Source organism: Taudactylus pleione, unplaced genomic scaffold (genome assembly GCF_031769625.1).
Source record: "Taudactylus pleione unplaced genomic scaffold, aTauple2 ptg000041l, whole genome shotgun sequence".
In the NCBI taxonomy this organism is placed as follows: Eukaryota; Metazoa; Chordata; class Amphibia; order Anura; family Myobatrachidae; genus Taudactylus; species Taudactylus pleione.
In genome coordinates, this window is record NW_028284443.1 from 51,888,642 (window position 1) to 51,960,730 (window position 72,089).

The 72,089-nt window shown below is 37.8% G+C and overlaps 1 protein-coding gene across 2 annotated transcripts; it reads right to left on the minus strand.

Annotated features, from left to right (window-relative positions):
* Positions 1–3,379: 3,379 nt before the first annotated feature.
* Positions 3,380–30,958, minus strand: LOC148538168 (short stature homeobox protein). 2 transcript variants are annotated; one of them, XM_088456879.1, is made up of 5 exons: positions 30,549–30,958; positions 27,476–27,684; positions 21,263–21,320; positions 19,594–19,682; positions 3,380–6,143 (listed from the first exon to the last, which is right to left on the minus strand). In XM_088456879.1, the coding sequence occupies exons 1-5, from the start codon at positions 30,814–30,816 to the stop codon at positions 5,898–5,900; spliced, it is 870 nt and encodes a 289-aa protein (XP_088313005.1). In that variant the 5' UTR covers positions 30,817–30,958; the 3' UTR covers positions 3,380–5,897. The 2 variants fall into 2 exon arrangements, with proteins under 2 accessions (XP_088313005.1, XP_088312997.1); XM_088456871.1 differs by having other exon boundaries at positions 21,254–21,320.
* Between the last annotated feature and the right edge of the window lie 41,131 nt (positions 30,959–72,089).

Below are 72,089 nucleotides of genomic sequence, written 5' to 3' on the forward strand. Positions count from 1 at the left end.
GCTGTAGTGGCAGGTGATATGTGTATGTGCTACAAAATATTGAGACCTATCCTGCACCTAGTGTGATTAGAAAGAGTAGAACTTACACAGATACAGCTGTGGAGAGCAGTATGGGTCCTGTTACATACTGTAGGGGGTGTTTTAAGTCATGGCTGGATCATCCACAAGATGGTACAGATGTTGCTTAGAGGCCAGTGGGTCCTCGGGGGCTATCTGCCAACTGGCATCAAGACGTATTTTGGACCCATTTTTTTTATATAATTTTTCAGTTATGGAGTGTGAGTAGATAGCATGGGCAGAAGTTTGAAGCAGTACAGCAAGCGACAAGAGGCCGAGAATGATGGTCTGGCAGGAGATATCAGACAAGTCTAAGTCCTGGAAGATATCAGTTTTCTGCATGCAGTTTACCAGTGGTAGCCCAGTCAGTGGCAAATCCCGGAAGAAGGAGTTTGTCTGTGGTCATTTCTCCCTCTTAGATTTTTATAAGAAATTTCTTTCACTTGCTTACTATCGACATTGTTCAGCATCCCCCTGGAGTCGGGTCACCCCAGTAGGGATGGCTCTTTGCAGTGTCCCTGGAGCCCTGGAGTCAGTTGAATTGATATGACATCTCCTTCTCAGGGATTCATCTGCATGATAAGTACTTTACATACCATTTAAGAAACATGGGTCAATCCTATTAGGTGCGAATTGCAAGTAACAAGTTTGTTTCTTGAAACTAGCACACTTCGCAGCGAAGTGCGCTCCCGAGAATTCTCCATTCTAATTAAAAATGCCTATTAGCACTACTCGCAGTGGAGGGGTGCGAATTGACTGCCAAATGAGATTTGTGAGAAATGCATGAAAAAGGGGGGGAAACCATCCTGGACCATCCTGGACCCCCCAAAATGGATAATATCGTTAGCAGGACCGTACAGAAGGCTGTTTGTGGGCATTAGGAAGGTAATGTCGGTTTTTTAATGGTTTCAAATGTCTCATTTGTGTTTTTGTTTTTAAATGCAAGAAAATTATAAAAAAAAACTTTTTTCATTTAATCTCAAACTAATCGAAAAATGAAAAATGCAAAAAAAGGTAGGAAAAAGGGTGATTTTGGGGTACTTTGAGGGCACCTTGAAAAATGTAAAAAAAATTATAAAAACAATTAAATTTCAACTAAAAAATGATTGTAATTAAATTTGGGGTGCCTAAACTAACAAAAAGTTGATTTTGGGTAATATGGGGACTAATTAAGCTAATTGAAAACTCCCAAATGCATAATTAGTCATTAGGGGAGTGTCCAAGGGGTTCAGCACAGTATCCTGACATTTTAACCTTAAAATAAAGATTTTCCTTTCTATCTCTCGAGTGGAAAGTTACAAATTCAGTCTGACTGATTCAGTGCGAGTTGCTAATTGGATTGCAAAATGAATTCGCTATGCAAATTCAAAGTGAAAATAGCAACTCGCACCTCGCAATTCACACCTAATAGAATTGACCCCACAGTTTATTATCTGTGCATTTCACTAACACAGGGATTCAGGTAATTAATTGCCTTGCTGTATTCTTCTGCTCTGACTCATTATAGGTGTAAATGTATAAAGCTGTGATGACCCCAGTATTTTTGCTGAAAAAAAACGGGTTAATAATGCTTCTCCAGAATGTGTTACAAGGTAGACCATGGGGTAATCAGAAAATTTTCCAGTGGCGCATTTGTCTGGTCTTAAAAATTCTGCCACCCTATCCAGCTATGTAGTGAAGCCTTATGGGGCACTTCCTAAATGACAAAAAGCTAAGATAATTAATATTCTATCTTGCCGTGAGTACCATAGCAATTAATCATAGCTCCGGTGCAGAGACAGCTGATTCAAAAATCAGCTGACTTCGCAAATCCTTTCACTGCCAAAAATTAGCATTGCCGAGTCTGACTCTGCATTGCTGAGCCTTTGTTAACTAGCTCTGATGGAAGCAGCAAGGCAGTGGCAGAGGGATCCTAATAGATCCCTCTTTGCTACCCAGGACTCCTTCTCATAGGGAAGGAGCAGTGTGCGGGAACAAATGGCATCTGAAGACGGCGAATGTTCCCACAGTCAAGCTCCAAAAATACATTTTCGGAGCTTGACACCCCATACTGGTGTCAGTATCAGTGATATCTCCAGCATTACCTTTATAATGAATAGCCCTGATACTTAATTTATACCAAACTAAGTGAAAATTAAATTTTTCACCTGCTTTTGTATACATTAAATGATGATGAATAGCCCTCTATTTCACTTAACAATTAACACCATTCATTAATGTGAGATAGGGGACTCTCTGTAGTATTCTGCTCACCTCTTGCACCTCAAAGTTGTAGAGCTGTGTGCTGACTCTCGTGTTTTGGTTGTGGATCTGGAATCATCTTAGTATTTTGGTTTTGGTTTTGCAAAACCACCCTCAGGTGTTTTGGTTTTGGATCTGTATTTAAAATAAATAAATAACAAAATCAGCTAAAATTTCATTATTTTTACCTGGTAGCATGCAATCCAAAACTCGAGTTTGTCTTTTAAATCCAGGTTCATAGCTGTTGGAAGATCCGAAACGGGACTCAGTTTGACTTGGAACCCCAAAGTGATTACGAACTTGGACTCAGGTTGACTTGGAAAACTAAATATAACTAACTGCAATTCATAAAATATTCCTGATTTAATTTAGTTAATTAATTTGCAGTCTGGACAGTTTTTCAACATGCACCTAGATGCAGAGTTTAACAGAAATGCTGTGATTGTTTGGAAAAAAAAGTCTTTACGTTTGTTACATGGTTGTGTGCCTGAAATCCATAAAATAAGATATAGTTATTCCCTCCATCACAGTTTTAAGATCTCAGGTTATCCAGATGATTAAAAGTATCAATTTATATATACCAAGCAATCTTCCTCACCTAGTACAGTTTACATTTGCCTGTAAATCTATTGTTTAGACTTATATATACACTTGCTGCATTCAGGAAATAAAGTAATGTATTTGCCTGACCCAAGAGCAGCACCATAGGGGATTGATAGGTTAATGAATGGCCTAGAAATTCTGCTTCTCAGGCTTGGAGCAGCTAAATGTGACACAGATGTTTTGCATTTTTAGAAGGCTTTGTGACAGGGGAGTTACTGTTGTTTTATTCTGCAGCTATTTTTATGTAATAGAGGCACAAGGTAGGTTAGTGTCACTGTTATCCTTTTTGTGTCATTAGTAGCAAAAAAAATGCAAAACAATCACAAGGCTAGAAACAAAGAGATAATAATATAATTTTGTATTCCACATTAAAACCTTCTTAATTATTAAAGTTTGGAAAGTTAGTTAATTTATGATGGTTATAGTGGTTTGGCATGTAAATTGCAGAAGAAAAGTCATTTTCATTAATGTATGGCAAAATATTTTATTAAGATTCTGTTAACTTGAGTGTTAAATACACATGTACCAGATCCATAGCTATTACATGTTTTGTTTCCTGTAGGTAACACATTAAATGTGTTATTATAACATTTTCCATCGTTTAAAGTGTATGGAAATGGTGCATATTAATAATGCCACATCCTGCATTTTATGCTTGAAGACCAGAAATGCTGCCATGAATTATCTGTAATTGGTTCCTGAAATTTTTGAAACATCAAGTCACATGACTCATAAGACATCTGAAAAGTATGTTTTAAGCACTGGCTAAGTCACAATTGCAAATATTTATACGTTTATTAATGTTCCACTTGTTGTACGAGATGAACATTCATACCATGTGATTTACCAAAATACACTCTCAAACTGAACGCAATATGTTTTAGTGAATTTGTATTGAAGCATGCTGGTATGGAAGTTTGGCTAAGAAAATGTAAAAGTATGCAATATGACAGATTTTAATAACAGTTGACTTTGGACAGGCTATTATTCTTCATATCTACGATCCCTGAAATGTCTGTTAACCCAGACATACAATGTGTATATATGCAGCCCCACTAATTGTACTAGTTGACATGATGCTAATATATATTTGGCATGAAAAGATCTAACAAAATCATACCAAAATGTATTATACATTATTCAAATTAATGTAATTAATTTATCCCATGCAGCAATGTCTCCAGCTACAATTAAAAGGGCTACATTTTAATGAGTATAGCCAATGACAGAAAAAAAGTCTAGATTTGCAGATTTGGCTAAAAGCCTGCAACATTTTGCAAAAGCAACAGGTTTCCAAAATATAAAAATAAATGCAAAGCATTGTAAAATTTACACTCAACATAATTAAAATATTACACATTTATAAAATTTCAAACAGAATAATAAATAAAACATCCACTTACATTTTTTACAAAGATACAGAATGGTTTTCCTGCCTTTATATACTAAACACAAATGCCAAACTAAAAATGGTGAAATGCTTTTGTCAGGTTTTTGTTTATAACAGATAAACAGAAAAGTGATTTCTTGTGTTGATCAAATTGTAAAATTATATCTAAAAGGTATGATTTTAAATTAAAATGAAAGAAAAAAAAATCAAACACTTTGGTATTTGTTTAAACATGAATTCCTCAGTTTTGCAATGTGTTCTACAACCAGCATTTTCCAAAAATGGTCTAATTCTGAACTTGACCACTTCAAACTTAAATATTGGCAGACAGAAAGAAAAACTACCTTGCCAGATTTTTAGCTGAGATTATTACAATATGGCACATTGACTTTCTAAAAACCATGGCAGCTTTCTTCATACAAGGAAGAAGACAATATAATTTTATCCATTCCCATGGAATACACTCATTTGGCAACTGAACTGCTACACCCAAGCAAAGCACAAAAGGCTGGGCCTAGGTGAATACAAATTTACTTATCAGCATCTCAAGATTTGATTCTTTAAATCTATAATATTTACAGTATTGCACTTTACTGCACTTAATTGCATCTCACTAGAATTAACTCTGTATCAGTATTATTTCCTGACATCTCATTTCCATCTTCTTCCTCTTTACAATAAATTAAAAAATTTTGGAATTTCCAAATCTATTTAATTCTGTATTATGGGCATGGTGACTGTTTACAGGTCAATGGCACAAAGCACATGATGTTAAGTAATATTAAATAATATGCTGTCTCTATGGTAAAATGTTAAATATTTCCTTTTCAAATACTGAAAGCACCAATAAATGGTGTAGTATAGCATTTATTTTTCATTTCCAATATATGATCATTGGAAAAAATACATTATTGCTGCCTGCTTTTGTGAGAATTGTTCTACACATTTGCAGGGTGAGTTTTGTTTTGTCTCAAATCCAAAACTCCATTTTATGTTTGGGAGACTATAACTACAAAGAAAGGTATTCTTGGCAGTGAAATAATACCATTGGCAACAAAGAGATGCCATTTTAATGGAGACCAGCCCCAATGATCTGTTATCTACAATATAGTGATCTATGTATACGGGTTTTCCATTATTTCTTTACCCAGAAACATGCAGAAGAAAAATTGAAAGCAGCCAATAGTGTAATTTTCAAGTCCATTTTTGTTGTCAAGGGTATAAAAAAAATCTCAGTTTTTCTCTATTGTTCATTCCACTTCAAAAGTTATTATGTTTCTCCAAATCCTGTAAGGCTATGTTCTTCACTTCTTAACTATCTCCTTCTGTCATTGAGGTTCAGAATCATTGTGTTCGCAAAACATCATAGAAAAATCACAATATGTAATTCAAGCTTATTTTGAGATTAATGAACTAAACCAAATTATGTCTTTCATTAAGAATCCTTCATTTTCTTTGTTGATCTTCTAGAGAAGCAGGTACAGGCCCTTTTTTTCTTTTACATTTGCAAAGCATTTTTACCAACACATTTGGTGTCTGTAGAGTCAAATAATGGCAGAAAGGGGAATCGGGAAGTCAGTTCACTTTTTACCAATGGCTAAAATTGTCAGAGCCCCAAAGCCTCTGCATGTTTCCTGGCTTTGAGTCGCAAGTCAGCAATACTAGAGTTTTTGCTGTTGCTTTTAGCAGCAGCTGCGACCACAGCTGCTGCAGATGCTGTTTCTGCCAGTGATGCAATTGGAAGTCCAAAGGGAGGAGGAGGAAACATTAAATAAGGAGCATGGGCAGCCAGGTGCGGGTGAAGATGGGGGTGTGCATGGGCTACTCCTTCTAACTGTAACTGAGCTTGGACCTAGAAGTAGGAAGAAACACAATTCACATTTAGTTATTTTAAACATAATATAAATTAGTCCACTAATATACAAAAAAAATCATAAAAGTGCATTTCGTCAAAAGCAATATCATTGCAAGATATTTTATTATGCACATTAGAGCAATAAATAAGCACATAAAACCTCATGATGTGTCAACTTAATGTAATAATTAATACAAATATCTGAACATGACGTCAATAGTTATATTGGATAACACTAATGGCAGGTGTTAATATCAACTTGTACAGACTCGTCAGACAAAGAGCGCTCTTTGTCTGACGAGTCTGTACAAGTTGATATTAACACCTGCCATTAGTGTTATCCAATATAACTATTGACGTTATGTTCAGATATTTGTATTAGTTGTATTAGGTGGGATTTACGGATATATTCCATATTAGGAGCAGCTATATTAGCACTACTATTATATTTTGTATTTGATATCGTATTGTCAGCTACTATCACCCATTGTGAGCACCTGAATGCTATATTTTGTATATTTACAAAATATATTTATCTAATGTAATAATTGTTTATGTTTATATGGCATATGATGCATCCATCTTGCATGGGTTGTTGTTACACAATGTTATATGGAAATTTTTAAGAAAGTTTTTTTAATTTTGTCCATATTTCTTTTCCTTATTCAAAATGTTTGCACCTATCCTTTTGCTTTACCACAAAATGAATACAGTTCCCACTACAATTGTGGCTAGATGCACACAAAGTGAATGTCCATTTAACTATTGTGAGTTGTATTATACAGCTAAGTAAAACTAAAACACAAATTGTGGAATTTATTGTAAAGACAGCTGTTTTGTCCTTTGGGACTATTCAGCTTTGGCATGGTCCCAGATTCTGCATTTTAATACAACTTTTGTTATGAGTCAATCAAAGACAGAGACATATTGGTATAATCTGCATATAGATTAACTCACTACTTGTTTTTTAAAATGACATAATTTAGTGCACGTAATCCCAATTTTATTACACATATAAAAAACATAAATATTATCAGACCATTATCTCCTTTTATAGAAAACTAATTTAATAGTTGTGGCATCCTATATTATCTTTATGGCTTAATCTGTATTTTTATAATGAAAGCTACTTATCTATTGGTTTACATTGCCTTAAACAGCATGAACAGTACATTTTTATCATGTCAAGTATATTGAAAAATGCCACCAGGCTGGACAATCCATATTTTAATGTAATGGTAATTCAATTAAAAAAGGTAAAACATAATTCTTATTAATAATCATTTAAAGTCATAAAGTCTTACCATATAAGAACAATTAATAAACAACCCTAGATATATGTTTATATATTGTATAGTACAATAACACTTGGATTATATACTACTTTATATACACTGTCGCAGCTTTAAATGAGCAAAAGTGATTTCTCCCTTTCTTATGTGTCAGGAATAGAACCATACATTTCATCAAATTTATATACTGTTTGCAAATTTGTTTGCTCCTTTTATTGCCTTCTAAAATTTCTAACTTCATAACTTTTCATTACACACAACTGGTTTATATTTATGTTGGAACATTTAGAGCATTTTGAAAAGTATATTAGAATGTATCAGGATAACAATGAAGTAAAGTGCCAAAGATTAAACAAGTGAGCTTATTTATTGGTAAATGTCTGCTGACTCCACTAAAATATGTTCCACAAACTGTGAAACAATCTTTTAATATTTAAAAAAAAATTAAAAGATGTGAATCTAGAGCCACGGTGGTAAAACAAAATATTGCAGCAACCTAATAAACTTTGAAAATCCCAATAGCTTCTAATAGTAATATTTTCACTTTATGAATGTAGTGTAGAAATTTTTCACATTTGACATCCCAGAAATTGGATATATGAGACCTGTAGCTTTTACAGTAGCATTTTAGTCACACCTAAGCAAAGCATGTTCTCTCTTTCAGAAAATAAATAGTTATGCATATTAACATATAAAACATAAAATGATCAACTTTGCCATTTTTAGCTAATGTAATTATTTTATTTTTGCAAGTTGAAACATTGAAATGTGAAAATGCAGTGAGAAACTATATTTAAATTGGTTTAGACCAAAGAATGTCATACTATAGTGACAAGATGTAAAATTTAAGTTTCAAATATTAATTCTTATAAATATATATATATTACCTTGTTTGACATTCCCTGTTTATAATCATTAATATTTACCTTTCATTCTAGTAAATAATATTTTTAAATGATGCAACAAAAGCATTTATATAGCAACACAGTAAAATGTATTATCTCAGATTATATAAAAAGTTATTTTATTGAAGTGGATATAATTACTTATAAAAAACAATCATATCTATTACTATGAAAGCTTTATTTCACCCTCATCAGTAAAGCTATTTTGAAAATGTTCTAAAAAGAACTGGTAGTGATTAAACAATTAGCTATTTTTAAATCAGATTGTGTAAATGTGTCTGTTCTTAAATGTATGTTTTTTCAATATTAAAATATTTTCCCATTGAAGAAAATAATCTTATAATTTAAATATAAAACATATTACTAACTTTAGAAACAATTCTATACAAAGAGTATGTTCATTTTTATTAATGTTAATAAAAATAATGTTAATAACTAGACATTACCTAGGCCATTTTTCATTATTATTTTTTTAAATTATTATTATTATTTTCCATCAGAAATTGCATATATAAATACATATTTAATTAACACAACATATTTTAGATTTTCTTGTGTTAATTTATTTATTAAAAATAAGAATACAACTGTTTCTTTCTGTTATGGTTAGAATTATTCCAATTTTAATACTCATTTGGCTTTCATTTTTTTTCTAAATCAAACAATGTTACAATGTCTAATACCTAAATAAATTTACATGTCATCAATTGATAATGATTACAGTTTTATAAAAGTATTATTATGCCTCTTCTGTCAAATACTCCTAGCTTTTAAATTAATCTTACTTTGTTATGTAAGTGTATAAGTATAACATGATGATTTCAAAAGATAAGAGATCAGACAAGATGGTAGCCATTAGCAAAATAGTTAGCAAATGTAAATCTATGGTAGAGTAACATGATTACAACCACAAACAAAGTTGATAAGCAACATTAGTTTAGATTAAACCATTTCATGTTAGCTTTCATACATAAATGTAATAACAGGCCCATGTGCTAAAAAGTCACACAAGTAGAATTCAAATGAATATGTTCTCAATTAAATATTTACTTATTTCTTATACAAGTTGTTTATGTAGATATATATATATAGATATATATATATATATATATATATATGGCTTTACAAGACTTGAAGAAAAGCAATCAAGCTTGATCCTAATCTATATTGAAAGTTAGTTACTAAATATTATATTATCCAGCAGACTATGTGAAATAATCTAAATTCAAAATTGTAGATGACAATCTGATTTTCATATGCATTGTTAAAACTGTAATCTAGGCCTGGACTAAAAAGGGTTAATACAAATGTGTGATTCATAGATGATGGGCAGATTATTTTATATAAAAGGAAAAGGCAAATGTAAAGTTTTAGTCTAGGATTAAACTTTTTCCAACAACATATTTCCATGCCTTTTGCTTCCAAATGAATTAGTGAACTACTGGAAACATCTTAATTATAATGTACATAGAAGGAACATTAATCAATATATTATATATTTATATTAACTAAACAGATTACGTACTTGTGCTAATGAAATTGTTGTTTTTATAATTTATGCAATCTAAAAATTCTAGACTCAACTACACTTATACAGGGACACATATACTGGTAAATGTCTTAATATAATAAAAAAAACAATTTTTAATAATATTTTTTAGCTTTAAGATAATTTTCATAGACTCATATTTTAGGATAAAATCATTATTTACTTATATTATGTAAATCCATAAACTTTTAGCTATATTACATATTTTTTATATTTTTATTGTTTTATTTCAATCTTACACTTTATTGCTGTTTAAATATTACAGAAAATGACAAATGTTTATTTAATAATTTAAAATATTTAGCAAATTATCACACCTATTTGAGTCGTTTTTGACTTTTTTCACATTATTGTTATGTTCTGCATTTGTGAGTAGACCTACTGACATTAAATATGCATTGATACTACTTTTGCATTGACTATAACTATAGGCTTTACATATTTCAATCAACATTCTGTTATATATGATCTCCATGTTTATCTTTTTTCATTATGTGGCTATGTACTATTTTGCTACTGTTCACTACTTATTTGATAGATTATATAGATGTCTCTGTCAAAATAATTTTGACATATCTGAACAAAGTTTAAGAATATAAATAGTTTCAAAAGCATTTTGTAATTATAACAAATATCAAAAATATTTATGGATTTTGATTAGTGACAGCCTATTTGAAGTGATTCACAAAAATCTAAAACCTTGAATGGGGCTTGAAATTGAATATATTGGAATGTGTTAAGCAATCAGAAAATATACACCTTTAGTAAAGTCTAATATAATCCTGAAACTTTATTCAGCACCTTGATATGTGCATGTTATGGATAATATCAGAAGTGTGGATAAGAGCAGTGTTTCCCATATAGTCTTATACTATGTGTACACATTTTTATAATGTCAGGAGACAATGAAGCAGGTCTTACTATGAAACTATTAGTTGTGGAAAGTGTAGATTTATAATTATAACTCTATCTTTATATTTTATAAAAAACCTAATATAATTAAAATAAAGTAGCCCAGCCATGCCCCAAAAACTCATACCTGCAGTAGTATATGTGAAATCGTAATTGCCAATAAAATGCATGTCCACCCAGAATCATGTGCTATGATTGGCCCAGCAGAAATCTAAATATGGTGACCACTGCCAAGTGAAAATTAGCTGAAAATAAAAAACACATTTTGTACTCTGAATATATACTTTTTTGGGAGATGATTTAAAAACATAATTGGAAGCTTAGATAAGAGATAAGAGAGCTATTTGTACATATGTCGATTTTATAATAATATTCATGTTTTCATGGTTTAGTACAAGTTTTACAGAGTATGAACATAAGAAAATGCTGAGATACCACATTGACTCTACTTTTAATGTGGAACAGGATATCATGAGTTGGAAAAGAAAATATAACATTTAACATAAAATGTTTAAGTTTATCAGTTTGATTATTTTTTTATGGAATTAAACTAACAATGAAGTAGGATGAAACTATTCACAGATTAAATTGCAGAACTTTTTTTAATTTATTTCTATTTTAAGTTATTTTACTAATTAGTAAGGTGAATCTTCTGGATAAGTAACTGGTTGACCTTAGACTTGATATACTTGAATAATTCTTTACATATATGAATAAATATATTTGTCTACATTACCTATGTTTAAGTTAATTGTATGTCTGAAAACTATACATAGAAATTTCAGAGAATATATTTGTAATTGTCTCAATATTTTCACTTTGAAAACAAAGCTTTCTTTGGGAGAGTGTTTTTTGGGATCTGTGTAAAACATTTATCATTAATGGATACTAAAAATAACCCTGTAAATAATAATAGTCACCTACTACTCCTATGTCTGTGCAATTGACATCTTAACTCAATTATATAAACATAAATACCAACCTTATTATACACTACATATAAAGATTAAGTTAGTATTGAATTAAGTGAGGACAAGCATAATGTGAACTGAACCAAGTTGTGCCAGTAGTAAATAGAAATTGTATGGTTCTGTCACAATCCAGCCACCTATAGACTTGCACCTATAGACACCTATAGCTACCTATAGCTTGCAACTCAAACTACTCATCAAGCAATGACTATGGGATCATTTTCCATATGTCTATTAATTTACATATTACATTTATTATATGCTATGACTACTAATGAAGAATACAAGTTGCAAGAGTAGAATAAGGACTGATGCAGAGATAGCCTCAATAAATTAAACCTAGAAAGATTTGTGTGTATTCATGATGATCCACTGATGCTGTATTATGCTATTGATGCTGTAAACATACCAAATTGAGCATGCTCTATTTTCGGTAAAGTCTATTAAATCACTTCTTAAACTGCTAACAGCTAGCTAAGGATCCAAGAGTAATCTTGATATTTTATTCAGTTTAATCTCAATGAATAACATATGGATTGTTAAATGATGAAGTCAAAATTAAAAAAGTAAAGAACAGATATTTTGACTAATTATACATCTCTGAAGCAGGTACAAGGGGCATGATAATGTACCCATCCAATACATTGGAATGCAAGTAGGGTTGCCAACTATTTTTCAGCAAGCTGTGAGAGATTATGAGAAGCAATTTTATGCTGGTAAAGCTATTATGTGAAGAATCTACTAAATTTTAACTAGATCACACACCTTTAACGATCAAACATGTCTAGATTTTGGAGACTGCAGGGCAAATCTAAAAATCTGACAATTATTATCTGAGTTGTGTTTTCAAAAAGTTAAGTCACTCCTCTGCCCCCCTAAACTGTTGTGAGTGCAACTAGATGGGGGAGGTCACTGGGTAGTAAAGGCTCAACCAACCTGAAGTATTGTTTGTCAATGACATGCAGAATTGAATGATGCCCTGAATTGAATCCAGTCCAAATCACTATGGAAATAAAAATTGGGCATACTGGACTTTTTACAATTAAGTGGTAGATGCCCTAAATAATTGTATTTAGTCTTCAGGACTTGTATGGCTTTTCATTTTAGATGAACCTTAGAACTAGACCGATCTCCCTGTGACCAGAGTAACTGACAGCTAGCAGACTTGAGTTGCAGGAAAATACTACGAGGATTGGTAGATTGATACACAAGGCAGGACAATAATGTCACAGCAACTCAAATGACGAACAGCATCAAATCCCAACATATGTGGGGTAATCTTCAGCTGCCTCGAATAGGATGAGGATAATACTTTATTTAACTGAGCCATATTGGATTGCATTTGCGCTCATGGTTCAGATTTAATAGATTAAATTTCTAGTATTAGGGGGACTTTAATCAGTTAGAAATACTTGAAACCTATACAACTATCATGTGCATTGAATTAAATTATACTATCCATTCAGCAATAATTGTAGAATAAACTTGTACAGTGTTATGTATTTTATATATATAAAATTTATTAATAATATCTTTATAACAGGTTATATGCATATAATGTATCTTGGTGTCTTGAATGCCACTGAAAGCTGTATTTACCATACTTTTAATGTATAAAATTTTAGTGGAAATATGAATAATTTTTCAGTGATTTGGATAAATTGGCACAACATATAAATTCAGCTAATAGCAGCAGCATTAACAGTAATTTTCTATTTGTAGGACTTAATGTTATCTTTTCCTAGCCCACCTATAAAAATAATATATGCAGGACATTATGAGGCTGTATTTCATTACTAGCAGAGAAAATGAAATGTGTTTGCAGCCTCTTCTAAGGCTGTGTGTGGCACAGTGTAAATTTGTTATAAGGTACTTGTGTTTGTCTACATTTTCTACCATAAAATGTAGCTGAAATGGCCAAAGAAAAATGAATTTGATTGAAAACATTTGTTTTGGACATCTGTCCAGCAACCACATGTATGCTCGTAGTTTGCCACTTTCTTCATACAAACATCATTTTAGTCAATATGACTTTTGGTGGCCAGCAGACTCTTATAAATTCCTGATTATATTGCGAAAATGAGTGGCAGTATTTACCTATTTAACAGCAGACAAAGAAGAGCTTTGATAAGTCAAAGAAATGCACACAATATTTAGAATTTTTGCAAAACGGGTTTTCTAATAAAAGTGCTTTCATAAATATGAGCAATTTCTGTTAAAGACGATCTTGCTTATAAAATAATAGCACTTAGTCTAACATTGACAAAATAATAGTAAATATATATATATATTTTTCAATTAATTTCAATTCATGCTTAGATATAAAATGAAAGCAGCCTGTAATTATAGTTCCAATTTGCAGACAACTTGTAGTATATTGAATATATGCACAATTTCTGTAACCTTTTAATTAAAGAGACATTGGGGAGCATTAAAGGTGACATTTTATGTCAGATTAAGAGTGTTAAGTTATCGCACACTTCTCAACTTTTTGTGCAATAATTTAGCATCTTTTGCCTATGTGCATTCTCTTTTTTTGCACAATCCAATTCCAAAAGCCACAATGCGGCTTTCTCCCGAAAACTGTTCGTGGTGTTACCAGTGAAAAGTACAGCAGAAAATGTGGAAATCAGTCTGTACCCCAAATAAAGGCAAATTGAGAAGTGCAGGGCCGCCATCAGGGGGGAATTGTTGGGACTACTGTCCCGAGCCCGGACACTTAAACAAAGGAAGGGGGCCCGGCTCGCTCCTACCACCCACCCACCACCGCTACAGCCAGTGTAAGTGAAAGGGGCCACCATCCTATGCCTGCCCATAGCCACTACTGCCAGCGCAAATATATGGGCTCCCCAACCTGCTGCTACTGAAAGGAGCCCGCCGCCCGCCGTGAGAATGATCCCAGTTCTGCTGTCCGCCCCACGCTGTCGATGGATGCACAATAAAGTTTATATAGCACGTGTGACGTCATGACGTCACCGCGCGCCACTGAAGGAGAGTAGAGCCATGGCGCTGGAGGAGCAGCAGCCTGGAACAGAAGAAACAGGGTAAGATTCACATGCTGGCTGGCTGAGACAGTGCATATAATTGATCGACCAATATATAGGGTGCCCATCGGTCAGTGTGTACCAGCGATATGTCTGTGAATGACATCATTCACAGACATATCACATCGGCTCTGCTGCACAGCCAGAGCCTAGTATATCTGCAGATATATTGGGGCATCGTGCTGTGTGGATGGGTGGTCAGTAGACCGCCCATACATTTGTTGCAGTGGCTGTGGGGCGCAGCACGCCCCCCCCCGGCCAGTGGTACCCAGGGCCAGATGACAGGTGATGGTTGTTCAGTGTATATGAACAAACATCATCTGCAGATATATCTGTTAGTGTGTACCCAGCTTAACTCTGCATATCGATATACAGGGTTATAAGGAGGGGTGAGACTAGCCGTACCTGATGTCGACTGCAGCCCACGCCCTCCTCTGGCTCACGGTTTCTGCACTGTGTGTGTGTGGGGGGCCCTGCCAATTTTGCCTGTCCTGGGTCCCACAATTTCTGATGGCAGCCCTGTAGAAGTGTATTAGTGGCCCTAATTAAAGTATTTGGGGTTATTAAATCGTGTCAAATGACTGTTATATGCATTTTGCTATAACAGTGGACAAATTATAGCATTTTTTTGGGCAAAATAAATGCTGCATTAAAATGGGTACATTACAATGAGGGCAAGTATATTTTTGTGTCATTTTAGGGCACTTTTAAAAATACACCTGGTGCGGCCACATATAATGTTTAAAACACATGTCCCATCCATACAGCCCCCCAAAATACCTGAGCCACTACTTTAAACTGATTTTCAGTCATTTTGTTACCCCAAAAATGACATGTCAGTATTGGCCAAATAACGCTAATTAAAAACTTTTTTTCCCTAATTGATCATTAAGAGAGATGTCCAAGGGGTCCCTACATTTTTACCTTAAAACAGGGGTTTTGCACAACTTATCACCTGTTCTGGTGGTGGAGAAAACTTTTCGCCACTTTTGGCTATGGACAATTTGCAGATGCAAAAACCGCGGCTAATAGAATTTCCTGATAATTATAAATTTGCAAGATAAGCCGCTCTTTCGCCGAAAAGTGGCCTATCGCAGTTAATTGAATTTAGGCCTTATTCTGTATACAGCTCCACTCTGTCCAATCACATGTGGGAAATAAATGATAAAAATATATATATACATATATATATATGTATTTATTTTATTATTTTTATTAATATTTTTTTGAAGAGGGGAGTAGGTGATCACATCTGACTGGACAGGGTAATGGTAAATTTACATCTTTAAGATGCTGAATGAAAGCTACAAATGTTTAGTTCTTAAAAATTGCTTATTCCAAACACAATACAGTATGTTTTATATGTTTTTCCTTTGTGTAAAGAACTATAATGTTTCATAATAAACTGTACATTAGAACTATATAAAGGATTATAGGTTAATTTATGAAGCAGAGATTCAGGGCCTCATTCAGAGGCGGTCGGAGGATGCAAGCGGTCGCTCAGAAACTGGGTGGCCGCTTGCATCCTGACCGCCGCCTCTGTTTCGGTCGTTAGGCTGTGGGTTAACACCCACTGCTCTAACGACCGCTAGGGTGATGGTCACGATGGTCACTGACCATCGCAACCATCGGGGCTTACGATGAGACCCTAGGGTAGGGTCTCACTTGTCGTAAGCCCCGGAGAGCTTCTGGCTCTGTCAGAGCCGGAAGCCCTCCAATGACATCACTAGTGATGTCAGTGGGGCCTCCCCCAAACGGCAGGCGTTCCCATGGGAATGCCTCCGTTTGGGCTGCCACCCCCTGGCCCGCCTTCCAAACGGGGCGAGCTGTCAATCAACATCGACAGCTCGCCCCCTTTGGAAAGAGACCCGCTACGACCGACGTTGTCGGTCGTAGCGGGTCTCGCGCCTGCGTACGAAGGAGCCTGCTCCCTCGTGCGCATGCGCACTAGACAAACATCGAGGCGGCCGTGCGGTCGTAGACCGTACGGCCGCCTCTGAATGAAGGCCTCAGAGTGGTGCAGTTTAATGCACCAGTTTTTACTAGAGATGTGCACGGACCCCCGTATTTTAGTTTTGGTTCTAATTCATCATTGTGTTTTGTTTTTTGGTTTTGGCAAAACCAACCCCATGTGTTTTGGTTCAGATTCAGTTTGGTTTTGGATTCCTTAACTAATTGATAAAAATCGATAAAACAGCTAAATTCATGTAATTTGGACCTGTATAAATACAATCCAAAACCTGGGTTCAATTTTTAAATCCGAGTTCTGAACTGACCGTGGAACCGTATCGGGACTCGGTTGGACTTTAAACCCCAAAGTGATTCTGAACTGGGACTCGATTCAACTCAGAATCCCTGAGTTCTGGTGTGTTCATATTTCAGGAAAACCAAACCGCACATCTCTAGTTTTTAATTTAAGTGAATACATGCATGGATTTTGCACCCTTATTACATTTTGATGCCCCTTTTAAGCAGACTATTTATATGCTGATGGTGGTTGACAACAGAAGAATTTTCACAATATTCAATTTACATTTATCTGTTACACTAGTTGATCTACTCTTATTTTTGCACTTCTCTTATATATTGGTTAGGTAAATAGGGAGTCTAAATGCTTGTGTTGACTGAGTAACAATTACTATTGTTGCCTCATTGTGATCCTTTAGATGCTCTAAAGGCACCCAAAAAACTTTAGAAACACATAGTGGGTGGTATATGGTCAATCCCTTGCACTTTTTTTACATTTTAGTGCATTTCATACAGAACAAATAATTAGTGCTTTAATAGCAAACAATAAACTTCTGGGTATCAAAAATGCAAGTGACTGTTTTTATGTCGACATGTGCATGTTGTCAGTCAGCACGTCGACATAACCCCTAACCCTAAACCTAGCCCTAACAGCAGCATAACCCTAAACCTAACCCTAACTTTAAACCTAAACTTGTGCTGTTGACATTGTGACTGTTGACATTCACGATGTCAACATAATGACCATGTCGACATTTCAACCACGTTCAGACATTCAAAACATGTTGACATTCTGGTGTCAACATTCTGAATGCTGATATAATGACCACAAACCAAATATACTTATAATCTTATATAGAGTATCTGTTCAATCTATTGATTACTGAACTGCTGACACCTCTAAGAATTGTTTATGTTCATATAATTTCCAAGTATATATGCCTAATATATGTTAATAACACATCATATACGACACATAATACACAATTGATATTGCTGTAAACTCTTATTAAACAGGGAGTTATGATTTAATCGTTTTAGTATTCATTCTGAAAGCTGTATTATAATGAACAATATTCTTGTACCATACATTATATTAATAAGAGACGTGACCTTGGGTTTTTATGGCTCTTATAAATGCATTTGGATTTCTGCCCTGTGGCTTTATATGGTCATTGAGTTTCTCTGTAATATTTAACATCCTAATAATTTATACATGGGGATACATTAACCCTAATAAAAGACTTAATGTCCATATAAATAGGTTATTGATTACTATTTGGATAATAATAATCACACAACATTCATTACAAATCTCAGTGTACAATAGGAAATAACACATAACTTGGTTCAAATTATAATGATGATAGAAGCCACCTCAGACTTTGAGCACTGTATAAGTGAGCTGTGTCTGATGCCAACTTTCTGTAATTCATTATATAGATTCATTTTATATGAATTCAGCTCAAGTGCTGAATACATTCTAGAGGCATTCTGGAAAATATGTCAAGTGTACATTATTATCTAAAAGTTGTAAATATATCACAACAAGACCTCAGATGCACATGAAAATTCTAATTATAAATTCTGACGGTGGTTGTAAAATACATAACTGAGGAGACAGCAAGAACACAAGCAATGGGCAAAGACAAGAGTCAATAACCCTTGTCCATTGAATATTGAGAGGATCACAATACAGATTTGGGTGTACTGTAAACATATGGGCCCTGAGCAACTACTTCCTAGTAATGGCGATATGCACATTAGGTCCTAGCTATTCACTGATGTAAGAGGCCAGCTTATGCAAATGCTGCAAGTATGGAAATGTTAGAGTGGAGGGGTATCCCTGGGCTCACCTGAGCCCTAATAGGCTTTGTTTGTTTGTTCCCTCCATTTGCCAACATCAGAATCAGAAAGAATGACTTTTAAGGTTCCAAAATATATGTAAAAATATATATATTTTTAAATGGCAATAAGGTCTGTGCAATGCACCTGACAATGGGATTTATGTAACATTGTCATCAATGTGGTCTGCACCATGTGGCTGATAATGAGGTTGGCAAAATGATTGCACAAAGCCAGTATAATGCTCAGCATTTGTTTTCTTTCTTTATGCATTAAGGTGCCTCTTAAATAGTGCTTTGAAATATATATTTAAACTGGTGGAGCAAAATTGTCAAACCATGTGCCCTAGCTACAATGTTGTTTTTCCCAAGGATACCCCAATATAAAACACAGCAGTGATGTAATTCGTGATATTTGGAAAGTAGTGATGTCATTTGTATCACATGACTCTTTCTTGATAGATAGATAGATAGATAGATAGATAGATAGATAGATAGATAGATAGATAGATAGATAGATAGATAGATAGATAGATAGATAGATAAGATAGACAGACTTAAATACATATATATTTAAATAAAGAAAAAGAATATATAGTTTTGACTACATCCATCATAGACATTGATATATTTAGAAGTCTAAAAACGATATGATTGTTAATTATCCTTTTCTACATTTGTACCTGTTGGAAAGGCATCCTCAGTGCTCCCATGTTCACATAAGGTGCGACTCTACATGTTTCTAAATGACTGGCTGTTCCAAGAATGACACCTACAAGATAAAGAGAAATAAATAAATACAAACTGTCAGTCTTTTAATTCTGATGGCAATTATCTAGAATACTATACAGGAACACTATATTCTTCCAGTAACAATAGCATAACTGATACCACTGTTAAGGACAGAAGGACAGTATAACTAAATGTTTTTTTACCAATGCATGTCATTTATGCATTTGTAAAACTAATGTACTTATTTATATTTATAGTTCAACTAAGATATGTCCCAAGGACTACATTTCCTTTCTTTGCCAAATCAATTAAATTAATTCATTGCACTTACATAGTGAGACATCAATCTATGGAACAAATTCCACACATTTGGAAGAGTCCATGCTAAGTGAATTTTTATGTATAACCACTTAATTTTTAACAGAGACTTCTATAACTTTGTGGAATAATTTAATTTTCAGAGGAAGGCGTGTTTATGAAAATGTTCATGGTAATGTTTTCAGTTATTGTATAAAGGGGATGTTATCAACTGTGTAAATAATTAAATAATAATGGAGCATACACACGGTCAGATTTGTCAGACTTGTCAGATTTGTCAGATGAACGACTGAACGATTAAACGATTTGAACGATTTGACCAAAGTTTTGAACGATTTGAACGATTTGAACGATTGAACGATTTTTGACTGCATTAAAATGAATGGAATCGTCCAAGTCTGACTGCAAACACATCAGATGTCAGAAATCGTTATCTGACCATCGGGAACGCGCATCGTTGATCGTCCATCGTTCAGGCATGTCAGATATGAACGATTTTCCTTCAGATATGAACGACTGAACGATTTTTAAATCGTTATCGTCCATATCTGAAGAAAAAATCTGATCGTGTGTATGCACCATAACTCTGCAAAAAAACAAAATGTCAGAATGTTTCATCATTCAGCGGGTCTCCTGCACCTGGCATTGATTTGTTGGCTTCCATATACTCCACAGATATTGTGTTGTCTGTGAATATCATGCTGGGGTGTAATTCAGAGGTGCAGAAAGACACGGCCGATTGTTAATGATAATGCCGCCGCCTATTCTGATCATACTGAGAAGCCCATTTCCAGCAGCACTAATCCGTCATGGTGTGTCTGTAGAAGCACCATTGGTGCACCATCGGACGCACCATCGAAACTTGCACCAGTGCTATGACAGGTGCAATTTCTCCCTCTTAACATGGCGCTCTGTGTCAGCTGCTGCTGTCAGAGTCACTCTTGCGACATGGCCGCTCCTAGCTAGCTACCCCCATGTTACCTCCCAGGAATACCCCCTGAAATCCCCAGCTCATGCATCCAAAATCATTCTCCGTCTCCCTGCGATAACCATCGGGACCTATACGCAGTACGACGCAGTTACATGTGAAGACTTGCCACAATGGAATTGAGCACCTCTGAATTAGGCCCCATGTGTGCGGAAGAAAGAACAGTATAGCAAAGATTGTGGATTAATCTTTCTTCCAAGTGTTAGTAGTCATATCATTGTTACTCTGTAATTTCTAAAATGAGAGAACCCTCTACCACCTTTTTTGAAGAGAAAAGAAAGTGTAACGGATTTGGAGGTACTCACCATACCCACCTTTATGCATTTGATTTTCTTGTTTTCTACATTTTGCTCTTCGATTCTGAAACCATACCTATAAAACATATTTTAGTAGGTTAGGGTCCTTCATCCTACATGAATTGTTCATAAATGGGATAGCTGAAGGTAATAAATACATCTGTAGGTTACAGGCCAACTGACCTTATAATTGCTGAACATAGAGAGAATCAGAGTTGCATTTAATTACACCAACACTGTGTGCATGGACCTAAATGCGTTTATTCGCCTGTATGCCAAGTTGTCTGCATCTATGCGACAGCACTTTCCTCCTATCCATACACTTGTTTAAATGGCCAACATCATTTCAGCTTGCACTTACAACTCCCGTATCCAGATTTATCTCTGCATACTGACTACTTATCATAGCGCACAAGTGCGCTTACACATCCTCAATAAATTTAGACTATATGTTAACAGCCTGTTGATGCCCAGTTGCGTCATTCAGCAGTAAATACAGTTGTGACTGAGAGGTGTATGACTTTAGATATAGACGCTCAGCTACGGAGCAAGCTCAGTGCTTACATTGTGCATACAAGTGTGAATGGGCCCATATATTCATCACTTCTGGGCCATTATAGGGAAAAAATGTACTGACAATAATATCTACTAAATTAATTACATATATAGTATTACACAAAATCTCCATCATAAAATAAAAATGAACAATGCATGTCTGTAAGAGAAAAAAAATTATATGGTAATTTGATACACTTTTGTAGTAACTAGGAGATTTGTTTTGTTTTTGGTTTTGAAATATTTCTCATTGTATATAAACAGTTTAGCCAAATGCAGCCATTACAGATGTCTGGAAAACCACTTCCAAACAAGTTAGACTAAATGAGTAGTAAAATATGACAATAATGCTGCATTCTACAGAAGGTAAATGTGGCACCAACAACAGGACTAAAATGTCAGTTCTCACAGTACTGATGCAAAATGTCAAACATGCCTTAGGCGGTGTTAAGAGTCTGATCAGCATTTACGTTAGTACCATAGGTACTGACAATTTGGTCATAGTGATCATTATAATTATTTTTATAAGGTTAAACAATTGTAAAGATCATAACGGCCATTCATGCTGCACTCACCTTTCAGTATATCAATAGCAGGGCAGCTCTAAAGGTGCGTACACATGATATTTTGCATGATTCGCCCGATATCGATGCATCGGAATGACAAATCGTGTAAAATATGTCCAAATTGTGAGTGTCCACTCATGATGCCGATGCGCGTACCCGCGGGGCATCCGTCGCACCTTCAGATCTTGTCTACAGCAGACAAGATCTACCAATCTCATACACAATGCACTGGAAATCGTTAAGGACGCACAATAGATTGTAGGTCAGATTGAACACTTTTTAGCAACATATTGTGTCCTGGAGTGCCAGGAGAGTTCAAGGGAAATCGGTCATGATATTGCATCGTGAGCACATAGACTAGTGTGTACGCACCTTAACAACTGTCTATTTTACTGTAAAGCAGAGGTCCTAATACTTGTGAAAATATCTGTATATATATTTGGATACTTTGTCTAATATATAAATGTTGAAATTGTACAGAGATATATAGAGAAAGCTTTAATGTCAAGATAGTCACCCCATCTCATGAAAATCCTATATGTATTATAATAAACTTTGTACAACCCAGACATTCATCTGGTGATTATACTCACACCTAAGATGAAATTTGTGCATGATCAAATATAAACTAATGTGTGTGTGTGTGTGTGTGTGTGTGTGTGTGTGTGTGTGTGTGTGTGTGTGTGTGTGTGTGTGTGTGTGTGTGTGTGTGTGTGTGTGTGTGTGTGTGTGTGTAAAATGTTGTGGCTGCCTTAACAATATTTATATAGCATGAGTATTGTACTATAAATCAATAAATCATTGAAAAGTACGGTTTGATATTTGTAAATGTATACAGTAAAATTTTGTTAATCAAATTCAACCATGCCCTCTGTTACACAAGTAATACATAATGGTGTTGTCTACACAATAGGAGGGAACAATTCAGTTATGTAACTCAGTTATGTCTATTTGTTTTCAATATATTGGGCAAATATAAACTACCTGCTATTGTATGTGCTTAATTATTTTGCACACTCACAACAGTCTAATTTTACAGAGGAACTTTATTAGGCATTTTACAATTGCTTAAATGATTTCACCTTGAAGGCTGCTCCTAATTTGTAATGCTGATAGTGTACAGCTAACTTAGATCCAATCATTAATACGTGCATAGAATGTACGATTATTGTTCCTGTTATGTCCAGTAATGAGATAGATAGATAGATAGATAGATAGATAGATAGATAGATAGATAGATAGATAGATAGATAGATAGATAGATAGATGTTACCAAAGATAATGCCATATAGCAGACACATAGGATGTTCTAATAATTCATTAAAAAATACTAAATAATATTTTGCTACAAAACGAAATTGCTATGCAGCTCTGGTCAGTTCCATACATTTGCTTTCATATGGGTCTTTTTATGATAACTTGAAAATAAAATAAGTGTCCATCCATAATATAGCATCGTTTCACTTTTCTAGACTTCTTTAAAAACTCAAAATTGGTCTTTTTCCTTTTGGTAACATACACAAACTAATTTTCCATTAATTTCCGAATAGTCTACCTCATCTATATACAAAAACTCATTATTTGACAAGTAACCTTGAAATGAGACAGCATTAAATGTCCCTAATCACTCAATATTCTTTCTTAAGGTAGGTGAGGCAGTCAGGGACCTGTATTACATTCTAGAAGAGTAACATCAATTTAGACTGAGCAGTTTGGCTGGTAAACAGTACCAGCGTGGTTTATTTAATAAGTGCAACATTCACACAATACCTGCAATCATTATATACAAGGTGTGTATAAAATGAAATATACTAGACTTACTGTATTATACCACTACTGCTTGCTAAACAGCTCTCAGCTATACAGTAAGAAAATTGGGGCATTCTTCTGTTACTAATAGTCCATGAAAAAGGTTCCTTCATTTTCTCTCCATAAAAATCATTATCCATTGCAGACCGGACATGCAGAATCATTAGTTACTAATATGAGTGTCAATAAATCAGATAGCGCTAGCAAGGAGGGGGTCATAAAAAGGTGGGAGGTGATTCAACGTGACACTAAAGCTGTAATATCGCTATGCTATGGGCTATCATAAGTGCATACAGTATATAGGCTTTATGAATGGTACTTACTGCACACATCCACGAAATAGGAAGTGCCTAATGTCTGTCTAGTGATACTACAGTTTAATTAATAATAGCCGCGCGAATTCTGCATTGCATTCCCCTCCAAGCATTGTTCAATTGCCTTAATGATGGTCATTTACAAGTCAGTAATTAGTGCAAAGAAACTCTCTTAAGGCATTCATCATCACAGTGCTCAGTAGTCTGCAGTGCAATGCCACGCTACGCTGGGTGTGATTATAAACCCTGGACATTCCTCTCTGACATAGATGTAGCTTTAATAAAGGCTTTGTGCTATAGGGGTTCAGTGTAGCTTACATGCCCCTCAACGATCTCCGACCAGCCCCAAGATACTAATCTTTTTTTGTATATCCCAGTTATGCACTAGAACCCATCATGCCTGTATGGGCAATATAAAGTTACAAGAGAGCGACTTGCACTCTGCTGTGTATGTAGATGTTGCAGACAAAGAGAGAGCTGTAATAAGCAGCGTGTAATATGATTATCTGATACTGATATGGTGGCATCTGCTGCGGGTGCTCTGTACATTGCTCCTGGCGCATTGGCACGACACCTTTGGAAATAATAAAACGACTTGAGAGAGAGAAATGAAGCGAGTTCAGTCATGGGAAATGCAAAAAAATCAAGTTATGAGAAATAATAGTGATAAATTAGCCAGTAGGTTAAGCAATAATAAATCAGTCTTTGCGCGATTTGCGATCAATTCCAATTAAGCACGAATATGCTAAGTAAAGGGCACTACACTGTTTTAGACAGTTATTTCTTCATTAAGGATCACTCAGTGATTTCTTTCACAAATACTCTAATCTGATTTCCTTTTGATTTCCATTAGAGACAGTGAATAATGACATTTAATTTAGCTGTGCACCATAAACCAAGAGATATTTCTTGTAATTGAATTACTGCCTGCTCCTCACCATGGTCTCATAACTTTCAATTATAACCCTGACAGCTGGGTGGTATGGGGTTCCAGGACACGCTAAAAATAAAAGGTTAATAAGGACCAGACAGGCATAGGAACATCAATTTATTTACGGCAAATTTCCACTCTAAATTGAAACTGTATCCTCTAACAACAAGGACAAATTGTGCTGATAGGAGGGTTATTACAACAAACAAGTAAGTATTAAAAAATGCCTTCCTGTCTTTTACTCCCATATCTGTCCCCTGCTCTAAATCCCCACCCCCTCCACCTCTTATTTTCATTTGCTAATACTCGCTATTAGGAATGTTCTTATTTTCACTCACACATTTAGCTTCCTTTTCTGAAAAGGTCCAACTATTTTTAATGCAAACAGATTTAAAACGAAAAAAAAAGAGAGCTGCCATGTTTTTTTTCATGCCCCCCACCTGAATCAATATAGACATTTTGGCTGAGATTTTCAAGATCTGAAAGCAGTTTAAGGAGCAATTTTCTGCAACTTTGAACATCCTGTTAAGGTGCTACTCTGTAATAAAGTACTAAAAGAAGGAGTGCAAAATTAAATTACAAGTAATTTGTTTTTACAGAAACAGTACATAAAGGCACTGGAAGATATTACAGATTATGAACATCAGAACTGGAAATGACATAAAAGTTGATATCCCCTTTAGCTGAATTAAAGAAAAAAATACTTGTTTCTATATATATTTTTCTTAAGTTAATTTGGGCAGTGTGGTTAGATCAATTTTGTACATGAACTGAGTTTAGCACACACACATGCCCAGTAAATGTGCGGTGAGCTTGTAATAAGCCAATTTTGGCTAAGATAAAATAATATATTTGATACGCACATCTCTGCAAGAAATACTCCATATGAAAATAATAAAAAAATATTAGTGCTCTCAATCAAATATTTTTATTTATCTACATTTTTCTGCAATTGATATATTCTCATTTTAAATATTTATATGAAGGATTCTAATGAGCCTACTCTCCCTAGCAGCAACACATATGTACACACTTTATTATACGTCTATGATTTTGTAATTATGTTTACTAATATATTAGAGTATAATACCTGTGTTAGTTTCCTTCCTGTATGTAATTGCAATGCTTAATTTGCACTTGTTTTAAATTCAATTTTAATTTAATTTTTTTCTTTATTTTTTTTGTAAGTCCTTGAATTGTTATCTTGATCGATTAATTCTTAGACAGGAAAAGTTATGTCTAATCGAGATTTAATTCAATGCGTCCTGTCATAAACGTTGACCGCTCAGCTAAAAGCTCGTAAATACGTTTTACTGACTAAATAATAATTTTCAGGATTGTGTTTCCAGCACTTTCAAAGCAGCGAGAGAGCAGATGGGATAGACTTGGATGTCATAAATCCATATGCCTGTCAAGCAGGTCAGCTGGGGCACCTTTACCCCCCGGCTCATGATAATCCAGCCCAAAGCAGCCAAATAACCTTTTAAAAAGGCCTATTTTATTCGTCGGTGGTAACGACAACAGGAGGAAAATTGTGCTGAAAACTAATAAGACGGGATCAGCATCTTGTGCCAAAGAATTGTTGATACTGAATTCAGACATGTACATATGTATGGGGGCTAAAATCTCCTGGACGCTAGTACCGTATAATTTATTTGCCTAAACGGGTAGGAGCCAAATTATCGTCCCTCATTAATATATGTTCTAGAATAAAAGACACATTATTATTATTATTATTATTATTATTATTATTATTATTATTAATAACAAAAATAATAATAATAATTAACTTTAAATATTAACCTTGTATCATTTATATTATTTTACTAAGAGTACACATCAGTTTTCAATAAGCCACATTTTGCACACATCCTTATGGCCATATTTGCAGACACATTGCACTTATTCAGTCTCATATGTTTCTCTGTTGCCAGAATTTCTGCATAATGCACAACTTTCTACGTGATGCACTGTACTACATTTTTACTTCTTACAGGACATATATCAACGTGATGGCAATTCAACACTGTGTTCCTTATGGTCTTTATCTCCTTACCTGTACCCTGGCTTCAGAAAGTCCCAACCTTTGACTCAGCTCCTCTCTCATGAATGCATCAGGATAGTGAGTCTCATCAAACAGTCTTTCAAGTTCATTTAATTGCTCTAATGTAAAATTAGTTCTGCTTCTCCTCTGTTTCAGCTTGGTTTGTCCGTCTTCATCCTCTGATTTCACGTCTTCTCTCTTGTCTTTGCACTCGTAGATCCCTGGCAAGAATGAAGACAGTCATTAAAGCGACAGCTCGGTGGGGACCAGCTATCAAAGCTTCACTGCTCTCTCACTACTCCAGCAAGTTTTATGGAACAAATTCCCCCTATTGCTTCAAACAGCTCATCTCTCTGATACATGTGCCTCTTTCCCCTCTCTTTCTGCAATAAGAGGAGAAACCCCTTTGACAAATGACCCAATGCATGAACTTCAATTAACAGTATATATATATATATATATATATATATATATATATTGTCCCTAGTGAAATGATCGATGTAATTTGATTGTCCTTCGGTAGGAAGAAGCCAGTACAGTAATCTTAATAATTACTCCTTATCCACCATGTATTTCATGAACTACTCTGTTGTAACAGATATGTTTTAATGTATTCTCAATCGATTTATATTAGTCCAATAGCGGTGTAGGGTGCACAGGCACAGAAATCAATTGTAGACATACTGAATGCATATACAAGGGGATCAAGGATTTGTATCTATTTGCAATCATTTAATAATGATAATGAATCCAGTCAATGGCACTGCAAACTTTGCAATTTTGGTTCATTACACATGATAAATAGATTAACAGCAAATGTTACATTTCATCCACTCTTTCATATTCTTTTACATTGTGATCTATGTATGTCAGTACTGACACATAATTTTATTTATCTAACTTTTTATCCACATACAATATCCATAAACTGCTAAAATATATTATATAATATAAATTCTATAAATAAATAAATATATATGAGAATTGACGAAAGATAGATAGATAGATAGATAGATAGATAGATAGATAGATAGATAGATAGATAGATAGATAGATAGATAGATAGATTTGGAAGATATTGGTCACAGTTATATAGTATATGGTGTATTGGAGCATGTGTAAGAATGTCTCTCTCTAGGCTCTTCTGACACTAACACAGCGCTGTACAGAATCTCAGCTTTTATCAATGCCTCTTCAATCAGCAAGACAAGAAAGTGCTCTGGAGGGGATTAATGGAGCCTCAATTAGGAATATGATAGTCAAGTGCCAAACCTTTTACTTTACCTATAAACACATTGATGCCCTTGAAGTAATATTTACAAATTTTAACATGCCAATATTCAAAATCAAACAACATTTTAAAACAATAATAAAAATAATAATAATAATAATAATATTACTTGTGAAAAAAATATTTGTTAATGCTTATTATTAGTGATGAACTTATTACTAGTAATAAGTAATAATACTTATTTTTAGTACATGACGTTTATTTTCTTTTTTTAAGCAGTTATTAGAACCTCAAGCAAAGTCTCTCATGTTTGTTGTAATCCATTATATAAGATTAACTTTGCAACGGTTGTAAAGAAAATGGATGTGTAATTGTTTCCATGTGTTTATAGAGTACTTCTATGTAGTTTTAATCATTTTATAATCCTTTTGTTCTTGCAGTACACTTAAACTTTATTACATTTGCAGTTAGGCTGAAAAGCATGCAGGCAAGTGGCATTACAGACAGCGGGCTGGACAGTGGCAGCGTACAGCTGACCGAGGCGGTATACTGACATTTAATTATAGAATGAGGATCCCATTCTCTCCTTAGTGTGATTTATTACACTATAATGGCCACGCGTTGACATTTCCGATGGCGTTGAATATTACATTTTCAAACTATATGAAATTGTGTATGTCTTAATGATTAATGTGGTAATAAGGTACTGTATTTACTGTAGCTGAAACATTTGTAGTATATGTACAAATACATGTGAGATTTTACTGCTCTTTCATCACACTGCAGACTTCATATTGGAAGTGTGCGAGTTGGGTACAATAAAGTTGTGTTGCATTACAAAAAGAAAACACAAATCTATCTATAAATAGATGTGATTGTGTATGTATGTAAACTGCAATGTGTGCTTCACGCAGATGGTGCTTACGAGCACACACAAACCGCATTTATGCTCCCCTCAGCCTACTCTTTCACATGTCTTGCTTTTAATTTAGTTTCACCTTGAGTTACACCAGATGAAAACGTTTTGGCCTCCTCTCCCCCAGAGCCACATGTGTTACAGGCTGTTTGCAATATGTCTTTTTTTTTTTTTTGGTATGGAACAGCCATGATAGCAATTTGAAAGAAGGACACCTGTGTGCCCGGGTCAGAACTGTTCAGTGCGTCTTGCCCATGTGTCAGGCCTGCTGATGGCTCTGTCTGAGATGAAGGGATTGAGTGAGTGCAGCAGAGGGCATCTGCTGGATGAGAGTCTAGCAGTATAGAACTGGGCCGCACTATAATATCACTCCCTATCATTAGCATTTACACAGTCAGGAACTTCATCCACACTATCAGCAGCAGAACCGAAAATAGTCAAAACCCTTTTCATTTCCGACATATATTCTGCACCATCCTTGCTGTAATATATCTGCACCGAATAAGGTATGGCCTTCCCATTCTTTGTGCACAGCTATTTACTAAATGTGTATAAAACATGCAACACAGCTGCAATCCGATATTTGTTACTAACTAGACTCCAACATAGTGACAGAATGCATAAGCTGACCTGCATGGAGCAAAGTGTGTCATCGTTCGTAAATACTAAGTATCTTTGCAACCTCATGCTGTATATAAGAAGCATCGTGTTGGATGTAGTGTAATCATGGTGTTGGTAAAGTAGAATATATTTGCTAGAAGCTGTCCAGTTACCAGGAGTGATCGCAGCAAAATAATAACAATACTGATTCTGCATGCAACGCATGTCTGTTTGTCTCTATATGGCTGTAACTTTTTCCTGACCTTTCTCCAGCACAAATCGAGAATCCAATACAACAGATCTGCTGCGTTACATCCATAGAGGTTTCACATACTTACCTTCAGAAATCCTGGTCGTGCTGTAATCTTTCAGCTTGTCTTTGTCAATGTCTGTGTGCTCTTTGTAGAGATGCAGCGAGCAGTGGTTGTTGTTCTCTGTAATGTCCTGGAGGTTTGTATCAGAGTTCCCCAGCTCCCTGGCCCGAGCCAAGCCTGTCTCCAAAACTTCCCTGTATGTAATGCTTTCCTTCTTGCTGCTGCCACTGCCACTGCTATCCTTGTTTTTTTGGTCAAAGGATTTAGATACAAAAGCTGTAAGTTCTTCCATGGCTGCCCTGTGATCTTGTAGCACCTATCCACAGAGATCCACTTGGTTTTCACTAGGAGATCTCCACGTCCCCTGGAAGCTTTTTATTGTTTCTCCCCCTTTTTTCACGTCGAGGATGAACTGCATAGGGTTAGATCACTCCTGCTGTTATTTATGCCTTTCAATTTGAGATCACACTATTTATACATGGATACCTCAGCCCAGCCCCCAGCTCTCCCTGTCTCCAGCAATTACTGAGTTCTCTACAGTTGCAGGCGGATTCCTAGCAGCTATCCCCCACCTCAGTCCAGCAATTGGCTTTCTTCTTATTTCATCACTGCTTGGCATCAATGCACCTTGATTTAGTGAAATAAGCTGCTCCAAAAAGAGAGGAAAAAAGACAAATAAAGCAATCCAAAGGCAGGGGGAAATCAGGTATATGTATTCAAAAATTATAACAATAAAACACAACAAAGTCAAGAAATGTATAATCAGTAGATTCTTTCTAAGCAACACTGTGAGTAAAACATTCTGAAGCTGAAGGCAACTGTCTGGTGTCATTTGTTTTGTAATGGTTTTAGGGTACAGTATTACAGGGAAGACAATTGAAACAGATAATTGATTAACTGGGGGATCCTTGTAGATTATAATAGTTTTGTATAATTGTTCCTGTTATGCATGTTGTTTTGTATTTGCAGAAGGTGTATATAGAACAATGGGTTTTTGGTCGTCATAAAGTACTCAGTATCACACATACATATACTTATTCTAAAATGTTTGCATTTTTTGAGAAATGTTGTTTAGATATTTATTTTTGTAATCACCGGTAATTGCCAACTAGTTTCCGTTTTCAAGCGTTTTGTGAATTTTTAAGGATTTTAGCTGATAAATTATGTCACCGTATTACAAGATATAAACTCCGCCAACACGTAACATGGATCTCACCAACACAAACTTGTACACTTAATGCAGGGCTCTCCGCAGAATGGATATATATTTGTTTGACACACTTCAAGTGAATCTGTTTTTGCATTTGGGTTAGAATAATTGTATCAATAAACCTGCTTTGTATTAAAATAAAGATATAAATTCAGATGTATTATAGCATGTTGTCCTCATGATTTCATCCCCACGCTCATCATTTAATCACATTACATAATTAAGCTCACCCTGTGTGCCCATTCTCCATGAAATGCTTACACAAGTTGCCCAGAAAACGGGCACAATTTGTTTCCATTCCCTGAAGTGTCTAATTGCTAGAAAAATGAATGGGTCTTCATAGTATACCAGGAAAACGTATTGAATTAGGCAAATAACAGAACGTGTCTGAGATCAAGTTCAGATGAAAGCCAAGATCCCAGTCAAGATCCATTTATTGATTTAAATGTAAATATCTACTTTCACACAAGGTGGTTCACAGAAAAAAAAAACACTTGGTTGTTTGATGCTATTATCCTTCCTATCACACTACAGACAGGACACGTACTTTTCCCTAAAAAATATTTAATCATTTTTAAACACCGTCCGCTTATAGAAAATACTTTTAGCGCATATCCTCACCAAGTATCAGGAGACGGATCTGTTTCCAAACACATTCAATTATGAGGTTGTAAGAGATATCCTAGATATGTCAGTTTCGCGTAAATATTAAACTGTATTAACATGTTTACAAGGAGAAAAATAATTACACTGAACATTAACTATAAATAGAATTAAGTTTACAGTGTGCTGATGGATGGGTAGGATAGTGGATAATGTGATCAGGGGCCTGGCTGAGGGAATATTTCCACATCCTGTGTTATCCACATTTCAAAGGACGTGATGGGTTAAATGAATGATATGTGACCACAAGATCAGCACTTACTAACAATGTTTCCCCTTGCAATGTTGTCTTGCTCGGCTGTACAAGGTAAAGTACAAGCAGGATTGGGAATAGGCGATTGAAGCGTCAATCTAGTCATTGATCTGTTTCAATTTCTCCCTTAGATTAGATGCTGTTTGGGTCCAATGTCTGGCGGCTCAATACACCCTGGTGCAGTCCGAGTGGCAAGGTCATGTTGCAAGGTGATGCTGGCGGGGTTTCTGGTCTGTAGCAGATGGACTATGCTCCTCATCTGATATTACTGTATAATAAGTTCCACATAATGTCATCTTTTAGCGTTCACTCATCAAAACACGCTACATAGACCCACTTTTAGCAGTTATGTCATTTTACAACGAATGGCTGTTCTCATTTATTTTGAGATGTTTATACAGTTCCACGGCATTTGGTTGCATTATGTCTGTCTATCTATCTATCTATCTATCTATCTATCTATCTATCTATCTATCTATCTATCTATCTATTTCATATCTATACATGTATCATCTATCTATATGTATGTATTTGACTATTTACCTATTATATAAATATATATTACTCAATGCATGATTCGATAAGTGCATGCTTTGTTATTACTTACCTTATTTTATGCATTAAATATTAAAATATTACCTATGGGCAGTTCATATTCACAAAAGGTAACGGTATTGTTGATGACTGACGCAGAATGTTATATGAGTCAGTGGTTAACTTTTCTTAATAGGCGAAAAAGGATAACATACATTTTAAAAGCCCTCCTCTATTTTACAGCAACACGCAATATACAAAGGTCTATGGGGTCCTGAGTTCTGGAGAAAGGTTAGTTGCTAACTTACATCTGGTGAATATTAGACAAAGCAGCGTTGGACACTATATATATATATATATATATATATATATATATATATATATATATATTTCCTTTGCGTTGATTTCAAAATGTTGCATCCGCCCTGTGCCGTCTCCCCCTCCAGCGTATTATCACACACAATGCAGAGTGCTGATCTTATTATGGGCCGCTTCAGGGGTGCTTTAGTTTCTGTATATAATGGAATGTGTGAATGTACACGAATACAGGGGGTCATCATGAACACCAACCCACTTAGGAATTAAAACACATACAGGCAATCCGAGGAAAGATACCTCTTGAGCATAAAAATCTATATAGTTCTATCTTGGCTACCACTAATCTAATACTATTGGTGTACAAGACAGAACTAGGGCAAAAATCCTTAATATAGCCAACCGCAAAATAAAAATTCAGAAGTAGTACTCAATTTCTCTATAAAGCAGAGCAATATGGTTTCTTGCAATTGACGTTGATAAGCATCATGCAAAGTGTGTCTTTACTAACGACTCCTGAGCTTTATCTATCATCAACCACCAAGCAGAAATAGCTCATTAAACTCCACCCTTAGTAAGATCCTACTAATGTTATGCAAGATAGCTTTTTACATACACAGAACTGAAAACCGGGATGCTACAAAATGATGTTGTTACAAATGCTAATTTTCATTCGAAGCAGAATTTATTACAAAGAAACACACGCGTACAATAAATGAAGAAGAATAACATAAACACATGATTACGTTAATTAAAAGTTGGTTTTATGGCAGGATATTTGCAACATGAAAGGCTGACATGAATCACAGGGTCTGACACCCACCAGTCACGTGTGAGAGGTGACCTGCCATGCAAGTGTCCCTCTTCTATGTGTGTCTATGTCCCATGCACAGACCACACTGGCTCCAAGTAACAACTGTAAAATCCGCCTTATGTGAAATCTATATCATGTTTGGAATGGAGATTTATTTCACTTCAGCGTTTCCATGGTAACAGAACGCATCAATCTCTGGTGCTCTGTGCCTAAAGCGGCATGGACTGGCTCTGTCCCCTAATCTCCCTGATGCCACTGCTTTGCTTGTCCTCTCTTACTGAGTGTGAGTGAGACCTGTTCTGAACTAGGGGAAATACAGTAGAGTAACTGACATAGAAAGGATATCCAAGCAATAGTAAACATGTCATCCTGAGAAAATTAAAACACAGCTTTTTGCACAATTTTAATCCATTAATGGAACAGTAAATTTATTTATTATTTATGAAGTGATTTCTATAGCGCACACAGATTCCACAGCGCTTTGATATATGTTGCCAGTCACATCAGTCCCTGCCCTAGTGGCGCTTACAATCTATGTAGCCAGTCACATTAGTCCCTGCCCCAGTGGCGCTTACAATCTATTCCCTGTCACATTGTCACAGATCAAACTAATTAAAATACAGATACAAACATTTTCATAAACTGGTGCATAACATTCAGCTTAGTCCCGGTTTCTAAAACTATTGACACCACAACACCTTACCCCAGTGGTTCCCAAATGCAGTCCTCAAGGCACCCCAACAGTACAGGTTTTAGAGATATCCATGTTTGATCACAGGTGGTTAAATCAAATTGACTGAGGTACTAATTAAGTCACCTGTGGTCAAGCATGGGTATCCTTAAAACCTGGACTGTCAGGATGCATTGAGGACCGAGTTTGGGGTCCTCTACCTTACACAGTAGAGGCTGCCATACTGCCCAGCACTGGTCAGGTCCTTTCTAGTATTAGCAAACTATGTAGCACTTAAGTGATTCGAGGAACACAGTGATTTTAATTAAAAGTCATATAATGGTTAGACAAAGCCCTCTGTTGGTTAAAGCGAGGTGCGAGGGTACAGCATATCTGTTGGTATGTACAGTGTGTAACAGGAGCAGGGCATAGCAGCACTCTGTGAGAAAGACCTAAATATAAAGTCCTTAGTTAGTGTATCGTGCTTATAATACAGCTAAACACACGCACGCCATTCATATCCCAGCTCTCCCTAATTTAATATATATGTTCTATTATTTTTCCTTCCACAGCACTGCAGACCCCCCACATAGACTCCAGAAAGCGACCAAGCAGCACTACATATATATAAATACATATATGAGCTTAATTTGTAATAAATACTTCTTTGTGGGTGGGAGAAGGAAAAAGGCCGAAAGGGGATTTGCAAAGTTTTACTCCACTGCTAGTCTCATTATTTTCAAGAAACTTACAGCCAGTAAATGTAATTTATATTGTACTGATAAATAGTCATGGGCTTTTGTATCACATTATACTAAAATCGAAGTAATTCATCATCAGATACAGAAGCAACAATCCATTATTATTTTAAGGCACTGCTGTAAGTGCTACACCTCATAAACTGAATGTAAGATCCATGTTATAATTGAGCAGATAAGGCGTACAAAACAGTTGGGAGACATAATTAACTACATCGCCACATAGGGTCAGTGCTATATATTAAAATAATTCTATTTATTGCGGTAATGGATTTGTTTAAATGATTTTGGAGCATATAAATATTAATCTAGACAGTGGGACTTATAATACCTTTCGCATTCATGCAGACAGGATTTTGCTGCCATGTTTGGCTGTCATACAGCTATCAATAGGCTAGTGTATTTAGGCAAAATACGAAAGTTTAAAAAAATAAAGCCACACACACACCAGCTATAGCATCCAGACCAACCACATGAATGGCATTTGAAATAATTAACTGTAAAAACAATATGTATTTAAAATGATTTTTAAAATCAGACCATTTCATTGAACTTGAGGTCTCTCCACATTATTGAAGAGGTCATTTCTGTGTAATATACAATTTGCACATTAAAGTTTGTTTCCTAGATGTCTTTGACGTCACAGATGGAGTTCTATATAACTCAGACCTAGTAGAGTATTGAGGTCTGCTGATTAACACTGGGGTGTTAGGAGATCTGCAGTGCTTTGATAGATGCAGGAATAACGAGAGGCATTTATACTGCCTCGATCTGCTAACAACTCTGGAAAAAGGGTAGTGCACATAGATTATACATGCAGCCAGTGAGTGCATATGCAGTTTTTCTGCTGCTCCTCAGCAAATAAGTCCGAGGGCGTTTTATATTAATAATAAGGTAGAATGCCGTGTTAATGGATTTCAATTTGTGTCTTTTAAACATTAAATATTCATTTGTATTGATCGACGGGTTAAGGATTGCACAGACGCCTAAACTCTTTACAAGTCTTTTGGATGTAAGTTTTTTTTTTTTTTTAATTTAGCAACCTATGTTTTGCTACTGGTCTCCCTTTTATGCTGTTTATTGATTTACGCACAGAATCTGTGCCTGAAATGAGACGCTAATAGATTTCATTGAATAGACTGTTTAATCCTATTTGAGGTTGATTGATCCTGAACGTTTCCGTCACACAAATAAATGACATTTTCATAATTAGACCGGATTCTTTTAAACACATAAACTTGGTTTCTTTCCTACCTATGTTTCCTCTCAGCCAGAGGCTGCTTTTACTAACAAGTACAAGACTGTAGAACATCACAAGGCTACTAAATTGGACCTATATTATTTAATCAAATGATGCTATACAAAAATATCCTGTAAAGATACAATCAGACATGTAGATCCTATTTAAGTAATTATATAATTTAAAAATATACCCATAACAAAGAAGATTACCAACGAAGTATCCCTTATTGCATTTTAATTTTTCACACTCATTATTTTGGGTAAATCATTCGCCAAATTTCATATTACCGGGAAGTTAATATATAAAGACTGCAAAAAGTTTTTAATGTAGTCAGTCCTTTTTTTTTTGCATATTTTCATGTTAGTTAAAAAGTAGTTTTTCAACAGTTAAGCTGGTTATATAAGTTTTTCAGTAATATTTAATTAAGGCAATTAACTAGATAACTAGGCACTTGACAGATTGTGACACGATACAAGTTATTAGATTTAATTGGGCTAAAAGTATTTATCTTTCGGGAACCTAGTATTAACTTAGTAGCTACTTTACATCTGTAAATGGAAAATATAGGGAACCTTCTGATGTTTCATTTGACCCAGTGCCATCTACTTTCCGTGGAATGTGCAACTCAGGGGAATATTATGGACAAGTTATAAAATAAGTTTGCACATAAGCACATAATTAGCAACTGGGAGCAAGAAAAAAATTGGAACCTGAATTAAAGTGACCTAATATATAGCCAGAGACAATTGTCAATATCCCATATCAGTAGAAAGCTGTGTTTTCCCAGGACACAAACAAGGTTTACACGGTTAACGTGTTTTTAGCCAGGAATGCTTTATACCTGCCCTCCCTCACATCCTCCATTTTCTCTTGTTTAGTGTATATTTAGACGTTTTTACATTGTATTATGTTTGTGTAAATTTTCAAGTTTAATTTTTTCCCCTAAAATGGAATGGAAAAATTATATAGAGAAAATAAAATTGCGTGAATTTTAAATTAATTCATGTACATTTCATTGGTAGGTAGATATTTATTCAAAGTAATATTCTTTGCAAATCAAATATGCACTGATGTTTACCATATCAGGACTCAAATATACATAATCTGATGCAATGTTGCGATAGGAAATATTTTGTCATTAAAAGCACTGTTCTTTTCCTACGTATATTAGCAGCGTTCATCAGGCAATATATCATACATACAAATCCCTGGCTGACCGGGGAAAGCAATATTGTGATTTAGTACACACAGAAACGAAAGTGGCTAAATACCTTTACACAATGAAGTTTAGTATATAGTTTATTTAAGTAAATTTTCGTATAGTATTAAGACAGCCCTTATATGTTACTTATACATTCATTGTTACGATAAATTGCATTGTAACTTTTATATTATTTTTTTTTGTAAAATGCCTAATACAGGACACTGCAGCTCATGCATTTGTATACTATTATAGTTTTATCAAAGATAGCACGGCAGAAAAAAAGGGCACAACAAGACAAATATTTTATTAAAGTGTGAAAGTGACACTAAAAAGAAGCTTAAGTGAACTTAAGAAGGTTACACAAACACTTAAGTGCTTACATTTTCTTTCCCAGGCCTATTAAAGAAATTAAACGCTTATCAATCTTTTTTTTTATTTCTAGAATATAATTGGAGGATGAAGTGCCTTAATGGAGCAATCAGTTCCTTTACCTGCTCAGTAGACATTGGGTGATGGAGATTGGTACAGAGTGGGTTGGATGCTTATGCTGGTCATTTTAAACCAGTGCGTAGCATTTTAGCCCCAGGCAAAGCTCAAAGCTAAGAAGCGGTTGGACATGGCTGGGCAGAAGTCAGCCTCCCACCTTGCAGCAGAGGACTGCATATCTTGCACAATTTGAGATCCAAATCAGGAGGGGGTAGTGGTCCCAATTAGCAGGATTTCTTTATGTAGGACGCAATGCACTGGCTACATATCAGCCCACAATACAATATACTATTGTATATGCCCTAATTGACAAATAATCTGCAAACTATACAAATATGATGCAGTCTAAACCGTTTAATTTGGTGAAGCAGTGCAAATATTATCCAGAAAATGCAACTATAAGCCATAATGGTATAACAAAACATAGGTAGTTTAATCACATGTTCCAGATATTTCGGTGGGTTTTTTAAAGCTATCAAAATACTGTTCATATATTTAAGAGTCGTGAATTCCGACAAAATACGGCATAGACCAAGAGCCAAGGTATTAGGTTCTCTATATGGTTACATTTTAAACGACTTGTGTATTGTTGCAAGTTTGATTCTAGTCTTATATGTTATGCTAAAACTGTATACATTTTAGTGGTATAGTTAAAATAATCATTGCAATAGATTACCCTGTATAGATGCCTCAAGTGTACCTATAATTACAAATCAGCAACAGTTTTTACAAATTCACTTTCAGCCTTGAATTATAACCATCAGCCATACAAACTAGTACAACAATATGAGCACCAAAATACTGTAGGCCAAAATACTGCACACGGTTTTAACGTGTTAATGTGTTCATGTTAGCTTTTGACACCGGCTGAATACATATAGCGAAGGTGCCCCAGCATCAACCTCACTTGTGATGTTTTGTACATGTCACTGTATGTTCTATGAAGGCACTGTTTACATCAAAGTGTGCCGATGACAGCCCACCCTTTCACTTTTGGGCACATCCTGTCTCTTGTCAAAGTGATATTGAATAGGACACAGCACAGCCTATCAGATGCCACACGTTTCGTACATCGGCTCTGATCAACATTAATGAATCGCTCCATCCTCTTCCATTGAACAGCTAGTTTTAAACAAGATCCATTCGTGTTAGTGGTGGAACACCAAACTGCACTCACTGGAAAAGAAATCTTTGCAAGTGTAAGTAAAGTTACCAACTCTTAATTGCGAGTATTATCATCTTTAATACGGTGCATGAGTAACATGGTAAAAGTGAAACATAAAAAATGGTTAAGAAATGTTTTATTTTGGAGCTTAGCTTATCAGAATGATTTGATTGATGTATGAACACGTGTCTGTACGCTGTGAAGTTTTCAATCTGTGGAAGAACAAATATAATGAACAAACAAACAAACAAACAAACAAACAAACAAACAAACAAACAAACAAACAAACACATCCTATTCCATATACTGTACCATCCATCCCATGCCTCCCTGAATCTGTGCTTTATAAAAAAAAAAAACGTTACGTATGTTCATTAGGTACTGAAATGGCCTGGTGATTAAAGGACAATTATTGGAAGCAGTAAAAATGTTTTTACTGCCTGAAAACTAGTTAAAACAGAAGGGAGCAGTCGTTCTTTCACAGAGGGGGTGATACTCGTAGACGTTTACTGCTGAGGACAAAATACTTATCAGTTCAATCGGAGTGAGCTATTCAGCTTTCCCTCATTATCACCAGGGAGCAGTGAACGGGACATGTAGTGTGTGCTGAAGAGGTGCTTTTATATTGTAGTGATTATAGTGGGGATTAGACTCCACTGAATTTGAAGCTGTCTACCTTAATAGTGTACAATAAGTGCTAGTTTTATTGAGTCTCCTAATGCCCCTCGCATGTACTGCACAATGTATGTCCATGATCACATGGAAAACGCTGAGGTGGATTTGCAGCTATCTCACTCAAGATTTTTGTCAAATAAAATACAATAAAACTAAATTAAATAAAAAAAGATTATATCTGAGGGATGTCTGGAGGTAATGGAAAAGTTTACAGTCCAATATTATTTAAGCTCTTTTCACATTATTTTAAATGTAAGTAAGGTCAACAAACTTTTATAGATTTACTCTTCTTATTTATGTTAGGATTCCACAACATGTGCAAATGCATTAGATATATCTGATGTTCTTTAACTAATGCTGACCACATACACTGTAATATTACAGCAGATATATTGTGACTGGTCCAACATCATAGTGTGTGTAGCCTGAAAACAACATCAATGGCTATCAATGGTAAGAAATGAATCAGATTTATTATCAAACATGTTGGACATATGTATGGAAATAGAACAAACACAATGGGGTGAATCTTAGTTGGGAGAAAAACACAAAAAACATGTATCAGGAACAAATCATGTTGCAATGAAAGGGATTTATTGGGTATATCTGAAAATCTGATTAGAAGACCCAAACTATCCATCTGTATGTTCCATCATCATTTTATCACTCTTGCAGGCCCTCATGTGGTCCACAAATGATATAGGTGGAGATGTATCAAGCATTCTGAAGAATGGAGAAGTGGGCAACTGGAAAAATTGCCCATAGAAACCAATCATATCAACCAATCAGTTTCTTCTTCTAATATGGTATTTTAGAATGTGCTTGATAATTTCCTGTTAGAAGCTACTTTGTTGCTATGGGCAACTTTTCTACTCTTTAAGATACTCAACCTATATATCTCCCACACAAACCCTCAGCCTTATTTCGAAAATACCAGATCACATCTAATTTAGCAACCCATGTGCCTCACTAATTGTACATTAAGCTTGTCACATAGGGGTCTATTCAGCAATAGTGATGATGTTGCCCAGAATAATATCGGACAACTTTGTCACAATTTTTTATCAATGATAAATATTTATGGCTGCTATTCAGCCGTATTTAGAGCAGGGACAGCGGTTTCGGGAACACGCTGTCCCTGCGATGTTACTGAAGGCATTGTTTTTGGTTTCAGAAAACAATACCTTCTGTTTCTGCTACTGCACATGCTCAGTCATGCGTTTCCCAACAGTCTCCGTCTCTGCTTAAGGGGACCGTCGACAGGCAAGTGCATTTCCAGCCTATCCAAAGGGATTGACATGTGTATACAGGCATATATAAATGTTAAATATAATAGCACATAAATATACATGTACAGGTTGAGTCTCCCATATCCGAAATGCTCGGGACCGGGAGCATTTCGGATTTTGGATAATTTCGGTTAATAGAATACCTTGCAGGGGGGTCCAGGAGATGTCACAGGAGGCCTGGCGTGTGCAGCGGAGGGGTCCGGCAGGTGTCACAAGAGGCCTGGTGTGTGCTGCTGGGGTGTCCGGTGGATGTCGTGAGTAATCCGGCGGGTGTCGGGTGAAGTCCGGCAGGTGTCACGTGAGGCCCGGCATGTGCGGTGGGGGTTGGTCCTGCAATAGGGTACATCAGGTGCTGCGGGGGAGTCCAGCGGGTGTCACGAAGTGCCTGGCTTGCGCTGCAGTGGGGGGAGTGCAGCATATAGACCATGCCCACGCCGCTAATGATTGGTCATTGATCTGTGACGTCATGACGCCAGGTCACGTCATGACGTCACGGCTGCCCAAAAAAACTTCGGTTTTTGGAATATTTCGGTTAATAGAATTACGGATATGGGAGACTCAACCTGTACTGTATACAGGCTAATATAAAGCCTGTGTACACATGTCAATCAATTTCGGCTGGTTGTAGAGTGCTTACTTGTCTGTGGTCACTGCAAACCAGGAATGGAGACTGGGTGGTGTTACATGATGCTGCAGGGACTTATGGGAAATATTCCCTCTGTCCCCGCACTCTGAGATGGCGTTATACAAAGTATTTTTTTTCGAGTAATTTAACGTTTTTTGCTTTGAAGCTGCCCTCTATTTATGTAGACATCATTAGAGTATTCAGGTTCCTCTATGATGTATTATAGTTTTGTCTTCCACTCATAAAGCCAGAGTAGGATTAGTGAAAATAAGCACAACATTTGTTATCATTAATAATACACGTTCTGAATTTCAGAGTTATCTGGAAAAAACAGACCATAGATGACATTTTCCTTTAAACTACTAATCTTCACAACTATCTGACCATGTTTTATTATATAACTGTCAGGTCAACCTCTCAAACATTTACCAACACATCTTTAAACACCTCACTTGGTTTATTCTACGCCAACCCCTGGTATAGATTTTCAGCTCTCCTCCACCCCATTCCCAAACACATCATTTAGTTTCTCTGTAGAGACTCCAGTGACATTTCACTACCTGTTCTCATCCCTTGTCTCTTTTGTTCCACCTCATACCCTCTCTTGCTGTTTCATCCTCTCTTCAGTATCACCTGCCATTTCAGTCCAATTGTAATCCCCAAATGAGTTCTGCACTTTGGAAAATGACATCAAACATGTGTAACCTTACACTGCTAGAACTGCAAGTTTGGAAGCCCAGTCATAAAATGTTTTATATGTAATCACAATATTAGGTCTGGTTATGAATGATGCAGCAAAAAAGACCACACATATGTTAACACTCAGAGGTTACAGATTACACAAGGGACAGTATAAGTATGCAGTGTATTTCTCCTTTGCAATTTTGGACAACTGAAGATAAAAGCTGCATGACTCATTTGCATAGTGCTAAGTGTTCCTCTTCTCTATACCCTTTACTTTGTTACTTTGCAATTTTAACACCCTGTGCTGAATCAAGCAACTGATGCTAATGCTATATTTATTAACATTAGGTTACCTAACTGTACCATGAAATTGGAAAATACATGGTGAAAAATTTTTATTTTGACTTGGGAGAAGGATTATCATCTTAGGTAATGAGTAACACAACCAGTCCAGTTACTGGATAAGGAGTTTTATGTAGATATTTCTGTGCATTAATTGGTGTTTCAGTATAAATATTTGTTGTGTTTATACAGTACCCCCGCTCATTGTATATGACGGATGTAGTCAAACCTATATATTCTTATACTATCTATCTATCTATCTATCTATCTATCTATCTATCTATCTATCTATCTTGACACCACAATGTCGACATTTATGATGTTAACTGTTAAAATGTCGACAGGCAATGTGCCAACTTTCTTGGAATGTCGACATTTTCAGAATGTTGACATTAGGGTTAAGTTGTGGGCAGGACAGTAAGGGTTAGGCACTAGATAGAGGGTTAGGGATTAGGGTTAGGGATAAGGGAAAAATACTCACCTAAACACTGGAGGATCAGAGGTCTGACCCAGAAGTCACAGTCACATAACCGCTCTGACCCTGAAGCCATAGAAGCCATCAGTAGCAGGTAAGCTACCACCATTATGACCATGTCAACATGATGAATGTCAACATTATGATTGTCAACATATCATACCCAACATCTATCTATCTATCTATCTATCTATCTATCTATCTATCTATCTATCTATCTATCTATCTATCTATCTATCTATCTATCTATACACTAGGTTGCAGGTGGTGAATTGTTGTTTGGAGGTAGTGGTGATGCTGGTGGGGAGTTGGGGTTGCCTGGGCTGTCTGGAGCAGTGCCCTAAATAAAGGGGTGTGTGACCTGGGGCAGCACCGTTGCTCACCCATGGCACCTGCATGTGGCCTGGATTGGCATCCTGCAACCTTGGGTATCCATGGGATGCTCCGGACAGGCGCCTTACAGCCTGTGGAGCTGCCCAGAGTGTTCTTTGGATGCTCTGGGCTGTGCTGTACTTCCTAGAGTCGGCGGGACCGCCCCTATGCCTGTGCCCTGTTACGTACTGGATTGGCCCCGATATAAAGGAGGCACCACAATGTCTCCCACTGCAAGTGAGAGATGACAGACAGAGGAAGGATGGTCATTGGGGCAAGTATGGGAGGGTGGGGCAGGATGAAGCAACATGGGGAGGCAGGATGGTGCCATGTTGCAGCAGAAGGGGTTCGGGGAAGAAGCCATGATGATGGATGTGAGTCATGAAGGAGCAGAGGGGAGGGGTGTTTAACAAAACAGAGGGTGCAGGGCAGATCAGACCAGGGCGAGGGGCAAGCGAGGGGACAGAGACTGAGATGGTCTATCATATACAGGTTCCATTACACTAGTATATATATGGTGTAATGGACCTGGTATATAATTTTACTGTATTATACTTTAGTGTCACAAAGGGTTTATTATTTACTGGAGAGTAGCCACTTCATGACCTTGTCTTTTCTTTCTAGAACCCCGACCACCGGCATCCCAATGGTAAGTTAGGGGGAGGGTAAGGTTTAGGGTTATGGTTTAGGGTAAGGCACTAGGGGGAGGTTTAGGGTTAGGCTGCTGGGGAGGGGGTCAGGGTTAGGCTCAGGGGGGAGGGTTAGGGATAGGCTGTGGGGGAGGAAAGTTAGGATTAGGCTGCAGGAGGGGAGGGTTAGGGGAAGTGTTAGGTGATAGGGTTGGCATACAAACCTTCAGGCATCAGGATTCTAACTGGCGGGATGCCGCTGTCAGTATTCGGACCACTGGCTTCCCAACTGCCCTGATCCCATACCCAACCCCATCACAGTCCTTACTGAAAATTTCTGCAGTTGCCAGTACACCCACGATGCAAGTCTTTAATTGCAGTGTGATTGACAAGCAGTGAGCGTTTAGGGGTGGCAACGGGGAGTGTTAGCTAAAAACACAGGCGTGTTGTGACCATTCTGAGGGCGTCACATCCTGCATCTGTCTGCCATCCCGTATGCAGGAAACATGGCTCCGGCATCTCAGTTACTACGGCCATTCTGAGTGACCATAGACTAACTCAAGGAGCCAATGTGCCTGATCTGCGTCATATGCTGTGTATGTGTACACAATTGTGGAGAGCTGCAATGGCCCAGGTGGGCATCTCAGTACAGGTACCAACCACTGCTCCATTAACTTATTTATGCACTGCAGCTGTGGGAACATTAGCGTACAACTCTGAATCAGGCCCCGTATATTCAATAAAATTGCGTCTTCCTGGACGTTAACGTTAGAAATGCAATTATATTGTCTTTGGTGCTCCAGAACATCAATTTGTTTTGTCTATCGGTAACATCTCCGAATTTGAGCTTAATTATTTTAGGAAGGAAAAAGATACATTTGATTTCTGAAACGGTGAAATGGAAAGGGCTAAAATGTGTAAGTTGTCTGTATGTATTCATAATAATGGGCCTGATTCAGACCCGGTCACAAGCGCTGAGCGCTCGCAACCGGGTCGATGGTGGCCCAGAGCGCATGAGCACGATGGAGCCGGCTCCGTCGTGCGCATGCTCGAGACCCGCATAGCGACGGGCACTCCGTCTAGGTTTACTTGTGACTGAGTGTCTCATATCTGGGAGAGGAGGCCCACAGGTTAGCTTGCTCTGTGACACTGTTTGCTACAAACCAGAAGGTACTGTGGACGTGAACTTATTTTAGTGTTCGGTTAGTGAGGGCATTTACTGTCTAGTTAGAGCCCAGATGGGCTAGGATTTATTTTATGTATGTTTATTTTGATTATTGATATTGCACAATAAAAACTGGTGCCGACCAGCTTGCACGAAAATCCACGACTGGAGTGCTATTTCCTGGCTGCTGTGTTTGAGGAGGTGTCCATCTACCCCAGGAGAAGGACCCCCTACCCCAATCATATAACAAAATATATATATATATATATATATATATATATATATATACATGATGTACTTTACCAGAATATTAAGGTAGAACCATGTTTACTCATTGTTAGCATCTTTAGATTTGGTGCATTATATGGTCCTATTCATTCTATGTTCTGCAAAATGTAGTAAACCCGGAGTCCTCACCTAAACCCAGCTGATCTATTCTTAGCCACATTGTTATTTAAGTGTGTGCTTTCATTTCATTATACAAAGTTTAATTCTTCCTCTATATTATTCTTTCCCATGTTACTCCTATTTGGAATAACTGGATATATGCAGATTGTGGTCTGTTTTATATGTGTCTATGATTTTTGCTTTGCTCTGCATGTTAGTGATACCTCTTTTCCATCTGACTGCTGAGTCGCAACCAGGATTATGTTCATGCACCCATCCCGAATGCGACCTGGCTGAGACCCCATTCAGACAGGCGGCCCGACCCAGCACTAATGCCGGGTCGATGATGCCATCGGCATCACATGATGATCTCATCTCCAAGCGCCGGCTCTTCCTATGCAAAGAGCAGGACCCAGGTTGCATCGACCTGGGTTACCCGTTCACACTGCATCACAAGCAGGGTTAAATACACGTTCAACCCTTCTCGTGACCGGGGTTGAAATCCTGGGTCTCTCGACCCGTCTTATTTCAACCCTGACCTTTTACACTGCACAGTAACCCGTATTCCTGCACACTCACGTGCAATAACCCGGGTTATTGCAGCAAGTGTACAAGGGGTATTACTTACCCATAGTCATAAGATGATGTATTCCTTTTCTGGATAATACATATGGCTGGCAACAGAGCCTTAAATACTAAAGCCCTGATCAGTTTATATGATGACTGGAAATGTGTTTTATACTAATGAAGAGGGGTATAATGTGGAAATTTACCCTAAAAGCTGAAATGAGACCTGATAACAAAATCCTTATAGAACAGAATTTGCTGACATGGCAGTTTAGTAACATTTGCTTGATTTGGATCACCTCTGGTTTGCTTGCATTCGTGGTATATCCATAATTATATGTTCTGCACTTTATGAGTTACAGACAATTTCTTCTTACCTGTCATTAGCTTGAAAGTTTATATTTTTTTCCTTGCATTACTGTAATATCTCACATTTGTTAAGTTTGCACTACACAAGACCTCTGTCCCACCCTAGCAGTAAATTGTTGGCTGATTTTTATGTAGCAGCTGCACTATCCACTCTCTAGGTTACCTTAGGTTGCAAATAAGCTTATAATTTTAGATTTCCACAACATGTGTACAGGCTGAGAGTTAATGTGCATAGCAGGTTCTATATAGTCATAGTTACCATCCTCAAATGGTTTTATATTAAAGTCTCATATGAACATCCCTACAGCAGACAAACTAACCACAGAGAGCTGATAATCTTCTAATTAATATAATGGAGTTAGTGAATAACTCATGCTTTGCAAATAAGTCAGCACATGGAAGTCCCTGGACCCAAATGATTCTAAAACAAGCCCGAGAGACACTAATTGACATCTGTGGGGGCTGAAAGATCTGTTGGCTAGCCCTGTAGCTTTCCACAGCTGCTCATGCATACCCAGAGGAATGCAAGGGAGCTCAAATAAAGCCAATTTTTAAACAAAAGCAGAAATCTTGTAGGTATTGGAATTGGGTGTATAGCATTCTAGCTGTAACATATATTGCATCTACTACTTCAACTATACAATACAGACAGGCATAACCTGTTTAATATAACATCTTGATGGAGAATTGATGAGATGATTATTTTCAAATGTGTGTGTGATTTAAAAAGGTTATGCTTTGATATAAAACAAGACTCGCAAAGATAAAAGACTGGAATACAGTAAATAAACTTTTTGTATTTTTGTGCAATTTGCATGGGCTGCTCAAAGGAAATAATTTTTGTGTTTTATATCAATATCAAATAAATCAATAAAGTTTGAGCAAATAATGAAAAGCAAATGAAGCACTTGTGGTTGTGTTTATTACCTAACCCTTACAACTTGAATGTTTTCCTTTCTAATACGCTTTTCCACTAGATTGCCGGGTTGCACTCGGGATTATGATCACGCGCCCATCGCGGGTGCGACCCGGCTGAGAGACCTGTCTGACAGGTGGCACGACTCGGCACTAATGAAGGGTCACGGGCGTTACGGGATGAGCCGGCACTTGGAGATTATGTCATCTCCGAGCACCGGCTCTTCCAATGCAGAGAATGGGACCGGTTGCATTGACATGGGTTACCCATTCACACTGCTTCACAAGCAGGGTTGAACACTAGTTCAACCCTTCTCGTGACCAGGGTTGAAGTGCTGGGTCACTCAACCTGGCTTATTTCAATCCTGCCCTGTCACACAGCACAATAACCTGGGTTGCTGCGCGATCACGTGCAAAAACCCGGGTTATTGGAGCTAGTGGAAAAGGGGTATAAGTGACTAGAATTATGTCTGCATTTTGCACTATGGGCCTGATTCAGAGATGCATGCTAAGCCGATATTTACGCAGTAGGCGAATGTTTTTATTACAGCGCATGTGTCTAATTCGCACAGCCTCTGCAATGTGACTCGCAGAGAGGATTTACATGCAGAATGATTGACAGTTTGGGACCATTTGTTGGTGATAACGGAGGTGTGGTTTAAAAAACGTGGTCATGTGCCAACCATTTTATAGGCATGTCAGATCCAGCGACTGCGTCTTTGTACACAGTCTTACTGGTGCCGGCGTCTTAGTTCCGTAGTCCATTCCGAGTAGCCATAAGCCTACTCAAAAGGCTAATGATTGACTAGTCTTCGACTGATGCTGCAACATTTTACATAGATGCTGCAACTTTTTACACATATGCTTGGATTTGCAGAGCCGCTGGTGGGCGTCCTAATATATTTCCCGGCAGCTGCAACATTTGCAAATTTTCACATAGCAGCTGCATATATTGTTGAAGTTGTGACGGGATTAGCGTACAACCCTGAACCAGGCCCTATGTCACTTTAATCCTGCATAATGCTTTATTTACTAGACAACCAATAACATTTTTATATTATTATTTGGGACACAGGTTTTTTGGTAGCATATTTATAAAAATATTATTTTATGTTATGGGCATTATGTAAGTAAAAATTAGGTGAATCTAAAAAAATCTAACAGTTTTTAAATATTCTTTACTTAGTTACATGTATATAATTAGTGAAATACACAAAACATACACTTTACAATTTTTCCATGACTTTTAGAGTGTGTGTCTGTTTTAAATTTTACTGTTTTTAATTTATTTTGTTTAAAGTTTTTCCTTTTAATGTTTTCTTGTCCCTTATAGTTGAGACACCATCATGGGCGGAAGGGTGTTTCGCCAGTCCCCATAGTAAAATTTGGGTAAAGGCTCAATAATGTTGCTTTAGGCTACTGGGAACCTGCTCTGCTTTCAAAAGATCAGAGCTGCGGCCTCTTTTCAGCATACTCGGTTAAACATATGTATATTAAGCCCCAAAAGGGGTATCACAGCACATGTGCCAGACCTTCACATACTGAAAAGAGCAGTGGCACTGGACAGTGGGGGTGGGAGCAGTGACCTAGGGCAGTGGTTCCCCAACTTTTTTGAATCACAGTACCCTAGAGTATCAGCATTGTTTTCATTGCACCCCTAAACCAAAAGTTTGTTATTGAGAAATTCAACAAAAAATGTAGTGAAATAGTTAAGTGAAGTAAATTGTGCTACCTGTCATCCTTAGGGTCAGTTATGTGGTGGTGGACAGGTTTGTGCTTCTGTTTGTCCACATATTTACATTACATTGACCATAAATAATTTGATTTGGTGCCACGGTGCACAGTTTGGGAACCACTGGCCTAGGGGATGGGCGAGAGATAACACTCTATTGCTAGGCCTCACTAAACTACAAGCCCTTTACCATATAGTAAGTATATATGCTGTTTCTTCTTTCACTTAATCTTCATATTGAAGCAATAGCTCATAAAATCAAAAGGCTTTCTTATTTGGAATTCTTCTAATAGTCTCTATAAGGATTTTCTACAATAAAATGAATGTCCAAATAAAAAGTTCCTTTTACAGGAATATATTACTCCAGCTAGAAAAAACGCCTTCAGTGCAGCACAACTGTGGGCCTGATTCAGAGTTGGGAATAGAGAGATACAGTAGCACCTAGCTGTGTACCTGGACAAACAATGTTGCAATGCAAGGGGTGAAAATACATAATTATTTTTTGCATGTAGGGTAAATACTGGCTGCTTTTACATGTAGCCTACAAATACTGCACAGCTTTATTATTACTCTACAATTTAGATGTCACCTCCTTCCCAAATCTAAATCTCTCTGCACATTTTAAATCTGCCCCACCTGCAGTGCAGCATGGTTTCACCAAGATGATCAGTTGAGAGAGATATCTCTCTCTATTCTCAACTCCGAATCATGCCCTGTGTCCTATAAAACGAATGTAAGTCACAATATAAATCCACAGTCTTTAGACATAAAGATTGCAACTGTCACCTTAAAAACGATCTTGGTTTTCTTTATTTCATAAAAAGATTCATAGCCACATTCAAAAAATTCACAGTTTTAAAAACAATGACCGCAGCTGTCCATCTCAATAAGCAAATTCACAATCTGCTTACCAGACTTTGGAAGTTGTAAATTTTTGATATGAAAACCCGCAAATTGTTTTTAGCCCGGGACCTCTGTAGGTGTATTAGGGTGTAAATAGGAATGCTTGATCCACAAGAAAGATGACCACTTTCACCTGCTGCCAATGCATTTCATTCCCACCGGGTCTTTGTTAAGGCATAGGTGAATGTGTTCAAGTGGTCTATTTACACTTCCAAAGTTATGGTATGCACATTGCCAGTGCTTTTACAAAAACCTTGTTCCTGGTATCTCTTAAAGCAGAGGTGACACCAGGTGTGGCATCTGCTGACCCCTCGTACAAAAGGGGTCGTGGTCTCGTGCCCACATGGCAATGCCTTCTGGTTTGTCCCTTTGCCACACTGGGGGCTTGTCCAGCATTCTGGGAACTGCTGTGAAGCCCCCAGCCTCGCTTGGCACAGGATGTGTGTGTAATGAATGACGTGCACATACATCATCATTGATCGCCGCTCGGTGACAGCATCTGGTAGGGTGTTACCAAAATAGCAGAGCAGATCTGCTTTTTTGGTGTCACCCCCACGGATGGTATCACCTGGCACGGCCTGCACCATCCTAGTGACGCCACTGCTTAAAGGTATATTGACACCATATTGGCAATCAAAAAAGGATCTCTGCAAAGGACACATATATACATTTAAAAAGATGAGATACTAGTATATTTTAAAGTATAACATTTCTATATTAGTGTAAATATTATCTACGGTATATATACATAAAATACAAGCTACTTTGAGAAGGTATCCAAAAAACTGCATACATAATAACACTTGCAGAAGATTACAGAAATTAAAACTACATATATTTATATAAAAATGAGATAAAATCATGCAAATACACACCAAAGCAAAAAGGAAAAAAAATGTACTCACTATAGGAACCATTTTAACTCAAAGGGGAGAATTTATGAAGCAGCAGTTTCTGTAAGCTGCTGATTCCCGGTGGGTTGCGGGTCTATATTTAAAACGGCACCCTCAGTCAGTGTAAAGCCCGGTGTGCTTAACATTGACTATGGGTGCCGTTTTAAATACTCACTTGCAACCCGCCGGGAGCAGCGGCTTACAGAAGCCGCTGCTTTGTAAATTGTCCCCTAAATCTGATTTAAGACCATTTGCACTTAAAGTGCCCAACTCAAAGATCCAATGCATTCCAAACTTTGCTAATGCTATTTCTCTAGTGTTTTGTCTCCAGTTTCCCTTCACTTGTTTAATTACTTTAAAACTTATCATATCATTAGGGGAACTTGAATGGCATTTTTTGAAGTGGGCTGACATGCAATGCTTTTCCACTCCATTTTTAATATTTCATAGCTGTTCTCCCATTCTCAATTTAAATGGTCTACTTGTTTTTCCTACATATTGTTTCATACATTTGCATTGTAACAAATATATAATATTTTTACAGTTGCAAGTTACAAAGTGATTGATGTTATATTTATTTTTTGTAACACTGGTGGTAAATGTATTACCGTATATACTCGAGTATAAGTCGACCCGAATATAAGCCGAGGTACCTACTTTTACCCCAAAAAACTGGGAAAATTTATTGACTCGAGTATAAGCCTAGCGTGGGAAATGGCAGCAGCTGGTAGTGCCCCCAGTAGTAATTCCCCCTGGTTGTGCCCCCAGTAGTAATCCCTCCTGGTAGTGCTCCCAGTGGTAAACCCCCTTTCAGTGTCCCCTGTAGTAATCCCCCCCCTGGTAGTGCCCCCTGTAGTAATCGCCCCCTGGTAGTGCCCCCTGTAGTAATCCCCCCCTTGTAGTGCCCCCTGTAGTAATCCCCCCCCTTGTAGTTCCCCCTGTAGTAATTGCCCCCTGTAGTAATCCCCCCCTGGTAGTGCCCCCTGTAGTAATCCCCCCCTTGTAGTTCCCCTTGTAGTAATTGCCCCCTGGTAGTGCCCCCTGTAGTAATCCCCCCTTGTAGTTCCCCCTGTAGTAATTGCCCCCTGGTAGTGCCCGCTGTAGTAATTGCCCCCTGTAGTAATCGCCCCCTGTAGTAATCGCCCCCCCAGTAGAGAGAAAAGTAGTAAGAATTAAAAAAAAAATCACTTACCTGAAACTCCCGCTCCTGGTCCCGCCGCTGTCCGCTCCTCTGGCCGCTTTGTATGGGAGAGACGTCGTCATGACGACGTCTCTCCCATTACCCACTGCGGGAGCCAGAAGATGGCTCCCGCAGTGGGAGCAGCAGCAGCCGCTGAGAGTCTGACAGACTCTCAGCGGCTGCTGATTACACCAAACACGCAGCTGCCGGCTACGGCAGCTGTGTGTTTGGCAGTGTGTAGCGCTGACCGAACTCCGTCCGGTCAGCGCTACACTTGACTCGAGTATAAGCCGAGGGGGTACTTTTTCAGCACAAAAAATGTGCTGAAAAACTCGGCTTATACTCGAGTATATACGGTAATCTTTCCCCCTCATTGCTTTTACAATTACTACAGCTGATGCATAAACCACATAGATAAAAAACCTTCTGACTTTATCCTGTCACATTGTATGCTCTTATCTGGTATTGCACTTTTTCGCTAACACATTTTTTAGATTGGGAGCCCGTTTATATATATAAACTGTTTTTTTTGGAGCAAATCCTTTGATATTGGATCCTCTATCAGAATGTTCCAATGCAGGGCCTGATCCAGGCATGTTCGACAAGTGTGATCGAACAAGGGTGCCACCCCGTAGAGGGTGCACCCCTCCCACCCATTCCCGATTTCAGCGGGATAGTCCCATTTGTGGGCAATGCCCCGCTGTACCACCCACGGAGTGAGGTGTCCCGCAGGTGGTCGGGAGATTGGGCATCTCCATCGCCGCAGCTGTGTGGCAATGCCAGCCCCATGTGCGCAGCATCCATTCAGTGCAGGAAGAGCGCTGGGGACAGCCCAGCTACTGACGCAGTGCTGGGCTCACCCCTAGCCTGATGTTAATGGGAGGCGTGGCATACGGGCATATCCCAAATAATGTCATTTAGGGGTGTGGCATATGGTAATTATACCACACCCCCATTTTCAAGCACAGCTCCCCCCTGGAGCCAGCCCTGTTGCAATGACTTCTCAATATATTTTAAATTATCTTATAATCATTATTATATTGAGTGATGAAGGTCATTGATGCAAACAGTTCTTCCCAATTTATCTTATTTCATAATCCAGAGTTTCTCTAAAGAAAATAGCATCATAACCTTTATTCTCAAATTGTTTTTTAATTGTTTTCATTTACTGATTTCCTGGAACTCCTCTTAACCAGTTTGATTGATGATTTCTCTTAGGAGTATATTTACTAATGGTCGATTTTTTAGGTGATTTTTATGTTGACTTTAATTGACTGAAATTGACTGTATAAATCACTGGACAAATTGATAATTTACTAAAATTCGATTTTAAAATCGATTTCAAAAGCGAATGTGATGTGGGTCAAGTTTAAAGAGTGTAAAAATGGTTGATTTGGAATGTGCACGTGCAAAATCACCCACAAAATCACCTACAAAATTGACAAACACTTCCTTATGTACACCTATGGGCAAAAACATGCACTGTAATACTACATGCACTGTGAGCCACCACACCCAAGCAAATTGAATGTGAGTTTTGTAGTGAGAGAGGAGGGGTTTGTTGAAGGAGATTGGTGATTTCATATAAGTGCTTAAAAATGATGTCTGAGAATACTGGCCTGTTAATTTCTGTATTGTTATTGTCATTTTGAAGATTGTCTTATTTTTTGTCTTGTCTAATTTTTTTATTTAGTTTTTGTCACTGTCTCTGTGTGTGTGCCTTGGAAGTGTGTCTTTACGTTTTCTGTTAGTCTTTAAGCGCAGATTGTGTATTTATTTTTCTATTTGTTATGCAGGCTGCCAGGAGTAGGGCAAGAGAGGATAGGGAGGAGAGAGATCCAGTTGGCGAGGATAGTGTGATAGAGGAGGCAGAGGGCCAGGCCTCCGGTTTGGGGGAGGAGCCTCAACCTGGACAAAATAAATCTGGCCGAATTGTCAGGTTTAACTTTGAGGAGAATTGTGCTTTGGTAAACACCTTGTTGTCTAACTATGAGGGGTTATATGGTTGCCGGGCCCAATGCACATCTGCGAGAAGAAAGTGGGCCTGTTGTCAGGTAACAGTTGAAGCAGTGAATTCTATTTGGCCTCACCAGCATGTGAAGCATTTATCAGACATCTGACACCATGTCAAATCCAAGATGGCCCTGGAAAGGTGCATTACAAGCAGCACTGGAGGAGGGACACCTGTTGAGGTGGATTATAAAGAGTATGAGGAATGGGTCAAGGGAATTATGCCACAGGAACTGGTGTCAGGAGTTATTGTGCATGGCACAGTGCACCATGTGCTCTGTCTCCTTTTATAAGCACCATAATTAAGTTCCTACCAATAGAATGGTGTTTAGAAGCTAAAAAACACCTAATTTTTGATAGTCTATATAATTAAATTCCTACCAATAGAATGTTTTTTGATAGTCTTTTTATTTGGAAATTTTTCTGTCGATTTTGTAGTCGATTTTAAGTCGATTTTCAATCCAACTGTTAGTAAACTACAGAATTCTATAGTGGTCTGAGTGAAAGTATCGATGTTTGGTCGATGGTTGATTTTGGTCGGGATTAGTTTTATAGTCAATTTTGTCAGTTGCCATAGGCAAATGCAGGGGGGTTTCCATCTGCCTGGAAACCCCCCTCCCAGCCCACACCATGACCACAATAGATATAGTAATATAATAGATTGTTACTAGTGCTGCATGTTCTTCTCAGTATCACAATGAAATAATTAGCACCACCTGTGAATCTTTTAACATGTATCAGTCAGTAATAAATAACCTGTGCACCAACTAGAAGATCTGGAAAACATGCACTGTTAGAGATGCTCTGCTATAGAGCCCAATATGTACATATATGTCCAGGGCAGTGCTAGGTTCTTCTGCTGCTCCTTCAGGCTCCCAGACTTGCTCCAATATTCTGGAATGGTGTCCACATCTAAAATAAATACATTCAGCTCAGGCAGGATGGCCCTACTGATGCATCTAATGGCTGACTGTGATCAAGGTCCTGTATATGCTTGGAATTAGTACACACAATACACTTTGTATGACGCTTATTAAAGCTAGTTAAGTACTAATTCTGCCCCCTTCATTGACAGGCCACACTCGCTCTAAAATTAAGCATTTGAAAACTGCCCTCTGGAAATCCTGCATTTGCCACTGGTCGCAGTGCCCAAAAGCTACAGCATGATGAACAAGCTGCTTGCATTTGGGGGTGGTGAGGTGAGTGTTCCAAAAAAATGGGGGCATGTTGGTCCATTTTGTCTGTGCGTACCACAGCCAGTGGCTGCTGTAGTGCATGCAGGAGGGGTTTCTGAGTACCCAGAAACCCCCAGTGCCAGACACAAGAGCAGACAACATGTTATTAAGCCCCACCCCTCTCTGCAAAATGCCCTGATTTGCAGGTCAATTGGATGGAGGCGGAGCCAATATAATGTGATTTCATTAGAATCGTGTCATTTGGCCCGCATATAGTGATGTTTTTTTTTGTGAGGGGGCGGGGCCTAATAACATGGTGTCTACCTGCTAGGTCCAATCCCCATCCACAACCTGCAGTTTGCAGATGCTGTAAGGTAAGTGTGTGTGTAATGTATGTGTGACTTGTGTGTGTGTATATATGTATGTATGTGTGTGTGACATATGCATGTGTGGTGTGTATATATATATATATATATATATATGTGTTTGTGTATGAATACATGTATGTATGTGTGTGTATATCTATTTGTATGTGTGTAAGTATATATATATATATATACACACGTATATATAGCGGGTCCGGTTCTCTGAGAACCGGACCCACCCGAACGTAGGGGATCCGAGTTGGATCTGAGTCCAGCTCGGGTTTTCCCACCTAACTCTGAATCCAAAATGAGACAAAACTTCATCATCCCGCTGTCAGATCCCTCGCAGGTTTTGGATCCCATAAAGGTTCCGGTGATCGGCGCCATTTTCACTATGGCTGTGGAGAGTGTACAGAACAGACATGCTCTGTTATGCTTTGTCTGTGCACATGCTCTCAAATTCTAAAGGGTGCAGTGTTGTCGGGTTGGAGCTGCTGCCACTGTTGTTCTGTCAATCAATGGGCTGAGGCTGCTGCTGTGTTGTCCATAAAGGGGCTACTGATGCCATAACAGCTATGCTGGTATTAGATGTGCATCCAGTATCCACCATTAATGCTGTGGGCTTTAGACAGTTAATTTCTGATAATGCCAGCAATATTGTGTGAACAGTACATGTGGGCGAATTCGAACACAATTAAATTAGTGGTGCAACATTTAAAAAAATATGACGGGCGTGTAGGAGATGCTCTCGGTGGCCCGAAAGATTTTGGGACATTTTTGATATTCAGCAACTGCGTGTCAAAGATTGCAGCACCAGCAGGTACTGTTGAATATGCCGTGCCATTAGCTGAAGCAAGAGATAGCAACTAGGTGGAATTCTACCCTCTATATGATTCAGCTGATGGAGGAGCAGCAAAAGGCCATCCAAGGCTACACTATGGCCTATGACATAGGGAGAGAAGTGGGAATACACCTTTGTCAAGTGCAGTGAAGAATAATTTCCATGTTGTGCAAGGTTCTCAAACCCTTTCAACTTGCCACATGTGAAGTTACTTCAGACACTGCCAGCTTGAGTCAGGTCATTCCCTTAATCAGACTTTTGCAAAAGCATCTGAAGAAACTGAAGGAGGAGCTGAAATAGAGTGATTCTGCTAAGTATGTCAGACTCTTAGATCAAGCCTTTCATTCACTTTGCCAGGATCCAAGAGTCGTCAATCTTTCGAAATCAGAACACTATATTTTGGCGACCATACTTGATCCTAGGTTTAAGTCATACCTTGTGTATTTCTTTCTGACGGATATAAATCTGAAAAAATGCAAAGAGCTGTTTGTAAAACAATTGGTAGCTCAAGTGGCACATAACAAGGCAGCATATCCTCCTTCAGTTTCTGCAGCTGCCTAAGAGACCCACTGCTGGTGGTGATGCATATCAGTAAGCAAAACCTAATGACATCTAGTTGGGTCTGAAAGAACTGCCTACAATGAGTGACATGTCTACCGTCACTGTGTCTGATACGGTCACCATTCATAGAATGGTGGATGATTATTTTAGGGATAGCATCCAAATAGGCATGCCAGACAGTCTGTTTCACTACTGGCCAAAGAAAGAGGCAATTTGGAGTCCTTATACAAACTGGCTTTGCTTTACTTAAGTTGTCCATCCTCCCGTGTGTACTCTGAAAGAGTTTTCAGAGCAGCCGGGAACCTTGTCAGTGATTGGCATAGGAGGTTACTTCCCCAAAATGGTTAAAAGATTATGTTCATCAAAATGAATTACAAATTCCACGAGGAAGACCTTTACCAGCAATTATGTCCAAAAAATACAGAAGCATCTGTAATGGTGGATTCCAGTGAGGGCGAACTAATATTGTGTGAAAAAGAGGACTAATGGGGATGATGATGATGATTATGATGACATCTGATCTTACCTATGTTGTAAAGCCAGTTTGTGTATGGGATCATTGCCACCAATATCCACTGTGCATTGGCAGCTTGTTTTGTAGGGTTCCAAACAAACCAATCATTTCAGCCACAAGTGGCAGTCCCTGTCACTGAAGTGATTGGTTTGTTAAACTGTGAATGTCCTGTTTCATATATACAACATAAGGGTGGGTGGGAGGGCCCAAGGACAATTCCATCTTGCACCTCTTTTCTTTGCATTATGTGCTGTTTGGGGCACTGGTGCCTGACATTTTTAATTTTATGGTTTATGAATGTCCAGAAATTGTAATGGCCACAGACAGCATCTCCTGCATGCCCCTTTCATTTTTTTTAAGAAAATCCTGAACCACGAAGTTGATGGGGTGGGCAAATATGAGCAGCTGCACAGAGCATCTTCCTGCCAGGATGTGTGCAATAAAGTGCAAATACGTTTAATACAAAAATTAGTTGTGCATGTTGTTCACATACATACATATTTACATGGTACATACAGTGCGTAAAGCAGGCTGAGGTAACCTGAAGCACACCACCTGTTGTTGACAAATAACTTCCAGTAGGCCCAGCAAACATCACAGATGCTTGGAGTTCTAGTTCAGCCTGAGAACTACAGGCTGCTTTCCTCTGATGTAAATAGCAAGTCTTGGTCCCATTATCCCTAACAACCTCCCTGAGTACAAACTACTGTAGTAAACATCTGTTTACAGTATGTTCTAGCAGAACATCCACAAGCAAGGCCACCTAATTTTTTTTTATTAGATCAAGATGTATAAAAAATTAAAAAACCTCCTCCAGATCAAATATGTCTTTTAGGAACTGAAAAACTTGATCCTAGATTGATCTTCCATATATTTTTTTTTAAGAATCAAAATATTAAATTAAATAAATTAAAAACTAATCAATCCTTCCGTCCTTTCCCTGTCTTCAGTCCATAAACATTTCAACTCTGTCGGGCCTCTGACCTAGTTAAGGAAAACATTCTTGGTTTTTAAAATTCCTAGGGGTCGTATAGTTTATTAAACTGCCATCCTGTCTACCACTGCAATGTCACTCTGTGCCATGTTCAAAGCTAAACTGCCACATGTTAGTGCCGCCCATTTAGCTTAGTCAGCCAGTTAGCTGAATGCAACCTTTTGGCCCTTAACTAGATGAAAAAAAAATCAATATTGTGAGCTGTGAGGTGGTCAAAATTGACTATAAATGAGTGGAAATATATGTTATTGAGTTTAATAATACTGTAGGATTTTTAAAGAAAAAATACAGATCCAAAACTAAAACACGGGGGTCGGCGCACATTTTATATATATATATATATATATATATATATATATATATATATAGGCGTGTGTGTAGTGTATATATATGTATCTGCATGTGTAGTTTGTGTATATATTTATATATATATAAACTGTATATATATATATATATATATATATATATATATAAATATATATGGAAACCCTCCGTAAAAATCCTCTTTTTGCCCCTGTGCTGCATCCTTGGACACAGATTTAGCAGTGTTTTTTTGCTAATATACTGAATAACTTGAGTGTTACTCAAATGTCTGATGTTCACACAGAGAATCTGATGCCGCATCTTTGGATAAAGTCATCGGATCACAGAAGCTGGCAGAGGGCGTCTTTTTACTTAAACTGCCTCCTGTGGCTTTTGCATATTTTAGCCCAGTCGCTTCATACAAAGATGCAGTGGCAGTGGCACTAATGTAAATCTCTGAATCAGATCCTCAGTTCTCAAGTGCTCATGTGCCCGTGCATGTGCTCTACTGACACACAATCTGGGACCTGCAAGTAGCCCTGTAAGGGGATTTCAAAAAGTTTCCTGGTGGACTAGATACTGCAGTACATCAGAAGACAACAGAGGGTATTTATTTTTGAATTATTACAAAAACTGTACAATTTCAGCCACAAAGCCATATGATAATTACCATTACCTATAGAATAATATTTATAAATAAAGCCCTTAGCAACAGTGTGCTGAGGGTAAGAAATATGACAAGCCTCCTTCAGGCAGCAAGAAGGATGAGGGTCACATGTTATGTATCTGTGTCTTAAATAATTGTCATGTATAGGGTTTTTAGATCCAAGTCAGGACCCGTGGACTGGAATGACTGGTGTTAACAGAATATTTGTGGAAAAAACAGAGGTTTACACATGAGTGAGACCCATGTGATAAATGCCTGGGACCTTCAGAGAGGTCAATGACACTTGCAAGGCACCCAGTCTGTCCCTGCAACCAATTGAGTGGAACTAGACCCCTTACCCTCTATATAGGGATGAGGGACTGGAACCAGTGTTTGAGAACTCAAAAGGCAGCACGGTCAGTAATTCAGATAATCGGTAGCCTACCTGAAATTTGCTAATGGCTGCTGCAGACCAGAGCTGGGTCACTGGAACCTAAACCCAAAGAGGATCCAGCACCGAGTTGGCAACACACAAAATGAATGTATGTAGCAGAAACTCAGCACGAAGCCCAACACTCTAGGAAAGGTCCCACAGGGCAACAACCACCATCGATAGAGGTACGAATGGTATGGTAAGCAGTGAGTACCAGAGTAGGTCAGGAACTGCAATGCTGAGTTAAAGCAATATAATGCAGGACAAGAGTAAACTGAAGTACAGTGAGGTTAAATTCAACTTGATCCTGCAATGAGCAGGAGAGATACACCCAGGGGACCTGCTAGTAGATGAGGTCACTGTGGCTGAAGACTTGACACTGTAAGCACTAGAAGAGTCTTTGAGATGCCCAGAATACAAGCAGGCTGGAATTGCAGAATAAGTTACAGACTTGGACAATAAATGAATAAGGATAAGAAGAGAACTTATAAGATGTGGAACTGGGATAGAACCAGAGGTTTGAACTGGACTGGGACTGGAGTAGCCAGCATGGATCCGGAGGCTTGAAACAGACTGGAAATGGAGGTAATTGCAGAGTAGCCAGAGTGGAACTGGAGACTTGAACCAGACTGGGACCAGAGGTAAAACAGCAGAGTAACCAGAGTCGGCCCAATGCCTTTAACCTGATTGGAACCAGAGGTAGAGCAGCAGAGTATCTGGAGTAGACCCAGAGTCTTAAACCAGATTGGGACCAGAGGTAGAGCAGCAGAGTAACTGCAGTGGATCCAGAGTCTTGAACCAGATTGGGACCGGAGGTGGAGCAGCAGAGTAACCGTAGTGGACCCAGAGTCTTGAAGTGGATTGGGACTGGGTGTAGAGCAGCATAGTAACTGAAGAAGAAAAGGAGTCTTGAAATGGATTGGGACTGGAGGTAGAGCAGCAGAGTAACTAGAGTGGATTTGGAGAGTCAGAACTACAGTCATCTGGGGTGGAACCTCAGGCTTGTACCGGAGTGAGACCAGAGAAAGCAGCAGCCAGCCAGAGTGGCAGTGCAGGCTTGGACCAGAGTGAGACCGGTGAGAGAATCAGTAGTAGAGCTGGACTGGAAATGGTACTTGAATACAGGCTGGTAGGTGTAGGCTTGGAAGCAGCATATAGCACAGGACTGCAGAGTTAAAGTAGTAACTCAGAGGCAGCAACTTTCATTATACCCACAGCACAGGTTCAGGCAGTGTATTGGAGGTAGCACTTACTTATTAATGAGAGAGATCTCTAGCAGGAAAAGAACCACATTGTTCCAACAAGGTGCTTGTGTCAGATGCAGGCTTAAATAGGGTGGTCTTGCCAGAGATAGGCTGAAGTGGTCATGTGAGTCCTGGAGACTGTAGAGACTGGATCAGAGACAACATGGCTGCACCCATGAACCTCAGGAAATGGATTGACAGCACTCTGGGACAGGATAGCCCACCTTGGTAATGCACCACTGGACAGGGTAAAAGTAACTAAGTCCTGAGTTTTGTGACAATAATGATGTACTGACACATTTATTTTCCAGCATATTAATACTTATATTTACAGTATGTAGGTAAGCTTCTATACAATAGTAGTTCCTCTGAAGCGGTAAAGTTAGATTTCTCCCATATTATTTAATTAACCATGTGACCCTGATGCTGCCATTGCAAAGTACAGGCACAGAATCACTGAATAAACTACATCTCCCAACAAGCAGTCCAAATCTGGAGGGAGAAGCAGAAAGAGTCTGTTGAGGGTGAATTATAATAACCACCCTCAACCAAAAAAAATCATCAGAGTTAGCAGAGGTGTGCACTCTGAGACGAGATGAGAGACAGCATCTGAGGCATAAATAGGAGAGTGCTCAATTGGGTGCTCACCAAAGAGAGATAGATTGAGCCACACTTTCCTACTTTGACAAGTTTTACTCTGGGAGTTCCCTGGAAAGGATGGTGCAGTGGTGTGTATGGGGGTAGGGTGTCATACATTGCATCATTGTGGCCCCAACATCTTGATGATATGCCATGATTCCTGGTTTTGCATTGCAGGGGGTGGGGACGGCAAGACATAATTAATAACACATCATGTCAACATGCCATGCTTTCACCGAAAAGTGCTGGTGGCTAGTGGGTTGTGGGAGAATTGGCCACTTTCTAGGGGTCTGGAAGACTCTCCTCCAAATTTTGGAGTCTCCCGGAGATTCCGGGATTGTGGTTAAGTATGGACTGAGAAAAAGAGCAAAGTTCCCTAGATTACTTTTTGGAACCGAGTGGAATATTGGTCAAGTATCCATCAGTGCTGGAGGTGCCACAGTGGAGAAACTACAGATAAATAATACTGGTTGCATTTACTATAAACTGTGTGCTGCTATTCTGTTGCTCAGTTTTGCCAGCCAGCTTGCTGCAGTTTTTGATGATTTAGAACCAAAACTGAAACCAAACCACTTACATCTGCGCACATCTTTCAGTTCAGCGAGGTACAATTGAGGTACGCAGAACAGGTCTCTGTAAGGAATCAAGACAGGGGTTCAGTGCAATGCCTTCTCTATGCAGCTGGAATTCCTTGCTCTAGGATAAATTCCTTCCTGGAGTGAAGTGGAAGATCATCATCTGTACTTTCGGCCTAAGATTCTGAGTTTTCACCTATTAATGTTCGAACAAGATTGAAAAATGTAACTTTATACTGGAGTGTAATGCAAACTGGCACCCTGAAAAGAAGGGGAAAGGAGAATATGGCTAAACATAGAACTTTCTCACCCTTGCTTTTCCAGTCAGCTTGCCTCATCGTGTGCTCATAGAGACATGTGAGGAGAGAGAGGGAGAGAAACCCACCTGCAGATCTCTAAATCTAACCTATAATGCACCATCCTTTCTTATAACTGAATTACAGGAAATTACACAGACTTAACTATAACAGATCTAGTTTCCAAACGCAACTATACAGTCCTAACTAAAAATTATAATACTCTTCCTCCAATGTATAAAACAAGCTAAACAAACATCAGGTGAGAGCTACAGCAGACAGTTGGAGCAAGTATACTTTCCAGTTTCTCCCTGTTAATCCAACTTCCTATTCAAGGACCTAATGCCCTTTTACCTTCACAGGGCTTTAAGCTAGTTAAGGGCCTTGTGCACTATTGTTTCCACAAGGGTCTTCCTGTCCAGTTTTTGTCTGGAAATAGTTTTGGTGGGAAATGTTTTTTTTGGGGGAAAAGAGAGTAAAATGGTGTGTGGGTTAGTAAGCCTCTTAATACCCTTATGTGGCAGACAGGGAGCACCTTCATCTAAACAGATAACAAATAGCACAAAGTGAACAAACAATGAAAAAGAAAACTTAACACTAACACTACACTCACAAACACACCACAGGCACACACAAATAAAAACTGAAAAGACAGAAAAAAATGCACAGCTGACAAAAAATGAGACAAACATTTAACTAATAAGACAAGACTACACACAAAAAGACAAGACAATTTTGAGAATCTCTATAGAATTCATCAACCTGCTCTCCAAACTCAAATGTACTACCACCAACATTCTCCATTCACCTCACTAGATCCTCACAACATGCTTGGACAGTTTGGATGATTTTATAAGGGGGTTGTGATGTAGAAATAGCATGTTGTATATTTTGGCAAACAGAAAAGCACTAGGAAGTGTTTGTCGGATGGTTTTTCATTTCTTTGCTATCGGATTCCATCTAAAATGGCAAAAGTGTTAGACTTAATGGCAGCAAAAACCAAATCGACATCACTGGCGGTTTTCAATAGCACTGAAAAGTGATGGTGAGTAAATACACATTTTTAAGACACAAACAGGCCCTAGGAGTTTATCAGAGTTGAGGATATTTCCGATAAAGCTTAGATTGCTGATTTCTTGTTCAATAATATTATTTAAAAACACTATAAGCAGCCAACTATAACACAGCAAATGGTAACACAATGTGACATATTGCAACTTCTGTCAAGACATATATATTTGTAAATACTATTAGTAGCATCTTTTTATTAGGCTACTTCGGTTTTAATTTAGCAGATCTAATTATTTCTACCATTCAAAGAGTCGTTTTGTTCTTTTTTTGATACATTTTGTCTGACATCGCTCAATGTGATGTAATTGTTAGGAATTCTGGTTGTTTAAAGATCAAGTTGTAAAGGTGGAGCACAATTCTTTTTGGCAAATTATATGATCAGGTGTCTGTCACTTAGCTTGATTATACCATATCCACTACATGATATGGTGCACCCATTGTGCTTTATAGGTTTGTACTATTTATCCTACCAAAACATGCTTTATCTGTATGATAGGATCACCTTGTACATTCACAGCATTTTATTAAAACACTAAAAATTGATCCGATGTTTTATCATATGGATACTAAAACAGATTATTGATCTCTATGACGAGGATCCGATGCAGTGCATATGACCATCTTATCAATAAAGATAATGGAACAAGGATGGAGAAATATGGCAAGTCTTTTTGTCTCCATCCTTACTCCATCATCTTCTTTAATAATATAACCATGTGCACTGTCCTTGTGTCTTTTTATGGAGGTCAATTAAATGTTTGTGAATTCCCTTTACTTGTTCATTCACTTGTCAAAAACAGAATGGAGAAAAATGGAACAAGTGATGATTATATGTACATAGCCTTACTTGTTCTTTTTAGAATTACACAATAATAGCTGTTTTGTGCAAATTTACAAAATCTGCAACTGGTCACCAACTATATCTGTCTGCCTCTCATCATGTCATCATGGCTTCAGGATGCTGCCGGAGTATCAGGTCCATCTTTTCCATATACTTACTTGCTTTACCATGTTCCAGACCCTGCCTGCATCCTGTCCTCTACCATCTTGTCATTCACCCTGACCTGTTTGCCTAATTCCTTGTGACCATGACCTTTATCTTGCCTGACTGGATTCTGATTGTGTACTGTGCTTCTCTGCTAAAATCCTAGCTAACTACTTGAAGGAGGCAGTTAGAGAGATGCGACCTGTTGGCTCTTGGCAACAGAGTCCATACTGCCTTATGGTGTTCTTTGGAGAGGGGGATCCTTTAGACTCAGTGCCTTGACACTGCCAGTGCTAAGCCCTCACTGGTTTATGGATTCTTCTGTGAGTACCAGTCTTACAGTCTTGCGTTGCATACTTGCTTCTGCTGTTTGCTGCTTGCTATGACGTTTCTATGGCTCAATGGAATAATTGCTTTTTTGCTCAGCTCTTATTTGTCTCTCATTGTGTCTGTGACCCTTTAGCTGTATGTCACTCACTTGGGTCAATTCAATTAAACTTATAAGTACATTTATGGTTGGCTAAAATCTGCTTATACCTCCATAGTTTGTTAACAGAACTCTTCAGATACATCCCACAAAGCTGCCAGATGTTCCAGCGGCCTCATGTCCAATTATATTTAGCACTTTATGTACTTATCTTCTGCTGTGGAAGTCACTGCAGGCTGATCTTCTTGGAATATGTGTGTAGAGGTAGTGGTGGCATGGCAGAGTGAGTAACAAACAGTCCAGTACTTAACAAGAGGGGTGGCTTATATAGAGGCAACGTGATTGTACAGCCATACTCACAGTTATGCAGACATAGCATGGAGCAGAGCTTGAGCGGAGTATGCAGCCGGTGACTGTATCTGGGTAGCGGTGCAGGATGCAAGCAGTACCAGGCTCTCTAGTGGTGGTAGCAGCTCTCTGGTGGTGTGGAATGGCTGTAGTCACAGGTCTCTCTAAAGCTAAGTGAAAGATGTCCATCTTTCACTGTGGGTCTCTAACACAGTGACAAGATAACACCGTGCAGCACAGTAATAGGGTCGATGGCCATGTTGATTAGGGATTTGAAGCCTCCCTTTAGGAACCTAAGTATGGAATATGATTGAAGCCTCCCTGTAGGAACATAAGTATGGAGTGTGCTCAGTAGAGTTTTTTCTAACTCCAACAGATCTTGCTGTTGGTATTTGCTCTTAACAGGCATGCAAATAATCTCTTATCTGTATTTATTTTTTCTGTTCATTTTTTCATGGAGCCATCTCCATCTGCTCTGCTGGTCTCTTGGCTCCACACTTCACATGTCTCAAGACGGCTGATGATCTCTCTTTGCAAGGAGTAAACAAAAAAAACAGGTATCCTTGCACTGTTGACCTCTACTAAGCAGTTTTAGTAAAACTGCCTAAAGAGCTATGGAACCTCCAAGCTTACATAAATAACATCTGCTTATCAGTGTTGTAACATAGTCCAATAAGAAGTTGGCTGCTGTGGACTATGCAGAACTCATCAGCCTTGGGGTTGGTAAGTCTCTGTTTGCGGGTCATCACAACATACCATTTTCACAAATCCAAACGGGTCTGCTTTCACAACAACCAAAGCAGTTCTCTGGCATGCAGAGAAGACAAATATTCCTGTATTAAAGGCTATTCACAAAATATCCCCATTTCACCAACAGCAGAACTGTCATAGGCAGTGCTGCAAGTTTTCAACTTTCTGTGTAGGTGCAAACACTGCTGTACCAGCTTCTATCATTACTGCTAATTAATGCTGGTAGAGGGAGACTGAGGTGCTATATTCCAATTCGTATCCTAGAAGAGTAGAAGTGTGGTGTTAGGGTATAAAGACTGTTTATGTGGAGGCAGCCTTCAATCCTACATTTTTGCATGAACCCTAGAGGTATTTTAACCATGTTTTACAGCTTTGAAACACCTGTCTGTGCAACATATTGAATGTGATAAATGAAAAAATTGTATAAAAATACACCACACTATCTAAGCTCTGTCTAAACTTCAAACAATTGTGCATTTGACATTTTGGCACATTCTAGACAATGGGGAAAAGTGTACATGCATATATTAGTGACATATATATAGTATACATATATTAGTGACAGTGAGAACAGCCTATGTTCTAGCATGAGCTTACTCTGTTCTGTTACATCATTAGGGACCAGGGATCAGTACATAGTGAGTATTTGCATACTGTATATGCACAGAAGCAAATGTATGCAGTTTTGGATATCTATGGTCCATTCTGATTAGTGCAGATATTTGCTGGCTCTCACATTGCGTGAAATAGGTGTTACTGGGTGGCAAATGCGTGATGTCCATGGGAACGCATGCAAGAGATCTGTCTTGGAGTTTTTATGGGAGTGTCGTGGGTGTGTAGCTAGAGGTCCATGCTATGGAGAAGGGAAGCCTGTGTCAGATGGATCTCTTACACCTAGCATGGGGCCCATACTAATGATGACCATTGTTGCTGTGGCTGGGAAAACAATGGGCAGAGCTGCTTCCAGCTTGTAGCCAGCCATATACGTACATTAGCAATATGGAAAGTCGCATAAGGTAGTAAATCAGGCTTCCACAGCATCACACAAACAAAGCCACTTCTTCTGATTCAGAATCAGCCCCAGATGATAAAAGACTGATATGGATGGATAGACAGAAGTCTGACATTATGGGATAGATGTACCAAGCCTTGGAGAAAGATAAAGTGGATAGAGATAAAGTACCAACCATTCAGCTCCTAGCTGTCGTTTTTCCAGGCTGTGTTTGAAAAATGACAGGAGCTGATTGGTTGGTGCTTTATGTCAATCCCCTTTATTTCTCTCCAAGGCTTAGTACATCTCCCCCTATAAAAAAGTGAAGTGCCTTAATACTATTGATATATATTGACAAGGGCAAACCCCTTTCCTCTATTGTAGCCAAATATGATGTTCTCTCTCTTTTATAAAAATGTCAGAAAAACCCTGAGAACTAAACTTAGTAATGAACTATAGCTTCATTTAGGGTCAATATCTTCAGAATAACCCCAGTTAAAAGAGTCAGTTGGCCTGTCATATGCCTCACTGTGCTTTATTTCAGTATAATCTTTCATAACTATATCGAAAAATCTTTCTGGTTGGCGCCATGTGCAAATACTCAGCACGCACACAGCACTGACCGGCCGTGGCTGTCTGAATTTGAAAAACATGTCTCTCTGCACATCCCTTTATTAATAGTAATGCTCAAAATCAAACAAAAACAACTAAGTATTTTCTACATTATTATTACATTATGAGCAGTGTGGTCTCGCAATATCGCACAAGGAGGTTTTTTTTGCCCCTGCACCAAAGAAAGATCAAAAAACAATCTACTGAAGACAAATTTGTTACAGACAGCGTCGGAACCATCTGATTGGAAGAATGCCATAACCCTGTGAAATACGTGGAAAGTATTAAACATGGCTTTGCATTCCTATGTTATCTTAGTTGATATCTCTCAATTTTTGTCATTTCCTTTGTAAGCTACTAAGCTCAGCATTGCAGTGCTATCAAATAATCAAAGAGAGACATTGAAGGATGGACATTTAAAGAGATGTATGAGAGGACTGCAAAGAATCCTATGATTAGTTACTAAGCCCGGTTCACATACTGAATTTTCTCATTTAACATCATTATAGTTTGTTCATCCAAGCTCAAAAATGAATTTATCTTAATATAAGTGGCATCACATGAAATTTATTATTGATATCATCACTTACTTGTCAGATTATAATCAGCAAAGAAAAGTCAAAATTCCAAAATCATCTGTGGGAATTGCTTTCAATAACAGTAGACAGTTTTATGTTTTATCTTGGTAGAATTTCATTGAGAGATGAAATGTGCTATATAAAATGGAAAAACTGGAAGATGTATTTAACTGTGATTATATTTTATTTTCATGTGACATTTCATTCTTTCTATTACTTACACTGAAATAAAACTATGTTAAACAGAATAAAACAGCAAAAATACAAACATTACACTCATGTATTGAATCACTCTTAACAATTTTGTACAATAATTGTAAAGTTTAGATTCAAACTCTTTTTAAAGATGACTATTTTTATCACCGCAGCTTCTATAAGGAAATCCAATCCTCTGAATATGCAACAATACCAAGAGGGAGTTTTATTAAAGGATGGTTTTGAGAATCTGTAAGTCCGTTTTAGTATAGACCAAAAGTAAAATTAAAGCACATTGCTTCAGACAGTCAAATATGGAACCACCATCCTGATTGACACATGGATATAATAAAAATCATGCAATTGATCAAGCTGTGGTTTGCAAAAACGTCTACTAAACTCTTAGAAAAAGATGTTTCTAATAGGAAAGACTAATTACTGTAATTACATGCCATTGGAACATGATGCATAGAAAGGCACAGAAAGCTTTCTGCTACAGGGTTAGTTTGAAAATGGCAATGGTTAGTGAGATGGCTGGTGTGGGTGGATTGATTATATCGTAGGAAATGGTTAGAAGCTGGGAGGAGAAAGAGGAGGAGGAGCAGCACGTTCCAATATGATTGTTGCTGGGATCTCTGTCAGATCTAACAGTAGGTCATACAAATGTTTTTCCTGACCCGCATGAACCTCTTGAATCTTTATGAGCAGTTTATCTTGAGCATATACCTGCATGCTATAATGCATTTTCTGCCCATTACAAATTAGGATCAGTTTGATTTGTGTGCCTCCAAGTGTTAGGCACAACAAGGGCAAACATTTCAAGGCACACAGGTGGTAAGGCTGCCGTATACATATACTGTATCTGTTTACCTAGGAAAGTGGCACAATGGCATGAGCTAAACTAACTTTACATAATGTAGTTGTATGTTATGTGTGGTTGGCGGATGTGTTGTCACGCCATCCTCTTCGTGTTCAGGAAGTGCCCTGTCAGTCATGTTTGTTATGCAGTTCTTGAAATAAAGTCAAGTTTTATGCAGCTCAAAAGTGTCATATCATGTATCACATCAGATAACTTTACATATAATATTTCAGAATCCCTGATGTCTTGGCAGCTATAGATTGCACTTATGTTGGTTTAAGGCCACTTCACCAGAGAACAGGAACATGTATAAATTGACATTCAACTGTCAATATGCAAGTGGCCTGTAATGTAAACATGAGCATTATGAGAGTAGTAGCAGGCTATCCTGGTTCATGCTTACTATACACCAAGTTTGATCAAAGCTAAATGCCCAAGGGATAGCGACTTTGCATGTAAATCATTACTTTGGACATTTTTTATTATGGTTCACATATGCTAATTTTATTGTATATTTATCAAAGGTCAAAACGTGTTGGTGGAAGACAAGGATGCTGCAAACAACCTGTTTGTTAGTTTAAGGACACATTGACAGTGGACTCACCATCACATACTTCACTTTGATGTGCCTCTCTTCTCCTAATATCTGGTACACAGTTCCTTTGTCTTTTTGGTGGAGCCATTTTGTTTTCACTTGGATGTTATCTTCTTCAGTGGATTCCTGTATCCGAAAGCAATGATCTAAGATGATCTGTTATGCAAAAACACAAGAATTGGGAATGTGAGTAAAATGTTAACATCTTTCATTTTCCCTTAGTATTGCTGATGTACACATGAATTATTCCCTACTTTTTGAGGATATGTGAGATACCTAAGAAGACATTGAATTTGGATGTGCAACTTGGACTTTTTATGTATGATTACCTATCCCAATAGGACATGCTTATACAGATTATCTGTTCCTGTGTTTTAATGGGCCTACTGCACTGACAGCATGGCAAAGCACATTTTATAATTAGAATATGTGTGTCACCCGGGTCCCTGCTGCTTGATTTCTGAAATCAGACCATAACAGCATTCCATGTAAGTAATGAGACCACAGTTCTTATCATGGAATAAGCAAATATTGCAGCAAGGTTTAGTTTTGGCCACCTGGAAGTTGTCATCACTCCACTACACTTTCCTATGTCACTTTTTCTCCAACTCCTCTTTGTTCCTCTCCAAACTTTCTCTACCAGCACACCCTCTCTTTCCTCTCTCAATAGCTTCCTGTCAGGTTCTGGCCTAGGATCAGCCATTACATACCGCTGCGCCAACTTCCCCTGACTTCTTGTGCGGTCAGACGTCTGGTGCAGCAGCAGGTGATGCACTGAGAATTAATCCTTAGGTATATTATCATCAGTGGCTGCTCCATGATTTGGTTTCCGTAGTTTCCATCATGGACGCAGCCATGACAGTCAGTATCACCTGTCTGGCCCTCCATCCAATGGTAGTATGGTTGTTGTCAGCTGACGCTGCCTTCCTTAGGGTATTTAGCCAGGCTCTGGTCAACAGGAAGTTGCCTGTCCAATGTTGTCGTGTCTACTTGTTGTCACTTCATTCTAGGTTTCCCTGTTATTATACCCTCGAGTCTATT

Bases quoted from the DNA above. Each gene is read 5' to 3' on its own strand.
- LOC148538168 (XM_088456871.1), bottom strand. From the start codon at position 30,816: ATGGAAGAACTTACAGCTTTTGTATCTAAATCCTTTGACCAAAAAAAC. The intron at 19,683-21,253 runs GTGAGTACCTCC...TTTATCTTGTAG, and splicing joins AATGCATAAAGGTGGGTATG to GTGTCATTCTTGGAACAGCC. The intron at 6,144-19,593 runs GTACAAATGTAG...TCCTACTTCTAG, and splicing joins TGAGGATGCCTTTCCAACAG to GTCCAAGCTCAGTTACAGTT.